Source organism: Pseudophryne corroboree, chromosome 2 (assembly GCF_028390025.1).
Source record: "Pseudophryne corroboree isolate aPseCor3 chromosome 2, aPseCor3.hap2, whole genome shotgun sequence".
Classification (NCBI taxonomy): Eukaryota; Metazoa; Chordata; class Amphibia; order Anura; family Myobatrachidae; genus Pseudophryne; species Pseudophryne corroboree.
This window is the reverse complement of record NC_086445.1, coordinates 108080454-108152542: the sequence shown is the minus strand read 5'-3', so window position 1 is coordinate 108152542 and position 72089 is coordinate 108080454. Positions and strand designations below refer to the sequence as shown.

Below are 72089 nucleotides of genomic sequence, written 5' to 3'. Positions count from 1 at the left end.
ATTCCCAGCGTTAGTCATTAATATACAGTATCTATTGGTTATTGTCAGTGCCTAAAGTGGTCCTAGAGAGGTGGTGGAACTCACCCCACCTCCCCACGGCGTCCATGCAATAAAGGGGGCGTGGTCTCAAAAAGGAAGGGGCGTGGTCTCACAATAGTAATAATGCCCACAGTAGTAGCACCCAGTGGTCGATGTGGAAATTTTGAAGTGGGGGTATGGACAAGTGAAGGTTGTAATTATGTGCATGCTGAAGGCGCGCGCGCTCTTGAAAAGGGGGCATGGCCACTCAAAGGGGGTGTGTCCTTCAGTGTAGTTTACCACACCATATACGCCTTATACACATTATGCAACACAATAATAGGACCCCCTATACCACACAGTATGAGCCGAAATTCACATTATAGCACACAGAATGAGCCGAAATTCACATTACAGAGTGACAGAGGGACAGGGAGAGTGACGGCAGGGACATGGAAAGTGACAGCAGGGACATGGAAAATGACAGCAGGGACATGGAAAGTGACAGCAGGGACAGGGAGAGTGACAGAGAGAGGGACAGCAAGGGCATACAGTAGGGACTAGGGAGAGAGAAAGGCATCAGGGTAAGACTCCAGGTCGACAACAAAAAGGTCGACACACCTTAGGTCGATGCCAATTGGTCGACACACCTTAGGTCGACATGGACAAAAGGTCAACGGGAACAAGGTCGACATGGAAAAAGGTCGACATGAGTTTTTCACAATTTTTTTCTTTTTTGGAACCTTTTTATACTTAACGATCCACGTGGACTACGATTGGAACAGTAATCTGTGCCGAGCGAAGCGAAGGCACCATGCCTGAAGCATGGCGAGCGAAGCGAGCCATGCGAGGGGACGCGGTGCACTAATTGGGGTTCCTGGTCACTCTACGAAGAAAACAACACCAAAAAAACATAAAAAACTCATGTCAACCTTTTTCCATGTCGACCTTGTTCCTGTCGACATTTTGTCCATGTCGACCTAAGGTGTGTCGACCAATTGGCGTCGACCTAAGGTGTGTCGACCTTTTTGTTGTCGACCTGGAGTCCCAGACCCCCCAGTGGTAATGCCCCCTGCAGTTAAGCCCCCAGTTGTTTAGCCCCTGTAGTTTAGACCCCATGGACTTTGCCCCCAGTAGTTAGCCCCTGTTAGTAATACCCCCAGTAGTTTGCCCCCTTATAGTTTAGCCCCTGTAGTTATGCCCCCTTGTAGTTTTCCCCCTTGTAGTTTAGCCCCCAGTAGTAATGCCCCCAAGTAGTAATGCCGACAGTAGTTTAGCCCCTGTAGTTATGGCCCCAGTAATTTAGCCCCCTTGTAGTAATGCCCCTGTAGTTATGCCCCCAGTAGTTATGCCCCCAGTAGTAATGCCCCCCAGTAGCTTGCCCCCTTGTAGTTTGCCCCCCTGTAGTTTAGCCCCCTTGTAGTAATGCCCCCCGAGTAGGAAAGCACCTATAGTTATGCCCCCCGTAGTAATGACCCCCAGTAGCTTGCCCCCTTGTAGGTTGTCCCCAGTTGCTTGCCCCCAGTAGTAAAGCCCCCCAACAGTCAGCCCCAGTAGAAGTGCTGCTAAACATATGAGGGGAAAAAAAATCACACCATACTCACAGATCCCCGCTCATGCGTCCCACTGCTGCAGTCCTCCCAGCGTCCGCTCCTCGGCACTATGAGAGAGACGGCCGTCTCTCCCACAGCGCGCACTAACAGAGCCGGAAGCCGGAACTCAGTAGTGAGCTCCTGCCTCCAGCTGATGCTGTGAAGAGAGAGCCAGGCGCCCGCTGGTAACACAATCTCAGCGGGTGCCCGGCATCTCCCTGCAGCAGCGGGCACATATCAGATTAGGTGAGCCGGAGGAGGCGGAACTGCATTCCGTCTCCAAGTGGAACTGACGGAATGCAGTTCCGCCTCATTCCGGCTCACTTTAACCCCTGGTTATTGTGACATTCTTTGATTTCGCTTTTTCCTCTCTCCCAAACGCATAGCCTAAATGCATTTGTAGCTGTATCCTAAGACATTACCACTGATGCAATGTTGTAAGAATGTAGCGTTTGAATTTAGGTTTAAACATAAAATTGTATATTTAATGCTTATTTTGTGCAGATAAACTTTTGCACAAAACACTTTAATCTTTACAGCTTTATTCAGGGGCGAAGCCAGAACTTTGTGAGCCCCATAGCAACATTTTAAAGGGGCCCCTGTCCCAATGCTTCTAGAGAGACACTTCTCCACATCAGGTGTTAATTTTATGCCCCACAGTAATGCCCTAGTTCATATTCTGAACCATAGTAGTGCCCTAGTTTATTTTATGAGCCATAGTAGTGCCCTAGTTCACATTATGCCACATTGTAGTACTGCAGGTACACATTATGCCAGTGGTTCCCAAACTTTTTTTAAATCATGGCGCCCTAGAGTATCAGAATATTTTCACGGCACCCCTAGGCTAAAAGTTTCTATGAGAATTTTAGAAAACAATAAGTAAATTATGTTTATGTGTCATCCTTAGTTTCTTTAGTGTGTTGCAGGACAATATTTGCTTCCGTTTGTCCTCATATTTTATAATTTGCAGCCACAAGCACTGGTTTTGTCTATTACTTTGACCAAAAATAGTTTTAATTGGTCCTGGAACACCAATCCGAGGCACCCCTGCTAGTGTCCTGAGGCACCCCAGGGTGCCTAGGCACACAGTTTGGGAACCACTGCATTATGCCACACAGTACCCTCAATTCACATTATGACATAGAGTGCCCCCCCCCCCCAGTTAATTTCTAACCACATTGCAAAGAGAAGGTTCAGGGGCCAGAATTAGATATTTGTAGGTCCCAAGAAAATGTTTGTAAGTGCCACTATGTACCTGCAATGGTAGAAAATGTATAGGTCACAATTATCTTTGACAGGGAAGGTGGGCCCCTCTCAGCTCTGGGCCCCATAGCAGCTGCACTGCCTGCACCTATGATAGCTACGCCCTAGGCTTTATTGTTGAAACTGTAACAGTTTTCTACGTTCTTTCTCACTCTTGAGTTCTCGATGTCGGGTCACTTTACAATTTAAACATTAAAGGTCATTTATAAATGAGCAAAAACATGGAGGTAGAGGGCAAATGGTCTTTTATTTTTGGGGGATGTATTCTGCTATCTCTGTGCATCTGTGCTCTTACTGATCAGTTAAGCAAACAAATGTAAAACTGAGATTTCATTTTGCATGCAGCATTAAGCCAATAATCTTCAAGCATACGACCAGCACCCCCAAGATCCTGGATCATCCTGGATCCACCCACTTCCACAGAGATGTACAGTAGGAGATGTGAGAGGTTGATGGTATAATTTGTGGTGAAACGTGTCTTCATGACTGTGACGCAGTTCAGGAGGGGACAAGGCAATAGATACATTAGACCACACAAGTGTGAAATAAAATAAAAAAGACATGGAGGTACAGCGCAAATGCTCTTTCTTTCTTTCTTTCTTTCTTTCTTTTTTAGGATGTATTCTGCTATTTCTGTCCATCTGTGCTTTACTGATCAGTTCCAGCAAACACATTTAAAACTGAGATTTAATTTTGCATGGGGCATTAAGCCAATAATTTTCAAGCATACGGCCAGAACCCCCAAGATCCTAGAGCATCCTGGATCCACTCACTTCCCCAGAGAAGTAGGTAATGTGGGAGGCATAATTTGTGGTGAAATGCGTCATCATGACCTAGCTTCCCCCCTGCACATTGCCATACTGTAACACAGTTAAGAAGTGGATAGGCCAATTGATACATTAGACCTCACAAGTGTGAATTTTTTTTATATATAAAACTAATAACACAGGAACAGCATATTACAAAAAATATATATTGTTTGTAAGTTTGTATTTAACTTAAGGCAGAGGTCAAAAAATAGTGTTTGGCATCCTGGAGGTCATGTGACCAATGCCGGAATTGCGACATTGAAACAAAGACAGCCAACATCCCGAAGGTGAGAACCGGGATACGGGCTAGGGTTAGGGCCCAGGGGGAATGTTAGAGTTAGGCACTAGGGGAGGTGGTTAGCCATAGCCACCCCCCCCCCCCCAAGGGTTAGCCATAGCCGCTGCCCCTTGAGAGTTAGGGCTAGGGTACGGGTGGGCAAAAATCTTACCCCATCAGTAGTCGGGATCTTCAATGTCAGGATGCCGACCATCGGTATTAAATACTAAATACTGTACAATAATATAAACTTGTATATAAGCAGAGAGTCTTTGAATAGATGTGTAGAGTATTTCAGGGGCAGAAGTTGTTCACATAGCAAGTAGGCAAAAGCAACCAAGAAAAAGGTACAGTATGGCACCTGGGCAAAGCCATGTTGCTTGGTAGTGGTAGTGGTGGTCTGGAAGAGGAGGCTAGAACTGTGAAATGAACAAATTGAAGAATTCCTGCTAAACTGGAGCTAATCTAGACACCCTGGATTGTTAACTTAACCAACCTCAGATGTCACCACACAGCTAAAGACATACCAACTATACAACAATTTGGGAGGTATACAACCCTGGGCGCTTATATTCAGTACAAAGACAGTGCCTGTATGCAATACGTTTTCTGTTTAAGAAATTTTTCCAACGTCCATCCTTAGATCTGCTCAATACTTGACTCTCATTCAGGATGATGCAGTGCATAAAAGAAAAAAACAAAAAAACAAAAATAGTGTAATACAGTTTTGTAAGTGTATAAATATATATGAACACTGTAATGGATGGTTTCAAATATTAAACAGCGTACCAAAACTCACACTAAACAAGTGCAAAATCGTGCAATAAAAGATTTCTTTAAGTGCTTCAATTTTTTTTGACTGGTGTTTTGATTTCAGTATGGTTGAAGTGTTTGAAAACAGAGGAGCGTACCCCACTCACTATAATAATGTTAGGGTCTCCTGCCCTGTGCTGCCACGTCGTCATGGCAACCGGGAGACAAGTGCTAGTGGAGTAACCTGAGCGCAGCTGATACTCCGGTTCGGGTCTTTTGCTGTGCAGTGGTTATAGGCTCTGTGCACGGCAGGGGATCCGGTGCTGGTTTTTGTGCTCACAGTCTGTGAGGTCTGAGTGGGGCGTGGACAGCACCTGCTTTATAAGGCCTCTTTTCAGGGTAAGCAGATGCTGCTGAATCTTTGTTGGTTAGTCAGTTCATGAACGTTAGCCAGTACTGTGTAGCTTTGTATTTGTTTGTTGCTTACTGCAAATAGGCCTGGGAATTTGGTATTACACTCTGCCAATCCAGACCTAGCAGTAAGACTGGAGTCAGTCGTTTAGCTTGCTGGGGTTCTGTTACTACTCTGTGAACTTAGCAAGTTTGCGGCTGTATTCTAAGACTTGCCTGTCTAATCCTGTCTCACTGTGCTAGGTGTCAGGGGTCAGTTTAGTGGCAGTAAGCTAAAACCTGTGCACTGCAAGTGAGAATTTGGATTGTGGAGATTCTCCTTGTGTCTATCATTCCATCTTTGACCAAGGAGTTTACTGCCACACCCGTTGGTAACCCTTTAGGGTTTTGCTGTTGCCCTTAGCAACAGCATTTCGGGTACTCTACGTATTAAAACACAACATCTTGCTTTTTCCATCTTAGCAGTTCTAATACAAGGGAGATACCCAGTTCCTTAGCCTCTGGGCTTCTCTGTTCACTTTGTGTGTATTTTGTTACCCTATCACCTTCTGTGTATGTTATGTCATATCCCCCAGTTTGTCTGTGAGTCCATCTGTTTTGCATAACAGTTCAAACACCAGTACATTCCTGCAGACACTGGAGTGCATAACAGTTCTGACACCAGTACTTTCCTGCTGGCACTGGTGTGCATAACATATTCAGCAGCCTAATACTCCTGTTGAAATTTTGTGGGAATATGGAGCATACCCCTCAAAATACGTTGCAACAGGTGGTCGATCAGGTGCAGGTCCTGACTCGACAATTTAATGATTTGTCCATTAAAATGCACACCTCCCAGGCTGCTGGCGGAGCTCCCGCAGCAGCAGCACCTGCAGGGGTTAAGGAGCCGAAAGTAAATCTCCCGGATCGTTTTTCTGGAGATCGCTCGCAGTTCTTTTGTTTCAAGGAGAGCTGCAAGCTATACTTCCGGCTTAGGCCTCAGTCTTCTGGGTCGGAGATTCAGCGGGTGGGCATAGTGATTTCCTTGCTACAAGGAGACCCACAGGTCTGGGCATATGGGTTGCAGCCTGACTGTCCGTCGCTTAAAAGTGTTGATGCTTTTTTTACGGCACTGGGCATGTTGTATGATGACCCTGACAAGACGGCCTCAGCCGAGGCTCAGATTTCGATCCTTAAGCAAGGGCGCAGGCCAGTTGAGGTTTACTGTACGGAGTTTCGGAGGTTGGCCCATGATACCCAGTGGAATGACCCAGCCCTGAGACACCAGTACCGAAGAGGTCTTTCTAACCAGATAAAGGACCAACTGGTACAATATCCCTTGCCTGATAGCTTGGATCAGCTCATGCAGTTATCCATCCGGGTGGATAGACGGCTGAGAGAGCGTAGGCTTGAAAGGGAGACTGAGATTTCCTTCCTTCCCAAGGGAACCTCAGACTCTGAGGAATTTTCTGAGGAGCCTATGCAGATTGGGGCTACCCGCCTCTCCTCGCGTGAGAAGACGCGGAGGAGACAGCAGGGGTTGTGTTTGTACTGTGGGAATAAAGGTCATGTGGTAGTATCATGCCCAGAAAAGCCGGAAAACTTCAGGGCCTGAGGGTGATGGGAAATATCCTGTCAGGCCAGAAGTCAGAATTTCCCAAGAAGACTTTTATCATTCCGGTGACCTTGAAGATCCTCGGTCAAACTGTCAAGACTGAGGCCTTTGTGGACAGTGGGGCCGACGGGGTTTTTATGGACCGCCAATTCGCCCTGAAACACTCTGTTCCCTTAGTACCCTTGGCATCAGAAATTGAGATTTGTGGGTTAAACGGGGAACCATTATCCCAAGGTAAAATTACCTCTTGCACTAGCCAGATTTCTTTGTTTATTGGAGCCACACACTCTGAAAAATTGTCCTTTTATGTGACTGTCTGTACTTTTGCCCCATTGGTGTTGGGGTTACCCTGGTTAAGGGCCCACAATCCTCAATTTGACTGGGTCTCTGGGGAGATTCTTAGTTGGGGTACTGATTGTTTCAGGAGTTGCTTGAGCCTTCCAGTCAGGCTCTCGCAGCTAAGTTTGCCAGGATTGCCAGGGTGTTATGCAGATTTTGCGGACGTGTTCTCCAAAAAAGTTGCAGAGGTACTACCTCCCCATCGCCCCTATGACTGTGCCATTGATTTGTTGCCAAATGCTAAGCTTCCCAAGAGCAGGTTGTACTCCCTGTCACGTCCTGAGACTCAGGCTATGGCAGAGTACATTCAGGAGAACTTGGCTAAGGGATTTATCAGACCTTCACAGTCTCCAGTTGGGTCGGGGTTCTTCTTCGTGGGTAAAAAGGACGGTTCGTTGCGACCCTGCATCGACTTCAGGGAATTGAACCGTATCACGATTAAAAACTCATACCCACTGCCTCTCATTTCGGTCTTGTTTGACCAGCTTCGTACTGCCACCATTTTTTCTAAGATTGACCTACGCGGTGCGTACAATCTAATCCGAATAAGAGAGGGGGATGAATGGAAGACTGCCTTTAATACCCACTCAGGGCATTATGAATATTTGGTGATGCCTTTTGGGCTCTGTAATGCCCCGGCAGTCTTCCAGGATTTCATGAATGATGTGCTCAGGGAATATTTGGATAGATTCTTAGTTGTATACTTAGATGACATCCTAATCTTCTCCCATTCCCTGGAGGAACATCGGAAGCATGTACGCTTAGTCCTCCAGAAACTCAGAGACCACCGGCTTGGGGCAAAGCTGGAGAAGTGCGAATTTGAAGTTCAGCAAATCGCATTTCTAGGATATATTATCTCCCCAGAAGGTTTCCAAATGGAGGGTTCCAAGGTACAGGCAGTCCTGGATTGGGTGCAGCCCACTAGTTTGAAGGCGCTTCAGCGTTTCCTGGGCTTTGCGAATTTTTATAGACGATTTATCGCTGGATTTTCGTCTATAGTGGCGCCCTTGGTGGCACTCACTAAGAAAGGGGCGGATGTTGCTCACTGGTCTTGTGAGGCTAAAGCGGCTTTTGCCCGTCTCAAAAGGGCATTTGTTTCGGCCAAGGTGCTGCGACACCCAGATCCAGAGCGTCCTTTTGTGGTGGAGGTGGATGCCTCTGAGATGGGTATTGGGGCAGTGCTTTCTCAGATGGGAGTGTCTGATAATCGCCTTCATCCCTGTGCTTACTTTTCCCGTAAATTTTCGCCTGCCGAGATGAATTATGACGTGGGTAACCGGGAATTGTTGGCTATTAAGGATGCACTCGAGGAGTGGAGACACTGGCTTGAGGGGGCTAAGTTTGTGGTCTCAATTCTCACTGACCATAAGAATCTGGCATATTTAGAGTCAGCGAAGCGTCTCAATGCCAGGCAGGCACGATGGGCTTTGTTTTTTGCTCGCTTTAATTTTTTGATAACATATCGCCCTGGGTCAAAAAACATCAAGGCTGATGCGCTCTCGCGGAGTTTTGCTCCAATCCAGGAGACCACCGAGGAGCCGTTGCCCATTGTTTCCCCATCATGTATTAAAGTGGGCATTACCCAGGACCTCTTATCATTAGTCCTTAGAGCACAGGAGCAGGCTCCTCCAGACCTTCCGGTAGGTCTTTTGTTTGTGCCTCCTAGGTTAAGACAGCGAGTGTTCCTGGAATTCCATGCCAAGAAGTCGGCAGGTCACCCGGGTATTGCCAGAACTCGGGAGTTGCTATCTAGGGCGGTGTGGTGGCCCTCGGTGGCTAAGGATGTGGATCAGTGGGTTCGGGCATGTGACATCTGTGCCCGAAATAAGACTCCTAGAGGGGTTCCTGTTGGCCCATTCACTCTCTATCCCATCTAAGCCATGGACCCACATTTCAATGGATTTTGTGGTGGACTTGCCCAAATCCTCGGGGATGACAGCCATCTGGGTTGTCGTTGACAGGTTTTCGAAGATGGCACACTTCGTTCCACTGGTTGGGCTGCCATCAGCCAGACGCCTGTCTGAATTATTTATGCTGCATGTTGTGCGTCTCCACGGGTTGCCACTTGATGTGGTCTCTGACCGCGGATCCCAGTTTGTGGCCAAATTCTGGAGGGCATTTTGTTCCGATCTCCAGATTTCTGTCAGCTTGTCGTCAGGCTACCATCTGCAGTCTAATGGGCAGACTGAAAGGGTGAACCAGTCCTTGGAGCAGTTCCTCAGGTGTTATGTCTCCAAGTGTCAGACTGACTGGGTTGCTCATCTGTCCATGGCGGAGTTTGCCTATAACAACGCGGCTCACTCTGCTACAGGGATCTCTCCCTTCCTTTGTGTGTATGGGCATCATCCTAAGGCCAATTCTTTTGACCCCGTGGACTCCACGCCTGGTGGTTCCTCTGTGGTTTCGGTCCTTAGAGGTATTTGGCGGAAAGTGAAGAAAGCCCTTGTGTCTGTGTCATTAGTGACCAAAAGGGTTTTTGATAAGCGGAAAAGACCCTGCAGCTTCAAATTAGGAGACTTCGTCTGGTTGTCTACCAAGAATTTGAAGTTGAGACAGCCATCTCATAAGTTAGGGCCCCGGTTCATCGGCCCTTATAAGATCACCAGGGTTATCAATCCGGTGGCATTTCAGTTAGATCTGCCCCGTTCTTTGGGTATCAATAAAACATTTCATTGTTCCCTTTTAAAACGGGCGATTAGTAATCCTTCTACCAGTGGAAGACCTTCCCCTCTTCTGATACGTGGCCAGAGGGAGTTTGTTGTTGAAAGGATTCTTGACTCCAAGGTGGTTCGGGGTCGGCTGTCATTTTTGGTGCACTGGAAGGGGTATGGCCCGGAGGAGCGGTCGTGGGTGCGCAGTTGTGATCTTCATGCCCCCAGACTGATACGCTCTTTCTTCTCGCAGTTCCCCGATAAACCCGGTGGTAGGGGTTCTTTGACCCATCGTCAGAGGGGGGGTACTGTTAGGGTCTCCTGCCCTGTGCTGCCACGTCGTCATGGCAACCGGGAGACAAGTGCTAGTGGAGTAACCTGAGCGCAGCTGATACTCCGGTTCGGGTCTTTTGCTGTGCAGTGGTTATAGGCTCTGTGCACGGCAGGGGATCCGGTGCTGGTTTTTGTGCTCACAGTCTGTGAGGTCTGAGTGGGGCGTGGACAGCACCTGCTTTATAAGGCCTCTTTTCAGGGTAAGCAGATGCTGCTGAATCTTTGTTGGTTAGTCAGTTCATGAACGTTAGCCAGTACTGTGTAGCTTTGTATTTGTTTGTTGCTTACTGCAAATAGGCCTGGGAATTTGGTATTACACTCTGCCAATCCAGACCTAGCAGTAAGACTGGAGTCAGTCGTTTAGCTTGCTGGGGTTCTGTTACTACTCTGTGAACTTAGCAAGTTTGCGGCTGTATTCTAAGACTTGCCTGTCTAATCCTGTCTCACTGTGCTAGGTGTCAGGGGTCAGTTTAGTGGCAGTAAGCTAAAACCTGTGCACTGCAAGTGAGAATTTGGATTGTGGAGATTCTCCTTGTGTCTATCATTCCATCTCTGACCAAGGAGTTTACTGCCACACCCGTTGGTAACCCTTTAGGGTTTTGCTGTTGCCCTTAGCAACAGCATTTCGGGTACTCTACGTATTAAAACACAACATCTTGCTTTTTCCATCTTAGCAGTTCTAATACAAGGGAGATACCCAGTTCCTTAGCCTCTGGGCTTCTCTGTTCACTTTGTGTGTATTTTGTTACCCTATCACCTTCTGTGTATGTTATGTCATATCCCCCAGTTTGTCTGTGAGTCCATCTGTTTTGCATAACAGTTCAAACACCAGTACATTCCTGCAGACACTGGAGTGCATAACAGTTCTGACACCAGTACTTTCCTGCTGGCACTGGTGTGCATAACAAATAATGATGTCGAGTAAGCTTATAAAGGTATCTTTACGCAAGAAGGAAAGGCGTACCCCACTCACAGTGCATTAGACGATTTGAAGCTCATCAAGGTATCTTTTTTGGAAGAATACTATGGTATTCTCCAGAGCAGACCAAACGATATTGTTGATCCATGTGGACCCAAAAGAAAGGGAAATATCCAATATGTAGTACCAATTTGCAAACTTTACAAGTGATACTGCAACTATCAAGGTGCGTACTAATTAATCATTCATTCATGCCCATGGAATAAAGTGTAAGCATACCCAACTCACTCAAAAGGGAAAAATTCTGCACACATCAAGGTTTCTTTATATAAATTGACAGCATAGTATGCGTACCCCACTCACAGTGTTTGTAGAAGTTCTCGATGCACATAAAGGTATCTTTCACTACCAATCTTCATTCGTGGTAATTCATATCCAAAGACCAGGTTTCATTATAAAAAGCCATAAAAAATGTATTGTATAAAATAGCAAACAGAAGGGGGCAAAGTCCAATCTGACAATAAAATTCACAAGATAAAAATACAAGAATTACTAAAAAAAAGGTGCTAGAAAGGTCATTTATAAAATAGCAAAAACGTGGAGGTACAGGGCAAATGGTCTTTCTTTTTTGGGGGATGTATTCTGCTATCTCTGTGCATCTGTGCTCTTACTGATCAGTTAAGCAAACAAATGTTAAACTGAGATTTAATTTTGCATGCAGCATTAAGCCAATAATCTTCAAGCATACGACCAGCACCCCCAAGATCCTGGATCATCCTGGATCCACCCACTTCCACAGAGATGCACAGTAGGAGATGTGAGAGGTTGATGGTATAATTTGTGGTGAAACGTGTCTTCATGACTGTAACGCAGTTCAGGAGGTGACAAGGCAATAGATACATTAGACCACACAAGTGTGAAATAAAATAAAAAAGACATGGAGGTACAGCGCAAATGCTCTTTCTTTCTTTTTTTAGGATGTATTCTGCTATTTCTGTCCATCTGTGCTTTACTGATCAGTTCCAGCAAACACATTTAAAACTGAGATTTAATTTTGCATGAAGCATTAAGCCAACAATCTTCAAGCATACGGCCAGAACCCCAAGATCCTGGATCCACTCACTTCCCCAGAGAAGTAGGTAATGTGGGAGGCATAATTTGTGGTGAAATGCGTCATCATGACCTAGCTTCCCCCCTGCACATTGCCATACTGTAACACAGTTCAGAAGTGGATAGGGCGATTGATACATTAGACCACACAAGTGTGAATTTTTTTTAATATATAAAACTAATAACACAGGAACAGCATATTACAAAATTTTTTATTGTTTGTAAGTTTGTATTTAACTTAAGGCAGAGGTCAATAAATAGTGATAGCCAACACTTTCCTGCAGTTTTTATTATATCCTGGGAAAGGGATGCTTTTGGCATCCTGGCGGTCATGTGACCAATGCCGGAATCGCGACACTGGAACAATGACAGCCCCAAAGGTGAGAACCGGTATACGGGCTAGGGTTAGGCACTAGGGGGGAGTTAGGTTTAGGCACTAGGGGTGGTGGTTAGCCATAGCCCCCCCCCCATCTAAGGGTTAGTCATAGCCTCCACCCCTGGAAGGTTAGCCATAGCTACCACCCAGTGGCGTGCGGTGAGGTCAGTGGCTGGTGAGGCACTACAGCCATAATGTCCGCCAGATCCTGCCGATGACCCCTACCGCCGCCGAGCCAATGCCCACTACTGCCTCTGAGCCAATGTCTGCTGCCACCACCAATGGCTTACAAACTTGCCTACCATCAACTGACCCAGCCCTCCGCCACTAATTTGCATCTCAGTCCGATGCCGCCAATGCCCGCTGCCTGCCTGCTCATCATACTTGTGATATATTGTACATTTTTATAGAAAAATAAATAAAAATTAGTGTTTGGGAAGGGAGTGGGAGGAGGACATGAATGCAATTTTGTTGTCCAGGGCTTCCATTAACTTAATGGAGAAGGGTCTGAATGGGTTAAAAAATGTAAAAAAAAATGTGTGAGGTCCCCCCTCCTAAGCATAACCAGCCTCGGGCTCTTTGAGCCGGTCTTGGTTGTTTAAATACTGGGGAAAAATTGGACAGGGGTTCCCCGTATTTAGACAACCAGCACCGGGCTCTTAGACCGGTCCTGGTTCCAAAAATACGGGGGACAAAAGATGTAGGGGTCCCCCGTATTTTTAAAACCAGCACCGGGCTCCACTAGCCAGGGACATAATGCCACAGCCAGGGGACACATTTATGTAGGTCCCTGCGGCCGTGGCACTACCCCCCAACTAGTCACCCCTGGCCGGGGTTCCCTGGAGGAGTGGGGACCCCTTAAATCAAGGGGTCTCCCCCCCTCCAGGCACCCAAGGGCTAGGGGTGAAGCCCGAGGCTGTCCCCAGCACCCCTGGGCGGTGGGTGCCGGGCTGATAGCCATAAGTGTGTAAAAAAAAAATGAATATTGTTTTTTGCTGTGGAGCTACAAGGCCCAGCAAGCCTCCCCCGCTTGCTGGTACTTGGAGAACCTCAAGTACCAGCATGTGGGGAAATAACGGGTCCGCTGGTACCTGTAGTTCTACAAAAAAAATACCCAAATAAAAACACAACACACACACCGTGAAAGTAAAAATTTATTAAAACACACTTACACACTCACACATACTTACCTACATCCCACGCCGGCCACGTCCACTTGTCCAGTAGAATCCAATAGGGGTACCTGTAAAAATGAAAATTATACTTACAAACGAAGTAATCCACAGGAGGAGAGAGAGAGAGAGAGAGAGAGAGAGAGAGAGAGAGATGAATGAATATTATGTACTCGCTGATGCGGGAAGACGTTAGCACAGACAGGGGAGAGTGCTGCTGCCGGCTGGCCTGTAGCTTTGCCCCCAGTAGCTGTGCCCCTTGTGGCTGTGCCCCCTGTAGCTGTACCCCTTGTAGTTGTGCCCCCAGTTGCTGTGCCCCTTGTAGCTGTGTCCCCAGTTGCTGTGCCCCCTGTAGCTGTGCCCCTTGTAGTTGTGCCCCCAGTTGCTGTGCCCCTTGTAGCTGAGTCCCCAGTTGCTGTGCCACCTGTAGCTGTGCCTCTTGTAGTTGTGCCCCTGTAGTTGCGCCCCTTATAGTTGTGCCCCTGTAGCTGCACCCCTTGTAATTGTGCCCCTGTAGCTGCGGCCCTTGTAGTTGTGCCCCCGTAGCTGCGCCCCTTGTAGTTGTGCCCCCGTAGCTGCGCCCCTTGTAGTTGTGCCCCCGTAGCTGCGCCCCTTGTAGTTGTGCCCCCATAGCTGCACCCCTTGTAGTTGTGCCCCCGTAGCTGCGCCTCTGGTAGTTGTGCCCCCGTAGCTGCGCCCCTTGTATTTGTGCCCCCGCAGCTGCGCCCCTTGTAGTTGTGCCCCCGTAGCTGCGCTCCTGGTAGTTGTGCCCCTGTAGCTGCACCCCTTGTGGTTGTGCCCCCGTAGCTGCGCCCCCGTAGCTGCACCCCTTGTAGTTGTGCCCCTGTAGTTGCGCCCCTTGTAGTTGTGACCCTGTAGCTGTGCCCCTTGTAATTGTGCCCCTGTAGCTGCGCCCCTTGTAGTTGTGCCCCCGTAGCTGCGCCCCTTGTAGTTGTGCCCCCGTAGCTGTGCCCCTTGTAGTTGTGCCCCTGTAGCTGCACCCCCGTAGCTGCGCCCCCGTAGCTGTGCCCCTTGTAGTTGTGCCCCTGTAGTTGCACCCCTTGTAGTTGTGACCCTGTAGCTGCGCCCCTTGTAATTGTGCCCCTGTAGCTGCGCCCCTTGTAGTTGTGCCCCCGTAGCTGCGCCCCTTGTAGTTGTGCCCCCGTAGCTGCGCCCCTTGTAGTTGTGCCCCTGTAGCTGCGCCCCTTGTAGTTGTGCCCCCGTAGCTGCGCCCCTTGTAGTTGTGCCCCCGTAGCTGCACCCCTTGTAGTTGTGCCCCCATAGCTGCGCCTCTGGTAGTTGTGCCCCCGTAGCTGCGCCCCTTGTAGTTGTGTCCCCGTAGCTGCGCCCCTTGTAGTTGTGCCCCTGTAGCTGCGCCCCTAGTAGTTGTGCCCCCATAGCTGCGCCCCTTGTGGTTGTGCCCCCGTAGCTGCGCCCCTTGTAGTTGTGCCCCCGTAGATGTGCCCCTTGTAGTTGTGCCCCCGTAGCTGTGCCCCTGGTAGTTGTGCCCCCGTTGGTAGTTGTGCCCCCGTAGCTGCGCCCCTTGTAGTTGTGTACCCGTAGCTGCGCCCCTGGTAGTTGTGCCCCCGTAGCTGCGCCCCTGGTAGTTGTGCCCCGTAGCTGCGCCCCTGGTAGTTGTGCCCCCGTAGCTGCGCCCCTGGTAGTTGTGCCCCCGTAGCTCAAAAACACACATATATTAAAAAAAAAAAACATACTTACCGCTCCTGCAGTGCCGTCCTCCGTCTCCGGACGCCGGCTCGTCTCTGCTGTACTATGGGAGAGACGTCATGACTCATGACGTCTCTCCCACTGTAGCGCCGCTCAGACACTAGGGGTCAATTATGACCCCTGTTGTCAGTCAGCGGCGCCGGCTGCAGCGGGCGCCCACACAGCCCACGGCGCCTGCTGCAGCCGGGAAGGGGGCTCGCTAGTGATTGGACAGCGGATCCAGCACTGGATCCCCTGGCCAATCACATCTGGGGCAGTGACAGGGGCGTGCATTCGTCGGGGCTAAATGCACGCCCCTGTCATTGCGGCACCAGTATAGGTGCCACTTCCCTGTACTTTCTCAATGGGCTTTCACAGCCCATTGCAGCGCCCCGCCCCCTGCCCGCCCCTGCTGCCCGGACTTTAATGTTAGGTGCGAGAGGCACCTCTCCCGCTGCCTCCCAGCCCAACATTTTCACGGGGGGAGATTATTAAAATAATAAAAGAAGATATTTATCACAGACTCTGTTAAAAATATCTTCTTTTTATTATTTTAATTATTATGACAGGGGAGGCACTGCCTCCCCTGACTGCACGTCCCTGCCACCACCCCTGGAGAGTTAGGGTTAGGGTAGGGGAGGGCAAAAATACTTACCCCATCAGTAGTCAGGATCTTCAATGTCGGGATGCTGATGTCGGTCATGTGACCGCCGGCATCCCGACTGTCGGTATTAAATACTAAATACTCTACAATTATATAGACTTGTATATAAGCAGAGAGTCTTTGAATAGATGTGTAGAGTAATTCAGGGGCAGAAGTTGTTCACATAGCAATTAGGCAAAATCCAGCAAGAAAAAGGTACAATATGGCACCTGGGCACAGCCATGTTGCTTGGTAGTGGTGGTCGGGAAGAGGAGGCTGCATAGTGATGCCCTAGTTCCTTTTATAGTCCATAGAAGTGCCCTAGTTCACATGATACCACACAGTGTGGGGACACTGTTCACATTATACCACAAAGTGCTTAGGGGGCATTTCCGGTAACATGGTAGACAACTATATGTGACCTGGATGCAGTTGAATTAGGTCCCAGAGCAGGACCCAAAAGCATTGGAAACCCCTACACTCACTATAGCAACACCAATGTATTTGATTTGTCCATGAGCTCAGTAGAACGTAAACAAATCCTTGTACTATTGCTGAGCTGCATCTTGCACTTCCCAGTAATGTTTTGTACAGTGTAATGTAAAGTATATGTTCAGGTGTTCTTCAAGTAATGTCATAAAAACACCAGTGACCCATATACTAGAGATGTCCTGCTGCCATCTCGCTCCTATGGTGAATTTGAGATATTAAGGAGACCAAAAAATAATAATATTGTTTAGGTGGTCCTAATCTGAAGTGACCTGTAGGCAGTGGTGCCGAGAGAGTGGGGGAGAGGGTACAAATTTCCCGGGCCCAGGTCTGACGGAGGGGCCCAGGGGGGCCTCTGGGCCCCCTCCCCTTTACCTGGCAGCAGCAGCTGCAGCTCTTCTCAGCGCAGCACACGCTGCTGTATGCTGGGCTGCAGTATGGCCAGGGAGGTGCTTAGAATACAATTTTTCCAGTATTTTTATTTCTAAGGGTGCATGACCACGCCCCCTTAAAAGTACCTGGGCCCAGCCAGGCTCTCTACTGCCTTGCCTGTAAGCTGTTTTGGCCCATGTATAATATTTTCCAACCTGCCTCAAGTGCATCACCCTAGTAGCAGGGGTTCCAAAGACCAGGTGCTAGTGTGCACCTAGAAACGCACTCATGGGAAATTAATTGCACAAAGCGGGCCCCCAATTTTTTGCAGTACCTAAATAAGCTTTTTATTTTCTATTAATATCTATTTCAAGCACTGTGGAATGTAAATGTTTGAAAAACAAGACCTTCAGACTATACCCTGAATCTACCAGAATGACCAGCAAGCTCATAGTTCTAGAACGTGGTATTGTTCTGCTGAATTACAGTAGGCGCTAGTGTAGGATCTTGATGTGTCACAATTAGTGATGTGCACCGGAAATTTTTCGGGTTTTGTGTTTTGGTTTTGGTTCCGCGGCCGTGTTTTGGGTTCGAACGCGTTTTGGCAAAACCTCACCGAAATTTTTTTGTCGGATTCGGGTGTGTTTTGGATTCGGGTGTTTTTTTCAAAAAACCCTCAAAAACAGCTTAAATCATAGAATTTGGGGGTCATTTTGATCCCATAGTATTATTAACCTCAATAACCATAATTTCCACTCATTTTCAGTCTATTCTGAACACCTCACACCTCACAATATTATTTTTATTCCTAAAATTTGCACCTAGGTAGCTGTGTGACTAAGCTAAGCGACCCAAGTGGCCGACACAAACACCTGGCCCATCTAGGAGTGGCACTGCAGTGTCACGCAGGATGGCCCTTCAAAAAAATACTCCCCAAACAGCACATGACGCAAAGAAAAAAAGAGGCGCAATGAGGTAGCTGTGTGACTAAGATAAGCGACCCAAGTAGCCGACACAAACACCTGGCCCATCTAGGAGTGGCACTGCAGTGTCACGCAGGATGGCCCTTCAAAAAAATACTCCCCAAACAGCACATGACGCAAAGAAAAAAAGAGGCGCAATGAGGTAGCTGTGTGACTAAGATAAGCGACTCAAGTGGCCAACACAAACACCTGGCCCATCTAGGAGTGGCACTGCAGTGTCAGACAGGATGGCACTTGAAAAAAATACTCCCCAAACAGCACATGACGCAAAGAAAAAAAGAGGCGCAATGAGGTAGCTGTGTGACTAAGATAAGCGACCCAAGTGGCCGACACAAACACCTGGCCCATCTAGGAGTGGCACTGCAGTCACGCAGGATGGCCCTTCAAAAAAATACTCCCCAAACAGCACATGACGCAAAGAAAAAAAGAGGCGCAATGAGGTAGCTGTGTGACTAAGATAAGCGACCCAAGTGGCCAACACAAACACCTGGCCCATCTAGGAGTGGCACTGCAGTGTCACGCAGGATGGCCCTTCAAAAAAATACTCCCCAAACAGCACATGACGCAAAGAAAAAAAGAGGTGCAATGAGGTAGCTGTGTGACTAAGATAAGCGACCCAAGTGGCCGACACAAACACCTGGCCCATCTAGGAGTGGCACTGCAGTGTCAGACAGGATGGCACTTGAAAAAAATACTCCCCAAACAGCACATGACGCAAAGAAAAAAAGAGGCGCAATGAGGTAGCTGTGTGACTAAGATAAGCGACCCAAGTGGCCAACACAAACACCTGGCCCATCTAGGAGTGGCACTGCAGTGTCACGCAGGATGGCCCTTCAAAAAAATACTCCCCAAACAGCACATGACGGAAAGAAAAAAAGAGGCGCAATGAGGTAGCTGTGTGACTAAGATAAGCGACCCAAGTGGCCGACACAAACACCTGGCCCATCTAGGAGTGGCACTGCAGTGTCACGCAGGATGGCCCTTCAAAAAAATACTCCCCAAACAGCACATGACGCAAAGAAAAAAAGAGGCGCAATGAGGTAGCTGTGTGACTAAGATAAGCGACCCAAGTGGCCGACACAAACACCTGGCCCATCTAGGAGTGGCACTGCAGTGTCAGACAGGATGGCACTTGAAAAAAATACTCCCCAAACAGCACATGACGCAAAGAAAAAAAGAGGCGCAATGAGGTAGCTGTGTGACTAAGATAAGCGACCCAAGTGGCCAACACAAACACCTGGCCCATCTAGGAGTGGCACTGCAGTGTCACGCAGGATGGCCCTTCAAAAAAATACTCCCCAAACAGCACATGACGCAAAGAAAAATTAAAGAAAAAAGAGGTGCAAGATGGAATTGTCCTTGGGCCCTCCCACCCACCCTTATGTTGTATAAACAGGACATGCACACTTTAACGAACCCATCATTTCAGCGACAGGGTCTGCCACACGACTGTGACTGAAATGACTGGTTGGTTTGGGCCCCCACCAAAAAAGAAGCAATCAATCTCTCCTTGCACAAACTGGCTCTACAGAGGCAAGATGTCCACCTCATCATCATCGTCCGATTCATCACCCCTTTCACTGTGTACATCCCCCTCCTCACAGATTATTAATTCGTCCCCACTGGAATCCACCATCTCAGGTCCCTGTGTACTTTCTGGAGGCAATTGCTGCTGGTGAATGTCTCCACGGAGGAATTGATTATAATTCATTTTAATGAACATCATCTCCTCCACATTTTCTGGAAGTAACCTCGTACGCCGATTGCTGACAAGGTGAGCGGCGGCACTAAACACTCTTTCGGAGTACACACTGGAGGGAGGGCAACTTAGGTAGAATAAAGCCAGTTTGTGCAAGGGCCACCAAATTGCCTCTTTTTCCTGCCAGTATACGTACGGACTGTCTGACGTGCCTACTTGGATGCGGTCACTCATATAATCCTCCACCATTCTTTCAATGGTGAGAGAATCATATGCAGTGACAGTAGACGACATGTCAGTAATCGTTGGCAGGTCCTTCAGTCCGGACCAGATGTCAGCACTCGCTCCAGACTGCCCTGCATCACCACCAGCGGGTGGGCTCGGAATTCGTAGCCTTTTCCTCGCACCCCCAGTTGCGGGAGAATGTGAAGGAGGAGATGTTGACGGGTCACGTTCCGCTTGACTTGACAATTTTCTCACCAGCAGGTCTTTGAACCTCTGCAGACTTGTGTCTGCCGGAAAGAGAGATACAACGTAGGTTTAAATCTAGGATCGAGCACGGTGGCCAAAATGTAGTGCTCTGATTTCAACAGATTGACCACCCGTGAATCCTGGTTAAGCGAATGAAGGGCTCCATCCACAAGTCCCACATGCCTAGCGGAATCGCTCTGTTTTAGCTCCTCCTTCAATGTCTCCAGCTTCTTCTGCAAAAGCCTGATGAGGGGAATGACCTGACTCAGGCTGGCAGTGTCTGAACTGACTTCACGTGTGGCAAGTTCAAAAGGTTGCAGAACCTTGCACAACGTTGAAATCATTCTCCACTGCGCTTGAGTCAGGTGCATTCCACCTCCTTTGCCTATATCGTGGCCAGATGTATAGGCTTGAATGGCCTTTTGCTGCTCCTCCATCCTCTGAAGCATATAGAGGGTTGAATTCCACCTCGTTACCACCTCTTGCTTCAGATGATGGCAGGGCAGGTTCAGGTGTTTTTGGTGGTGCTCCAGTCTTCTGTACGCGGTGCCTGTACGCCGAAAGTGGCCCGCAATTCTTCTGGCCACCGACAGCATCTCTTGCCCCTGTAATTTTTTTAAATAATTCTGCACCACCAAATTCAAGGTATGTGCAAAACATGGGACGTGCTGGAATTTGCCCAGATGTAATGCACGCACAATATTGCTGGCGTTGTCCGATGCCACAAATCCCCAGGAGAGTCCAATTGGGGTAAGCCATTCTGCGATGATCTTCCTCAGTTGCCGTAAGAGGTTTTCAGCTGTGTGCGTATTCTGGAAAGCGGTGATACAAAGCGTAGCCTGCCTAGGAACGAGTTGGCGTTTGCGAGATGCTGCTACTGGTGCCGCCGCTGCTGTTCCTGCAGCGGGAGGCAATACATCTACCCAGTGGGCTGTCACAGTCATGTAGTCCTGAGTCTGCCCTGCTCCACTTGTCCACATGTCCGTGGTTAAGTGGACATTGGGTACAACTGCATTTTTTAGGACACTGGTGAGTCTTTTTCTGAGGTCTGTGTACATTTTCGGTATCGCCTGCCTAGAGAAATGGAACCTAGATGGTATTTGGTACCGGGGACACAGTACCTCAATCAAGTCTCTAGTTGGCTCTGAATTAACGATGGATACCGGAACCACGTTTCTCACCGCCCAGGCTGCCAAGTCCTCAGTTATCCGCTTTGCAGCAGGATGACTGCTGTGATATTTCATCTTCCTCGCAAAGGACTGTTGGACAGTCAATTGCTTACTGGAAGTAGTACAAGTGATCTTCCGACTTCCCCTCTGGGATGACGATCGACTCCCAGCAGCAACAACAGCAGCGCCAGCAGCAGTAGGCGTTACACTCAAGGATGCATCAGAGGAATCCCAGGTAGGAGAGGATTTGTCAGACTTGCCAGTGACATGGCCTGCAGGACTATTGGCTTTCCAGGGTAAGGAGGAAATTGACACTGAGGGAGTTGGTGGTGTGGTTTGCAGGAGCTTGGTTACAAGAGGAAGGGGTTTAGTGGTCAGTGGACTGCTTCCGCTGTCACCCAAAGTTTTTGAACTTGTCACTGACTTATGATGAATGCGCTGCAGGTGACGTATAAGGGAGGATGTTCCGAGGTGGTTAACGTCCTTACCCCTACTTATTACAGCTTGACAAAGGCAACACACGGCTTGACACCTGTTGTCCGCATTTCTGTTGAAATAATTCCACACCGAAGAGCTGATTTTTTTTGTATTTTGACCAGGCATGTCAATGGCCATATTCGTCCCACGGACAACAGGTGTCTCCCCAGGTGCCTGACTTAAACAAACCACCTCACCATCAGAATCCTCCTTGTCAATTTCCTCCCCAGCGCCAGCAACACCCATATCCTCATCCTGGTGTACTTCAACAGTGACATCTTCGATTTGACTATCAGGAACTGGACTGCGGGTGCTCCTTCCAGCACTTGCAGGGGGCGTGCAAATGGTGGAAGGTGCAAGCTCTTCCCGTCCAGTGTTGGGAAGGTCAGGCATCGCAACCGACACAATTGGACTCTCCTTGGGGATTTGTGATTTCGATGAATGCACAGTTCTTTGCTGTGCTTTTGCCAGCTTAAGTCTTTTCTTTTTTCTAGCGAGAGGATGAGTGCTTCCATCCTCATGTGAAGCTGAACCACTAGCCATGAACATAGGCCAGGGCCTCAGCCGTTCCTTGCCACTCCGTGTCGTAAATGGCATATTGGCAAGTTTACGCTTCTCCTCAGACGCTTTTAATTTTGATTTTTGGGTCATTTTTTTACTGATCTTTTGTGTTTTGGATTTTACATGCTCTGTACTATGACATTGGGCATCGGCCTTGGCAGACGACGTTGATGGCATTTCATCGTCTCGGCCATGACTAGTGGCAGCAGCTTCAGCACGAGGTGGAAGTGGATCTTGATCTTTCCCTATTTTTTTAACCTCCACATTTTTGTTCTCCATATTTTAATGCGCACAACTAAAAGGCACCACAGGTATACAATGTAGATGGATGGATAATATACTTTATGTATGACGACGAGTGACTGAAGACACAGAGATAGGTACAGCAGTGGCCTACCGTACTGCTATATACAGTATAATGGACCTGGTGGACACTGTCAGCAGACTGCGTTTATAGTATAAAGAAAAAAAGACACCACAGGTATACAATGTAGATGGATGGATAGTATACTTTATGTATGATGACGAGTGACTGAAGACACAGAGGTAGGTACAGCAGTGGCCTACCGTACTGCTATATACAGTATAATGGACCTGGTGGACACTGTCAGCAGACTGCGTTTATAGTATAAAGAAAAAAAGACACCACAGGTATACAATGTAGATGGATGGATAGTATACTCTATGTATGACGACGAGTGACTGAAGACACAGAGGTAGGTACAGCAGTGGCCTACCGTACTGCTATATACAGTATAATGGACCTGGTGGAGACTGTCAGCAGACTGCGTTTATAGTATAAAGAAAAAAAGACACCACAGGTATACAATGTAGATGGATGGATAGTATACTTTATGTATGACGACGAGTGACTGAAGACACAGAGGTAGGTACAGCAGTGGCCTACCGTACTGCTATATACAGTATAATGGACCTGGTGGACACTGTCAGCAGACTGCGTTTATAGTATAAAGAAAAAAAGACACCACAGGTATACAATGTAGGTGGATGGATAGTATACTTTATGTATGACGACGAGTGAGTGAAGACACAGAGGTAGGTACAGCAGTGGCCTACCGTACTGCTATATACAGTATAATGGACCTGGTGGAGACTGTTAGCAGACTGCGTTTATAGTATAAAGAAAAAAAGACACCACAGGTATACAATGTAGATGGATGGATAGTATACTTTATGTATGACGACGAGTGACTGAAGACACAGAGGTAGGTACAGCAGTGGCCTACCGTACTACTATATACAGTATAATGGACCTGGTGGACACTGTCAGCAGACTGCGTTTATAGTATAAAGAAAAAAAGACACCACAGGTATACAATGTAGATGGATGGATAGTATACTCTATGTATGACGACGAGTGACTGAAGACACAGAGGTAGGTACAGCAGTGGCCTACCGTACTGCTATATACAGTATAATGGACCTGGTGGACACTGTCAGCAGACTGCGTTTATAGTATAAAGAAAAAAAGACACCACAGGTATACAATGTAGATGGATGGATAGTATACGTTATGTATGGCGACGAGTGACTGAAGACACTGAGGTAGGTACAGCAGTGGCCTACCGTACTGCTATATACAGTATAATGGACCTGGTGGACACTGTCAGCAGACTGCGTTTATACTTATAGTATAAAGAAAGAAAGACACCACAGGAGTGTTTTTCAGGCAGACAAACGTATACTGGTGGTCACTGTCAGCAAAACTGTGCACTGTACTCCTGCTATAGCTGCTCCCCAGTCTCCCCCACAATTAAGCAGTGTGAGCACTCAGCACAGTCAGATATATCATGCAGCACACTGAGGCTGAGCACAGATATGGTATGGAGCGTTTTTTTCAGGCAGAGAATGGATAAGAAAAAAGTAGCAAAACTCTGCACTGTACTCCTCCTAACAGCTGCTCCCCAATCCTCCCCACAATAAGCTAAGCAGTAGCAATCAGATCAATTAACTATAACTATATAAACGGAGAGGACGCCAGCCACGTCCTCTCCCTATCAATCTCAATGCACGTGTGAAAATGTCGGCGACGCACGGCTGCTTATATAGAATCCGAATCTCGCGAGAATCCGACAGCGGGATGATGACGTTCGGGCGCGCTCGGGTTAGCCGAGCCATACGGGAGAATCCGAGTATGGCTCGGACCCGTGTAAAAAGGGTAAAGTTCGGGGGGGTTCGGTTTCTCGGAAACCGAACCCGCTCATCACTAGTCACAATTATAATGGGAACAAAACAAACTTTTGGTCTCCATAGTACAGTAGTTCTGCCCACTGCCACTGTTTATTGGAGGCAAAAGGAACATTCCGGGGCCCGGCCTATGTATGAATAATTGATCATTTTGGCACTGCCTTTGTTATTAACAATCTATGTTACGATGGATATTTTTACTTTTTAGGAAATTTTCCTACTACGTACTGAAGTTATGTAGCAGGGAGAGCGGTAGTGATAACTTCTGTCCCTGCATATTACATACCTGACATTTTGGAGTAGTCTTTCATATCTGTGAAAGACTCCGCCAGGGGAATCTGACACTGCGAATGTGTACAGTGTTAATTTCCACTGCTGGACACAGAGGGATCGGAAGATCTCTTTCCTGCGAGTAAACCTCTTTATACTTAAATTGTTTTACACTATGTAAAGGGTCTAGTATGTAATACCGACGGTCGGGATGCCAGCAGTCACATGACCGACAACGGCATCTCAACACTGAAGATCCTGATACCGGATGGGGTAAGTATATTAACCCTCCTCCTCCCCTACCATAACCCTCTGAGGGTGGTGGCTATGGCTAATCCTTGGGGAGTGTAGGCTATGACTACCCCCCCCCCCCCTACTGCCTAACCCTGCCCCCCTTAGTGCCTAACCTTAACACCCCCCACCCCCACCGCTGCCCCCGGGTCCTATCTCATACCCGATACTTACCTGTGGGAGGCCGACTGTCAGTGTTCCGGCAACGATTTCCTAAATAGTTTCAGGATTCTGGCATTGGTCACATGTCTGCCCGCATCCCGATTGCCAGGATGATGAAAGCATCTGTATGTAAAGAATGTGTAAACTGTGCTAAACTCCAGCAAGTCAGATCATAGTCCCAATCAGTGGTGGTGTTTACCTATGGGCTGCAGGACTGCAGCCCCCCAGGTAACATCCACCACCCAGCTCACTGACAGTGAAGCCAAATGCATTCCATGAGGCTGCACTGGCTTCACTGTGACTGGCAGTGACTTCCTATTGGAAGTTCTACCTGCCAGTCACAGACACAACAGGCAGTCCCGGAGGAAGAGAAATGCAGATGCACGGGTGTAGTACGGGTGACCGGCGGTCTCCTGACCGCCGGTCACCTTACCGACGCCGGGATCCCGGCAGCATACCGACGCCGGGATCCCGGCGGGGAGGGGCGAGTGCAGCAAGCCCCTTGCGGGCTCGCTGCGTTCGCCACGCTGCGGGCTCGGTAGTGACCTGCGGTCGCCACGGGTTCTATTCCCACTCTATGGGTGTCGTGGACACCCACGAGTGGAAATAGTCCCTGTTGGTCGGCATGCCGACCATCGGGATAGTGAGCCGTCGGGCTCACGGAGGAGGTCATGTGACTGTCGGTCAGCCGACCGGCGGTCACATGACTACCACCCCAGATGCACACCACTAGCACTAAGAACACTGATAGTAAGAATGATTTAAATGAACCCTCACAATTAACATGTAGTATAATTTAAGTTCTTAGCACACATTTGCACAAATATGCGGGCCCACATACCGCGACCAGGTGACTTCATCACATGGGTCCCTTCTTTGCATCAGCATTTTTCTTCCTCCAGCATAGTATTAGAAGCCTCAGCATAATAGCACCTCTTAATACTTGTAGTAATAAGGTGTGCAGTCCAGTGACGTGCGGTGAGGTCAGTGCCTGGGGAGGCACACATGGAGGTGGGTCTGACTATCCCCTGCCACACTGCGCTCACCTGCACTGCTACACTGACCCACCTACACTGACACCCCCTGCTGCACTGACACCCCCTACCACACTGGACCCACCTGCACTGCCACCTCCTGCCACACTGGACCCACCTGCACTGACACCCCCTGCTGCACTACATCCACCTGCACTGACACCCCCTGCTACACTGCACCCACCTGCACTGACACCTGCTGCCACACTGCACCCGCCTGCACCACCACCTCCTGCCACACTGTACCATCTCCTCCTGCCACACTGCACCGCACACATAAGTAGCTGACACCCAGCCCGCAAATACGCCCCCGCCACAATATACAGCAGCGTCGGCAGCCCCTCTCTCTGCCCTCTCCCCCAGCAGCGGCTCTTTCCCCCACATCAGCCGGCAACCCCCCTCCGCAGCAGCCAGCAAATCCCCTCTCTCCCCCCTGCAACAGCTGGCAACCCTCCCCCACCCTACCCCCCTCCGCAATAGCCAACAAATCCCCTCTTCTCCCTTCAGCAGCTGGAAACCCTCCCCCACCCTACCCCCCTCTGCAGCAGCCAACAAATCCCCTCTTCCCCCTGCAGCAGCTGGCAACCCTCCCCCACCCTACACCCCTCCGCAGCAGCCAACAAATCCCCTCTTCCCCCTGCAGCAGCAGGCAACCCTCCCCCACACCCCCACACCCCTCCGCAGCAGCCAGCAAATCCCCTCTTTTCCCCATGCAGCAAATCCCCTCTCTCCCCGCTGCAACAGCTGGCAACCATTATCTCTCCCCCCTGCAGCAGGTCGCAACCCCCCTCTCCCTGCCCCTGCACCAGCCGGCTACTCCTCTCTCTCTCCCCCCTGCAGCGGCTGGCAGCCCCCTCTCTCCCCCAGCACTGGCTTTCCTCCGCTGCAGACGGTAACCCTCCTACCCCCCCAGCAGCAGCCGGCAACCCGCCTTTGTCGCCCTCTTCACTGCAACGACCAGGTAACCGGCGAGGGAGACCGCCAGCTGCAGGGAGCGGTCTGTGGCTGGTGAGAAGAGGGCGTCAATTCTGCGGAGCTGGAGTGGAGGACATCGAAGCAGCTGCAGGTCCGGCGGCACCTTGAACCCCGGAGTGAATGCCAAGGGATCAGCTAGCAGTCCGCCCCTGTCAGCGCTGCCCAGGGGCGTGCCGTGATGTGGGTTGATGGCACGGCCCCATCAATGAGGCAGATGTAGTAGTGCCGCTTCTCCTCATATTTTTAATGGGCTTTTAGTGCCCACGTCTTAGTCCCGCCCCCTGCCCGCCTACCGCTACACACACTTTACTCTAGTCAGTGGGAGGCATCGCTTTCACTGCCTCCCATCTAGATGTGGATGCATTTCAACTGCAAGAATGATTACAATAATACAAAGCAGATATTTATAACAATATATATGTGTTATAAATATCTTCTGTATATTATTTTAATCATTATGACAGGGGAGGCACTGCCTCCCCTGACTGCACGTCCCTGGTGCAGTCCAGCCCCCTCCCCCTTCTTTTTCCTCTATATTTGTGTATATATTGTACACTGGACGGCAAGGCTTCCTTCCTCTGGTATTGGCACCCCTCCCACTTACCCTTAGGTGTTTTAATTAGCAAGATTCCTGCATTTTAGATCACACAATGATATGGGCACTATTTAAAGGTAAGTCCTGGATACATTTTATAATGTAATAGTATTAGGAATGTTAGGGACCCATGTGATGAAGTCACCTGGTCGCGGTACATGGGCCTGCATATTTGCGCAAATGTATGCTAAGAACTTCATTTATACTCCGTGTTAATTGGGGGTTTATTTAAATGATTCTTACTATCAGTGTTCTTAATGCTAGGAGTGTGCATCTGCATTTCTCTTCCTCCATCATAGTATTAGAAGCCTTAGCATGATAGCACCTCTTAATATCCTTAGTAATAGTATGTGCAGTCCAGGAACTTCTCCCCCTTTTTTTCCACTACAGGCAGTCCCATTGGAAGGTGTTTCCTCCCTCCAGGACTGCCAGACCGGGCTGCAATAGACAGAGAGCTACAGTAGCTTCCTGTAGGAAGCCATTCCCTGCTGCATAATTTCTAGCTGGCTTCTATGGGCTGCAGTCGATGCAGTCCATAGAAGCCATGGTTTTGCACATGCGCAGTACCATAACTGCTACTGTGCATGCGCCTGGCCCCGGCATCTGTCAACCATACATAGCACAGGTGCCGGGACCCAGGCGGCGGCCGCGGCAGAGACAAGGAAAGGGAGACCCGGCAGCAGCGGTATCCCTCCTCCTCCAACAAGGTAGGATCTGCTACTGGCCCAAACTGATAATAATGAGGACTGTGATCTGCAACACTAATAAGCCTTCTGCAGATTTCTGAGAAATCTCCTGCATTAGGCTAATAGTACAAAGCAACAATTCATAAAATGATGCAGAAACTGCAGTTTGTACGTAATTTTCTGAAAAAGGGCTTGTCAAATAGTCTCCTATGTGATATATTTATATAAAGATGCCGATTTATATCTTCTGTAACACATAAAACAGGTTGATAGGCAATAGATGAGCAAAATTAATGGTCACAATGTGTATCTGCATTTGTATGTTTTTTTCTTCTTCCAAATCATAGGTCTCTTTTGAGGGGAGTTGTGTCTGCCCTACTCTGCCCACTGTGCCAATCATGCATTTTTGTTTTCTCTACAAATGCAGGGGATAAGGTGAAAGCAGGACCTATCCAGACTCTGGAATGCAGGACCGGACCAGCCACCTGCAGCGACCTCACCACTGTGGAGCTCTCTGTGCATGTCTCCGTGCAATGTAGTTGTGTGACAGCTGTCACATTCATGGGGAAGGCCACACAAAGCCCCACAGCTGCAAAAGTCGCTGTAAAGAGCCGGTCCGACATTCCGTACGTGCTGCTCCCATTCCCTCTGTCTGAGTGCAGCAGTAGCTAGTCAAGAGGGGGCTGTACATCTCCCTACACCATTTTCTGTGTGTAATACATGGGGACACGCACTGAGAGCTCCACAGCGGCACAGGTCGCTGCAGGGAGCCGGTCCGGTGTTTCGGAGTCTGGAACGTTGCGGTTTTCACCAAATCTCCAAATGCAGCCCTTTATCCCTTGTCAAAGGGCCTTATCCAGCTTCAGTTGCAAAATTGCTAAATCACAAACTGGCTGATTATCGGATGACTGCACAAGCGCTGCAACTGCATCGCGCATGTGTGAACTTTCACAATGCGAGCTCATCCCGGCATGATGGGGGTGATGATGCTGCATGGGTGGGGAGTGGTGCGGGACATGCCGGCATGTCATAGACATATACGGGGCGGGTCACGTCACGTGTGATCACTGCAACGGAAAACATGTCGCTGGTGGGCCTGCATACTCAGCCTGGCTATGCAAGGGGGCACCTGGTATTCCCGATGATCCATAGCAGGGGGCGGCGCGTCACATGCTGGGCGGCCTTGCCTGGTGTTGGGTGACTCTTAGCGTGTGATTTTAGCAGAGCTGCTGCTGAAACTGAATGAGGTCCAGAGAGCACTAAAGGCTTTGGAACAGCAATCCTAGACACAGACACACAGCTTCATACTGGTATGGGACTCAGGGCCAACAGTGTCTAGGTCGACACACATTAGGTCGACACCTATTGGTCGACAGTGACTAGATCGACACAGGAAATGGGTCGACGCTGCCATTAGGTCGACATGAACAAGGTCAACATGAGTTTTTAATGGTTTTTTGGCTTTGTTTTCCCCGTAAAGTGACGGGGAACCCCAATTGGTGCACTGTGTCCCCTCGCATGGCTAGCTTCGCTCACCATGCTTCGGGCAAGGTTACCGTTCCCAATTGTAGTCCACGTGGATTGTAAATTATGAGAAAGTTAAAAAAAAATGGAAAAAATAATTGAAAAATGCATGTCGACTTTTTCCACGTCGACCTTGTTCAGATCGACCTAATGGTCATGTTGACCTATGTCCCGTGTCGACCAAACGTGTGTCGACCAATAGATGTTGACCTAATGTGTGTCGACCTAGACAGTGTCGACCTAGAGTCCGGATACCGCTTCACACAGTATGTACATTGCAATTTAGAGTTCAGCCCCTCCCAACTTTAAATCTCTGCGCATTTGTAACTCTTCCCCACCTGCAGCTCAGCATGGTTTAGCCAAGGTGCAAATTTGCTCCCTATTCTGCCATGTCCCAACTCCCAATCAGCACCACTGTCACTGATTTACCGCAGGTCACTGAAACCATACAAGTCACTATCAAATGGATATCTCAGTGTATTTTGTTGTAGCAGAAAAAAAAGTTACAGTTACAGTTCATCTATAACTTTCTGAGCTTGAAACAGAATATCACCTACGTGGCAGCATCTCCCTGTGGCTCTAATCCAGTCATCACTGAAGCTGAACCCTGAACATTATTTCAGTATAGTATATAGTGAAGTTCATGGCTAAAAAGCCTGGGGAACAGCCCACTGAGGATGATGATTCCTTGGATCTGAAATAATGTAGAATTACAAGTTAAAACAATTTCCAGCCTTGGAGCAGGTGGAAGGCAACGCTAGCCCTTGGCCATAAGCTTACATTTTGACACTGTAAACTGATTCTCTCTGCAGCTTGCTACCCTCCTGTCCTGAGCTCGATAATTATCGCCCCCAGGCTAGAAGTTCTCTCTGATGGGGAGTTTTCATTCCATTCCATTTTTTGATGATTCGTGGTAAAAGGAGAGTTACCCAATGGGGAGTAGCGTTTGTGCGTCCCCCCCTGACACCAGGCAGGAGTATATAACTGCACAGGGGCTCTGGTGGGACTTTGCTCTCAAAGGTTTAAGTCTTGGATACATCACTTTCTCAGGATGACGGTGGAGAAGCAAGTGAAAGTCAGCAGCTCTGCTGTGCGCTATGGAGCGTCCTATGGAGGGAACAAACTCTTCTCAGCGGGCAGAAGCAGCTTTAGGGCCGGTGGAGGTGGAGGTGGCTTTGGGGGTGGCATTGGAGGAGGGATTGGTCTCTCTAGAGCGGCTGGGCTAGGAGCAGCAGGTGGATACAGAGGTGGCTTTGGTCTGGGTGGTGGCGCTGGATTTGGTGGAGGAGCAGGCTTTGGGCTTGGTGGAGGAGCAGGTTTTGGAGGGGGCGCAGGAGCAGGGTTTGGATTAGGTGGTGGCATTGGAGGAGCAGGAGGTAGGCTTGGAGGAGGAGCCGCTGGGATCTTGAGGAGCCGCCTTGGGGGTAGAGGTTTCAAAATAGGTAGCTATGGCTTGAGCCCTGGGTTTTTACTCGGTGGTGGTAGGCCAGGAGGACTTGGGGGACTTGGGGGTCTCGGGGGGTTTGGAGGGCCGGGAGGTGTCCCAGGCGTGTCTGACATGCCATCCATTGACCCATCCCTACCATCTGTGGACACCGTCCAGGTCACCCGCATGAAGGAGAAGGAGGAACTCCAGGGACTCAACAACAAGTTCGCGTCATTCATTGACAAGGTACTTCCCTGGCTCAACTTAACTTGCACCATATAACGTGGATGTTACCTGGGGCTGGATCGGATCCTCATAAGAAGTACAGGTTATAATAACGCTCTTGTCCTCCGCAGTTTTCTTTCTTAATTGAATTGTGCTTATAACTAGATCTGAGTTTTTGATGTTTATAAAGAGTGAATACCTAAAGGTGGAGATACAACAGTTTGCTACTTCATTATTGTTTTCTTTCTCTCTTTATTACTACAGTGCTTGGTTGATTGTTTTATTTAGTGGTGCTTTTTATGGTACTGACTCCACATTTTTAGAATAACTCATAAAACAGCAAACTTGCATTGTACTGCTAAGTATTACAGCTCTTTCAATCTGTAATGGGTTCTATGGACCCTAAATATTGTATTTATAAATAAATAACCATCAGCACATTGCCTCTTTAATGCCATTGTAGTTCTCCCACCGATAGGACAGCACCAGAGTCTGTACACCCATGAACTGTTATAATAACTAATTAAGAAGGACATACTGTAGGTTACAACATGTATACTGTTTGTTACTGTTGCTGGACAGGTACTCTGTTTACAACAAATAAATTGTTTGGGTACCACAGCAACTGCAAGAAGGATGCACAATTATTTTAATTAAGGTTCTGCTATTTCTGAGCTAGGCTAATATGCAGGAATGGCACAGATCCTGCTGCTAACATACAAGTTATATATTACAACTTTAAATACACCATACATACAGTATGCTAAACACAATATATCCTAATTATGCTATACACAATACATCATACAGATGCTAAAAACAATATATGCTACACATGCTAAACACAATACATCATACAAATGCTAAGCACAACACATCCTACATACCATATGCTAAACACAATACATCCTACATATGCCAAACACAATACATCATACAGATGCTAAACACAATACACCCTACATATGCTAAACACAACACACAATACATACAGATGCTAAAAATAATACACTCTACACACATGCTAAATACAACACATCATACAGATGCTAAAAACAATACACCATACACATGCCAAACACAATACATTATACAGATGCTAAACATAATACATCATACAGAAGCTAAGCACAACACATACTACATACCATATACTAAACACAATATATCCTACATATGCCAAACACAATACATCATACATATGCTAAAAAACACAATACACACTATATATGACAAACACAATACGTCATACACATGCCAAACACAATACATCATACAGATGCTAAAAATAATACACCCTACACGTGCTAAACTCAACACATCATACAGATGCTAAACACAATACACCCTACACATGCTAAACTCAACACATCATACAGATGCCAAGCACAACACATCCTACATACCATATGCTAAATACATTACATCCTACATATGCTAAGCACAATACATCCTACATATGCTAAGAAGAATAATTACTACATTTGGAAAAATAACAACAACTCATACAGTATGATAAAACATTATAACGCAGTTTTGCTAGCATAAAATGGATTCAGAGAGAATTACAAAAGTTTTAAGTAATTTATTATTTGTTCTGTAGTATTTTTAGCTGGAATTTTAATGGTATCTTACATGTTTTCTTTCTATGTTAACAAGTTTATATTACACATTAGCATATTGTGCTGTCCCATAGGATTATAATTACAGGAAGAAACTACAGTTGCAATAGGGTGATGAACTGAGCATTAACCATCCTCATATTAAGATGAATGATTACCCAGACTTGTTCAATGGACGAACAGTCATTCCATTTCCCATTGTGCAAATAAAACTTTAATAAATAGTGTTCCATCTGTGATTACTTGTTTATAATAGCCCACACAAAGTCAACAGAGAACTTTTTTTTTTAAGTACCCCACTGGCATTAGTACAGTTTAGAATCACTGTGAGCAGTTAACATATGAGCATAATGGTTGAGCTACATAGGAGATGGACGAAATATAATGATATCTGTTAATTATTCATGAATAAATGCCGATATCTAACATGGCTCTTCTTATTTTTAGGTCCGCAGTCTGGAACAACAAAATACCATTCTCAAAGCTCAAATCAACCTGTACAACCGAAGTGATCCAAACGGACCAGTGAGCTCCTCTGTGGTCTCCACCACTGCCGTTGCTGGCTACAAAGCCTACATTGAAACCCTAACACAAACCAAATCAGCATATCTGGCTGAAATTGATCACTACAAGCAAGTGATCGAAGCAGTGCAAGCCAAGTAAGTCAAATAGAGGGCATCAACAGTTTTCTCCAGTATGGTACAACATTTCCTATAGTCACCGAGTCATACAGAACTTCATACACAGAGCAGCTCCCATAAATAAGATTTTACTTACCGATAAATCTATTTCTCATAGTCCGTAGTGGATGCTGGGGACTCCGTCAGGACCATGGGGAATAGCGGCTCCGCAGGAGACAGGGCACAAAAGCAAGCTTTTAGGATCACATGGTGTGTACTGGCTCCTCCCCCTATGACCCTCCTCCAAGCCTCAGTTAGGTACTGTGCCCGGACGAGCGTACACAATAAGGAAGGATCTTGAATCCCGGGTAAGACTCATACCAGCCACACCAATCACACCGTACAACTTGTGATCTGAACCCAGTTAACAGTATGATAACAAAGAAGTAGCCTCTAAAAAAAGATGGCTCACAACAATAATAACCCGATTTTTGTAACAATAACTATGTACAAGTAATGCAGACAATCCGCACTTGGGATGGGCGCCCAGCATCCACTACGGACTATGAGAAATAGATTTATCGGTAAGTAAAATCTTATTTTCTCTAACGTCCTAGTGGATGCTGGGGACTCCGTCAGGACCATGGGGATTATACCAAAGCTCCCAAACGGGCGGGAGAGTGCGGATGACTCTGCAGCACCGAATGAGAGAACTCCAGGTCCTCCTCAGCCAGGGTATCAAATTTGTAGAATTTTACAAACGTGTTCCCCCCTGACCACGTAGCTGCTCGGCAAAGTTGTAAAGCCGAGACCCCTCGGGCAGCCGCCCAAGATGAGCCCACCTTCCTTGTGGAATGGGCATTTACAGATTTTGGCTGTGGCAGGCCTGCCACAGAATGTGCAAGCTGAATTGTACTACAAATCCAACGAGCAATAGTCTGCTTAGAAGCAGGAGCACCCAGCTTTTTGGGTGCATACAATATAAACAGCAAGTCAGACTTTCTGACTCCAGCCGTCCTGGAATTATATATATATATATATTTTTAGGGCCCTGACAACGTCTAGCAACTTGGAGTCCTCCAAGTCCCTAGTAGCCGCAGGCACCACACTAGGTTGTTTCAGGTGAAACGCTGACACCACCTTAGGAAGAAACTGGGGACGAGTCCGCAGTTCTGCCCTGTCCGAATGGAAAATCAAATATGGGCTTTTGTAAGACAAAGCCGCCAATTCTAACACTCGCCTGGCCGAGGCCAGGGCCAACAGCATGGTCACTTTCCATGTGAGATATTTCAAATCCACAGATTTGAGCGGTTCAAACCAATATGATTTGAGGAATCCCAACACTACGTTGAGATCCCACGGTGCCACTGGAGGCACAAAAGGGGCTGTATATGCAATACTCCCTTGACAAATGTCTGGACTTCAGGAACTGAAGCCAATTCTTTCTGGAAGAAAATCTACAGGGCCGAAACTTGAACCTTAATGGACCCCAATTTGAGGCTCATAGACACTCCTGTTTGCAGGAAGTGCAGAAATCGACCTAGTTGAAATTTCTTCGTGGGGCCTTCCTGGCCTCACCCACGCAACATATTTTCACCACATGTGGTGATAACGTTGTGCGGTCACCTCCTTCCTGGCTTTGACCAGGGTAGGTATGACCTCTTCCGGAATGCCTTTTCCCTTAGGATCCGGCGTTCAACCGCCATGCCGTCAAACGCAGCCGCGGTAAGTCTTGGAACAGACATGGTACTTGCTGAAGCAAGTCCCTTCTTAGCTCCCGAGGCCATTAGTCCTCTGTGAGCATCTCTTGAAATTCCGGGTACCAAGTCCCTCTTGGCCAATCCGGAGCCACGAGTATAGTTCTTACTCCTCTACGTCTTATAATTCTCAATACCTTGGTTATGAGAAGCAGAGGAGGGAACACATACACCGACTGTTACACCCGCGGTGTTACCAGGACATCCACAGCTATCGCCTGAAGGTCTCGTGACCTGGCGCAATACCTGTCCCGTTTTTTGTTCGGGCGGGATGCCATCATGTCCACCTTTGGTCTTTCCCAACGGTTCACAATCATGCGGAAACTTCCCGATGAAGTTCCCACTCTCCCGGGTGGAGGTCGTGCCTGCTGAGGAAGTCTGCTTCCCAGTCGTCCACTCCCGGAATGAACACTGCTGACAGTGCTATCACATGATTTTCCGCCTAGCGAAAAATCCTTGCAGTTTTGCCACTGCCCTCCTGCTTCTTGTGCCGCCCTTTCTGTTTACGTGGGCGACTGCCGTGATGTTATCCCACTGGATCAATACCGGCTGACCTTGAAGCAGAGGTCTTGCTAAGTTTAGAGCATTATAAATTTGCTCTTAGCTCCAGTATATTTATGTGGAGAGAATTCTCCAGACTTGATCACACTCCCTGGAAATTTTTTCCCTGTGTGACTGCTCTCCAGCCTCTCAGGCTGGCCTCCGTGGTCACCAGCACCCAATCCTGAATGCCGAATCTGCGGCCCTCTAGAAGATGAGCACTCTGTAATCACCACAGGAGAGACACCCTTGTCCTTGGATATAGGGTTATCCGCTGATGCATCTGAAGATGCGATCCGGACCATTTGTCCAGCAGATCCCACTGAAGAGTTCTTGCATGAAATCTGCCGAATGGAATCGCTTCGTAATAAGCCACCATTTTTACCAGGACTCTTGGGCAATGATGCACTGACACTTTTCCTGGTTTTAGGAGGATCCCGATTAGCTCGGATAACTCCCTGGCTTTCTCCTCTGGGAGAAACACCTTTTTCTGGACTGTGTCCAGAATCATCCCTAGGACCAGCAGATGTGTCGTCGGAACAACTGCGGGTTTGGAATATTTAGAATCCACCCGTGTTGTCGTAGAACTACTTGAGATAGTGCTACTCCGACCTCCAACTGTTCTCTGGACCTTGTTCTTATCAGGAAGTCGTCCATTTTCTTTGAAGACGAATCCTCATTTCGGTCATTACCTTGGTAAGGACCCGGGGTGCCTTGGACAATCCAACGGCATCGTCTGAAACTGATAGTGACAGTTCTGTACCACGAACCTGAGGTACCCTCGGTGAGAAAGGCAAATTTTTGGGACATGGAGGTAAGCATCCCTGATGTCCCGGGACACCATATAGTCCCCTTCTTCCCGGTTCGCTATCACTGCTCTGAGTGACTCCATCTGGATTTGAACTTTTGTAAGTGTTCAAATATTTCAGATTTAGAATAGGTCTCACCTAGCCTTCTGGCTTCAGTACCACCATATAGTGTGGAATAATACCCCTTTCCTTGTTGTAGGAGGGGTACTTTGATTATCACCTGCTGGGAATACAGCTTGTGAATTGTTTTCAATACTGCCTCCCTGTCGGAGGGAGACATTGGTACAGCAGACTACAGGAACCTGCGAGGGGGAAACGTCTCGACATTCCAATCTGTACCCCTTGGATACTACTTGTAGGATCCAGGGGTCCTGTACGGTCCCAGCGTCATGCTGAGAACTTGGTAGAAGCGTTGGAGGGCTTCTGTTCCTGGGAATGGGCTGCCTGCTGCAGTCTTCTTCCCTTTCCTCTATCCCTGGGCAGATATGACTCTTATAGGGACGAAAGGACTGAGGCTGAAAAGACGGTGTCTTTTTCTGCAGAGATGTGACTTAGGGTAAAAAACGGTGGATTTTCCAGCAGTTGCCGTGACCACCAGGTCCCATGGACCGACCCCAAATAACTCCTCCCCTTTATACGGCAATACATCTTTGTGCCGTTTGGAATCTGCATCACCTGACCACTGTCGTGTCCATAAACATCTTCTTGCAGATATGGACATCGCATTTACTCTTGATACCAGAGTGCAAATATCCCTCTGCGCATCTCGCATATATAGAAATGCATCCTTTAAATGCTCTATAGTCAATAAAATACTTTCCCTGTCAAGGGTATCAATATTTTTAGTCAGGGAATCCGACCAAGCCACCTCAGCTCTGCACATCCAGGCTGAGGCGATCGCTGGTCGCAGTATAACACCAGCATGTGTGTGTATACTTTTTAGGATATTTTCCAGCCTCCTATCAGCTGGCTCCTTAAGTACGGCCCTATCTGTAGATGGTACCGCCACTTGTTCTGATAAGCATGTGAGCGCCTTATCCACCCTAAGGGGTGTTTCCCAACGCGCCCTAACTTCTGGCGGGAAAGGGTATACCGCCAATAATTTTCTATCGGGGGAAACCCACGCATCATCACACACTTCATTTAATTTATCTGATTCAGGAAAAACTACAGGTAGTTTTTTCACATCCCACATAATACCCTTTTTTGTGGTACTTGTAGTATCAGAAATATGTAACACCTCCTTCATTGCCCTTAACGTGTGGCCCTAAAGGAAAATACGTTTGTTTCTTCACCGTCGACACTGAAATCAGTGTCCGTGTCTGGGTCTGTGTCGACCGACTGAGGTAAATGGGCGTTTTACAGCCCCTGACAGTGTTTGAGACGCCTGGGCAGGTACTAATTTGTTCGCCGGCCGTCTCATGTCGTCAACCGGCTTGCAGCGTGTTGACATTATCACGTAATTCCATAAATAAGCCATCCATTCCGGTGTCGACTCCCTAGAGAGTGACATCACCATTACAGGCAATTTGCTCCGCCTCCTCACCAACATTTTCCTCATACATGTCGACACACACGTACCGACATACAGCACACACATAGGGAATGCTCTGATAGAGGACAGGACCCACTAGCCCTTTGGGGAGACAGAGGGAGAGTTTGCCAGCACACACCAAAACGCTATAATTATATAGGGACAACCTTTATATAAGTGTTCCTCCCTTATAGCATTTAATATATATTCATATCGCCAAATCAGTGCCCCCCCTCTCTGTTTTAACCCTGTTTCTGTAGTGCAGTGCAGGGGAGAGCATGGGAGCCTTCCCACCAGCATTTCTGTGAGGGAAAATGGCGCTGTGTGCTGAGGAGAATAGGCCCCGCCCCCTTTTCGGCGGGCTTCTTCTCCGGAGTTTGTGATATCTGGCAGGGGTTAAATACATCCATATAGCCTCAAGGGCTATATGTGATGTATTTTTCGCCATACAGGTATTATACATTGCTGCCCAGGGCGCCCCCCCCCGCGCCCTGCACCCTCCGTGACCGCTGTGTGAAGTGTGCTGACAACAATGGCGCACAGCTGCAGTGCTGTGCGCTACCTGATGAAGACTGAAAGTCTTCTGCCGCCTGGTTCCGGACCTCTTCAATCTTCAGCATCTGCAAGGGGGGTCGGCGGCGCGGCTCCGGGACGAACCCCAGGGCGAGACCTGTGTTCCGACTCCCTCTGGAGCTAATGGTGTCCAGTAGCCTAAGAAGCCAATCCATCCTGCACGCAGGTGAGTTCACTTCTCTCCCCTAAGTCCCTCGATGCAGTGAGCCTGTTGCCAGCAGGACTCACTGAAAATAAAGAACCTAAAAACTTTTTCTAAGCAACTCTTTAAGAGAGCCACCTAGATTGCACCCTGCTCGGACGGGCACAAAAACCTAACTGAGGCTTGGAGGAGGGTCATAGGGGGAGGAGCCAGTACACACCATGTGATCCTAAAAGCTTGCTTTTGTGCCCTGTCTCCTGCGGAGCCGCTATTCCCCATGGTCCTGACGGAGTCCCCAGCATCCACTAGGACGTTAGAGAAAACTGCATTTCTGTTGCCACTTGCTGAAATATATGCAGAAGATGAGAGTACTGGCCAGACAGCAGACTACTGTTTCCATTAACATTGTTCCCAAACTTGGTGATTGATGACATACTGTAGGTGATGTAGGTATAGGTGGACAATTGATTGCCAACTGAAACATATATTGTAATAGAAAGTCATATTATAACCTTGTTTGTTAGGGAATCCCCCCCCCCCTTCACACACACACACACACACACACACACACACACACACACACACACACACACACACACACACACACACACACACACACACACACGCACACTTAATAAAGGGTGCATGCCTAATTTAGAGATGCCAGACATACCCTGCATTAAATGTACAGCATCCAAGTGGCATTGGCTCAGGAGCTGTAGACAGAGGGCAACTGGCTCCTATATTTATCATTGACTTCCCCCAACTACTGTAATTTGTTACATGGAATAAGAATACTGTATAGAGCATATTCAGCATTGTTGCACTAGCTGTTTGAGGACAGATGGATGTCAAAATATAAAACCTAATAATCCAAAACCCTTGTTAATCAAGAAATATTTTGTGTCATGTGTAATAAAAGCATTGTTTAAAGAATAGATAAACATTGGGGATTGGCAATTAAGCTTAACTCATTTATTTCTTTACCTGCGGCGAGGGTAGAGGAGTTTGAAGGAGGTCAGTTAATCAATAAATGCAATAGAGCCATGGAATCAGTGTCAGAGAGATAATTTGTAAGAGTAACTTGCCTAATTCTTCTTGTCTGCAGATATGATGAAGACAGTTCAAGCACCAAGTCCCTGGAGGCAGAATGGACTACACTTAAGGAGGTCAGGACCACTAACAACCCAACATACAGTATCTCCCTCTGTAATAAACTGCTCCACAGTGATAACCTCTTGGTTGTTGGCATATGTCATTAGTATATACCGGATTAATAGTGTATATGTATATATATATATTTTTTTTTTTTTACCTTGACAGTCACAATTTGTGGAAATTCATTCCAAAAACCACTATCTTAGGCTAGCGATCGCCTCTGCCTGATTGACAGGCAGAGGTGGTCGCTGGGCGGGAGGGGGCGGGCCGGTGACATTTGTCCGCCATTTAGGGGGCGCGGTCCAGGCAACGCAGGCATGCCCGGACCATGTGAGGGGCAGACCGTGGTGGCTGCGTGATGTCACACGCAGCCGCTGCGACCCGGGCAGCATCGAGTAGCTCCCTGCCAGCGCGCAGTAGCTGTGCTGGCTGGGAGTTACTCCTACAGTACAAAAGCGATTTGTACTTCTGCGACGGGGTAGGGCCTGACATGCGGGGTGGACTAGCCTTGTGCTGGGCGTCCCCCCGCATGTCAGTGTGCCTGATCGTAGCTGTGCTAGATTTAGCACAGCTACGATCAACACTGAATCACCCCCATAGTCTGATAATGAAATACAGTATTCCAGGATATACCATTGTTACATCCCCTGCAGGTAATTTCTGTCCAAAGATAGAATCAGAGTCACTGTTTATTATTATCAAATCCTGATGTAACAACTTCTGTGTTCATTACGACAACTTGCGTATTATAAGGAATGGTCTACCTCTTAATGACAGTTTTTTCAGACTCTAGCAGCCGCCATACATTTCTATGATCTGTACAGAAACACTTGGCCTAATGCCCTGTGCTTTTATAGTCTTACAGAATTTTCCTGTGACTTCTAATATCCATATAATTTGCAATAGGGATTGCATTATCCCATGTACTATTATCTATGTGAAGAAATGAAATTATTTTGTCTCCTTCTTCCAGGATGTTGATCACCTATACCTGACAATCTTTGATTTACAAACCAAACTAACAGGAGTTGAAGACCAAATAAATCTATCCAAACAAATATATGATGCTGTAAGTAAATGTTAATATATAATGGACAGGAACAAGAAAAATTCAGTAAAGATATTACTGAACATGTGGGGCCAAATGTAATAGAGTGAGAGTTTCAGAAAGTGAGATATTTGGTAAAGTTTTTCAGTGTTTTTTTTAAAGTGGCAATCATTTACATTGCAAAACCAGGTTGATCTTGCTGTGTAAATGATTGCCACTTTAAAAAAAACTGCAAAACCTTACCAAATCTCTCACTTTCTGAAACTCTCACTGTATTACATTTGGCCCTTGACATCACTTTTAAATGTGTTACCTAATGAGAACTATGTAATTGTATTGTTGTGTCGTGCATCATTTAGGATCCATTCACAAATGTAGTTTTGATGCAATGACAGATCCTGTTATAGCCTCTAACTTGTCCAAGGGGTGATCTAGCCATCAGCCTAATGTCTTTTATAGACAGTGAATGCACAAGTGACATCTGCAACCTATAATAAGAAACCACATTTGATGAAATATTCATATACATGTGACTGAATCACAGCTAAATAAGTCATTGCTTTCACTGGTTAATAAAATTGGCTAAGAAGCTGTAAGGTGCCAGTTTTTTTTTTATTGTAAATGACCTTAAAATGATATAAAATCAGCAAAAGCTAGCTTCCTATTATCATAGAAATGTAATTAATTTATGAACACTTATATAGTGCAGCATATTCTATTGCGCTTTACAATTGCAACAACAGTAATAGAATACAACTGGGCACTGGCGTTTCTATAATGGGTGCAGTGTGTGCGGTGCACACAGACCCCTGAGTCCAGAGGGGGCCCACACCGCACACACTGCACTCATTTTTACTATACTTACCTTTCCGGCGTCCATCGGTGACTGTGTGTGGGCCCCCCCTCTCCTGTAGCCGTCACCGCCGCTGCTAGCGCACTGAGCGCTAGAGACTCTGGCACAGTGCCAGAGTCTACAGCGCATGCGCAGGACTCCGGAAAAATGGCGCAGCGGCCATTTTTTAGGAGTCCTGCGCATGCACTGTAGACTCTGGCACTGTGCCAGAGTCTCAGCGCTGACAGCAGCAGATAGCAGCGGTGACGGCTACAGGAGAGGAGGGGGCCCACACAAGGAGTTTGCACACGGGTCCCCTCCTCTCTAGAAACGCCGCTGCAACTGGGTAATAACAGACAGACATAGATGTACTGTAGGTTGTGTAATTCTAGGTAGTTAAACACAAACACTGCGAACTGTTCATGGATAATAATTGCAAGGGTCTTCTGGTTTTCGCCGGTAGATGAATAGAATTTTAATGCTGTCTCATTTCTTTTTTACAACGTGCAGAAAGTCAGAGAAGTCCAAACCCTGGTGGCCGGTGGCAACAAAGCCGCCGTTTCCATTTCATTTGACAACTATGCTCAAGCTGTGGATTTGACATCCGCCATCACTGACATGAAAGCACAGTATGAAGTACTGGTGGCAAAGACCAAACAGGAAGCCTTTACAGCAGCCCAGAACAAGGTACGGCATCTTCATTGGTTAATGGCAATGTCGTAGCCGATTTTTATTTGTACAGTAACCAAAAGCTGCTTAATTCCGTTTTCTGAAACCTTATATAAGTATGTATGTGGCTTTAACATCAAACAGGGCTGGGCTTCGAAATTCAAGCAAGCTTACAATGGGTATCAATTAGTACAGAAGTCGGTTCAGTAGATGACCTGTAATTGCCTTAGATCAGTGGTTCTCAAACTCGGTCCTCAGGACCCCACACGGTTCACGTTTTCCATGTCACCCAGCAGCTGCACTGTGTATCACCAACTGCCACATTTTAAAAATCTACAGGTGACCTGCAAAATATGGACCGTGTGGGGTCCTGAGGACCAAGTTTGAGTACCTGTGCCTTAGATTTATAGGACTCATTTAATATTTGATTTTAGCAATTGCTATCCAGTTGCCTTTGAGTGATTGGACTCTATAATCCTTCATAAACTTTTGAAAGTTAGAAAAGACATTTATATTTGTTACCGTGACAATGCAACAGAATTTTCTTCATGTATAGAACTCCACGCTTCCACCATATTCCAACATGTTCTTGTCTACGGTTCGGCTCTTCATACTGTATGTGAATGTTGCCAGATTATCATGAAATTAGTGTTTCTGGCACATGTCGAGAATCATTATACAAGCTGATCAATCATGATTTTATTTCAACTTGTATTTAAAACATGTCTGTAAAACACACCTGCAAAATACACCTGTAAAACATACCTGGAGACAGTGTCAGCCATATTTGTCTGCTGAGCCACAGCGGCTGCCATTGGTTCTCTAGTGAATTGTTTTAAAGTGATATCACTGATTCCTAATTAAATAAATGGCTGCATTTCATCATTATTGGCCCAGCTTGCAAAATAGCGGCCCCACATGTGCGTACACAGCAGCAGTTTTTGTAGGGCAAAACATCTCCAAGAGTTCATCTCACTCACTCCCAGATGGAACAGACCGGAGTGTTGTTGGATTTAGCTGCATCCAGTGGTGCCGAGAGAGGGGGAAAGAGGGTACAAATTACCCGGGCCCATGTCTGATGGAGGGGCCCAGTGAGGGTCCAGTGGGGGCTCTGGGCTTCCTCCCTCTTAACTGGCAGTAGCAGCTGCACCTCTTCTCCTCAGCCCAGCACACGCTAAACACTAGTGGGCTGTAGTGTGAACCATGGTGGCGCTTAAAATACATTTTTTTCGGCATTTTTTCTAAGGGTGCATGACCATGCCTCCTGTGATTAGGCCACACCCCCTGAAAAGTACCTGGGTCCAGCCAGGCTCTCGACTGCCCTGGCTGCATCCACAGTTAATATAATCTACCGCTGATGATGCTTGTTGCCATTACTATATTTACTAGTCTCTTCCGGTTCTAACCATATATTTTTCTATCTGAAAGATTTTCTTAGCATCAGGCTATACACAACCGTCCGTACATGTGCTTACAGCCCACAAGGAAGAATACAGGTCAATCAAACTACAGGTTGACTCAGTACAACGCGAGATTGAAAGGGTTAAACATTTGGTAAGTTGATTTTTTTCTTCACCAGTAAGAGCTTAATATGATATATAGGGGACTATATACGATAAGTAGCAGGAGTCAGGCGCCCCCGATAATGAATTTTTTTAACTCGCAATCGGGTGCTAGAGCAATTATCATTGCTCTGGCGCAGAGGCAGCTGATCCAAAAATCAGCTGTCCCTGCAAATCTTTTCACTGCTGATTTAGTAACCTCAGCAGTGGCTACTAAAGCACCTCATCAGTGCTACTGCGCGTGCGTGACCGTGGGTTCACGCATGTGCATCCTCCAGCGGATGGAGCTAACCAGTGGTGAAGGTATCTGGACAGATCCCTCTTTGCAACCGGGACTCCATTCCACTAGATGAGTGGGGTCCAGGAACATACGCCATCTGGAGGTGGTGAATATTCCTACAGTTAAGATTCAAGTATTGTATTTATTCATAGCATGATGAATTTCGGTCCCCGTACTTGTACAGTATATGGGGCCAGCGGGCCAGATTGGAGGTGAAATCCATAATATCTCCTGTGTTACTTTTTTAATGAATAGCACTGACCAGGGGCGGATTGGGACCAAAAAGCGGCCCTGGAAAAATTTGTACTAGTGGCCCCACATGGGCAGCACCAGAGGTGTAAGGTCTAGCCATGGGCCATGGCAGAAAGCACCCTCCCCCCACCCCCAAGACTTTCCAGATAGTGGACATGTCCAGCATCAAGGGGGAAGTTAAAAAGAAATAACATTAAATATTATGAGCACATTATATGATACACCTTCAGAATTTAGGAAATGATATAATTCTTTAGAAAGATATATTTTCTTGCTTATTACATTAACCATATCCGAATCACTATTCACTCAATCTTATATGTCAGCCAAGCAGGCAGACAGAGCATACACTAGATCACAGGTTCTCAAACTCGGTCCTCAGGACCCCACACAGTGCATGTTTTGCAGGTCTCCTCACAGAATCACAAGTAAAATAATTAGCTCCACCTGTGGACCTTTTAAAATGTGTCAGTGAATAATGAATACACCTGTGCACTTGCTGGGTTACCTGCAAAACATGCACTGTGTGGGGTCCTGAGGACCGAGTTTGAGAACCACTGCACTAGATCATCTGCAATCACAGGCTAAGTGGCAAAGTCATTTTCATATATGCAAATTATTTTGCATCTTATCCATTATGTCTATAAAAAGGACCATGTGTCCTCAAACAAAACAGGCCCCACAGGTACGTCGGCCCACCGGGAATCTTCCCTGTAAACCCTATGGCCAATCCGCCTCTGGCACTGACACTTACAGTAATTTATACAATAGTAGGTGAAACTGGTAATGATGAATAGTCCCCATATTGCATTATATACTCTTAGGAAGCATTTTTTGTTTTGTGTAATAGATACAGTACAAGTACAAACAAGTTTATGAATTTTCATTTTTATTATTATTACTATTCAACAAAATAAATTTGAATCCCATATTTGGGGTACAATCTCTTTATTTCCTAGCCACACAAATTCCATCCTTGCAAGAATGTACATTAATATTAATATCTAACTATTTTCCCTATGGCGTATAGAATCAGTAATACTTGTGTGATACATAATCTCCACAAATAATTGGTTAATGTTTTGCTCCCAGTCCCCTTTGTTAAACCGGAATGCAAATAAAGTTTTTTTGAATAACAGAATGAAAATGGACACAGTAGTTACCCCAATAAAACCCTGTTTAATATATCACTCTGTAGTTAATGTCCGGCAATGCTGAGGATGATGTGGTCTATTAAATCTCTTTTCCTGTTTTGTAGAACGTTCAGCTGGAATCTAACATCTCAGAAGCAGAAAGCAGCACAAGTAGTGAAGTTGACACATACCAAGAACAGGCTGCAGCACTGAAGTCTCAGTTAGATGATATTAGAAAGGTACAGAAAACAAGCTTCATGGATGCAATTTTCTGTTATTGCAGGGGTCATTTCTTTGGAGTGAACTAGCAGCCCAGGGCTGTATTTACTGCACAGGCTCCACAGGGCGACAACTAGGGCTACATTGCTGACAGTAACATGATCTAACGTTCATTGGGGGAGATTCAAATGTTTGAAAAGTCAGTTGGGAGTTTGTTTTTTCCTATCTAATAGACAGGAAAAAACAGACTCCCAACTGACTTTTCAAACATTTGAATCTCCCCCATTGTATGTTCTCTCGGGCATCCTATAGAGCAGCATAACCATGTGGGGTGCACAGTTACTAATTTAGGGAAAACTCGTTTACCGTGCCTTCCATCAGGTCTTTTTATGGTTGCACAAACTATCATTAGTTTCTAATATCTCAGCCTTTACTGTGTGGGAACTGCTCTGAGTTCACTGAATAGGGGCTGCACTGTGTCAATGATAGAAGGTGTTTCCATTACAAAGTAAGACCCCTCATTTATCAACATGTGAAAAAACTCATTGTGTACGATAATACAGAACTAGTTGCATATGATAAATGGTGCTCCAGCTAATCAGCTCACAACTGTCAAAACAGATGAAAGTTAGAAACTGAATGCATGGCATTTGGGAGCTGATTGGCTGGAGCACCAATTATCATACGCAATGAGTTTTATCATTCACAACAAGTTTCATCACTCATTGATAAATGGGTCCCCAAATCTGTTCCCTTCCTGGATGTTCTTAGCTATAGCATATAGTGAAGCTGCTGGCAGGGCAGTATACGGTTTTGCTTCTATCAGTGACAACTATAAAAGACTGAGGGGGACATTTACTAAGCAGTGATAAGAGCGGAGAAGTGAGCCAGTGGAGAAGTTGCCCATGGCAACCAATCAGCACTGATGTAACATCTATAATTTGCATACTATAAAATTAAACAGAGCTGCTGATTGGTTGACTTCTCCCCTGGCTCACTTCTCCGCCCTTATCTCTTCATAGTACATGTCCCCCTGAGCCTTGGAGAGAGATAAAGTACCAGCCAATCAGCTCCTGACTCATGTTACAGCTGTGTTTAAAAAAAATGACAGGAGCTTATTGGTTAACTTTATCTCTCTCCACTATATCTCTCTCTAAGCTTTGATAAATCTGGGCCTATATTCTTCCAGTCTTAAATTCTCTATCAATCACAAGCACCCAGTGTGTGAGGCACAGCTGTCTGCATTATCTTCACTGCTCTCCAGCAAGGAAAACCCACGCACTTGATGGTTATTGCCTACTGTAAATAGAGAATATGTATTATTTGGGAGAATATAATTGCCTATGGATGATACTGTGTTACTGTATTTCTGCTGATGTTGCTGTTACGCTACTTTCTCAGGCTAATAAGACAGAGAGCGAAATCGCAAGCTGTGCAAAACGTTGAACCATGGGGGTCATTCCGAGTTGATCGCTCGTTGCCGATTTTCGCAACGGAGCGATTAATGCGAAAATGCGCATGCGCATGGTACGCAGTGCGCATGCGCTAAGTATTTTAGCTCAAAACTTAGTAGATTTACTCACGGCAGAACAAAGACTTTTCATCGTTGAAGTGATCGGAGTGTGATTGACAGGAAGTGGGTGTTTCTGGTCGGAAACTGGACGTTTTCAGGGAGTGTGCGGAAAAACGCAGGCGTGCCAGGATAAAACGCGGGAGTGTCTGGAGAAACGGGGGAGTGGCTGTCCGAACGCAGGGGGTGTTTGTGACGTCAAACCAAGAACAAAACGGCCTGAGCTGATCGCAGTGTAGGAGTAAAGGGCCCTACACACTGGCCGACCCGCCACCGAGCTGCCCGACGGCGGATACGGCCGACGAGCGACCCGGCGGCGGGGGGGCAGTGACGGGGGGAGTTAAATGTCTTCACTCCCTCCGTCACGCGGCTCCATTGAAGTGCAGGCAAATATGGACGAGATCGTCCATATTGGCCTGCATGCACAGCCGACGGGGGTCCAGCGATGAACGAGCGCGGGGCCGCGCATCGTACATCGCTGGAGCCTCCACACTGAAAGATATGAACGAGTTCTCGTTCATTTATGAACGAGATCGTTCATATCTTTCTAACAAATCGGCCAGTGTGTAGGGCCTATAAGTCTCGAGCTACTCAGAAACTGCTAAGAATTTTCTATTCGCAATTCTGCTACTCTTTTGTTCGCAATTCCGCTAAGCGAAGATACACTCCCAGAGGGCGGCGGCCTAGCGTGTGCAATGCTGCTAAAATCAGCTAGCGAGCGAACAACTCGGAATCATCCCCCATGCTCGTTTTGAACAGGAAAATACAATTAATTAAGGAACAAGTTGCACTGTGAACACATACCAATGAAGGCACTTCCGTAATCATAACCCCCATAACATTTTATTTATTTGTCTCCTCTTCCGCTTACTAGCAAATTGCTCACTATGGCCAAGAATACCAGGAACTCTTGGCAGTGAAGATGGGATTAGATGTAGAGATCACAGCCTACAAGAAATTGATGGATAGTGAAGAGTTAAGGTAAGACATGGTTACAGAAAGAGCAGATATGGGACAGACACACACTGAAATACAGCAGCATGCAGTGACTAACTTACGACTATTTTTCAGATTAACCAGAGCAGCACATTCACACTCCTTTAGAATTATAAATATATCATTTTTCCAATATGTTTTCACTTACTGGTGTGTTCTCATACATCTATCCATTATGTGCTATATGGCTAATGTTAATGAACAGAGACGATAAATGATGGTCAGTAGCCCGGAGCATATACTATGTTACAGAGCTACCTCTATCCATTCAGAAAGTACTGCCACTACTGACCTGATCACCTGCCTTACCATGAACAGCTGTTTCCATGATCCCAGCTGATTGATTGCCAGTTGTGCTGAGTAATGGAGTGTAGCAGACTGTAAATTAGAGAACTCTGCTCAACCAACCCAGGAACATACAGTAAGTCTGGGAAGAATTAATCAGAGTCTGGACAGGTCAGGCACAGTGACCAATTGGTAAATGTAGGACACCTGCTGCTGAGCTAGATTAAATGCATCTTTTTATTCTAAACTGAGTAAGCAGCAGTACAATACCTCTCCTGTGCTACCGTGGTCAGTGATGTCACTGCTTCCCTGTGCATTGACAAGCTACATTCTTATCACTATTGGCTCACACATAAAAAGGCTGCCGTGCACTGGATACAGGTAGACTTTGAGGGAAAATTATGCAACTCAACAAAGTGTTAAAGAGAATCTGCATCGTACTGTAACACAATAAAGAGAATAAAATCAAAACAATTTATTTAATTAATTATATTTAAATTGATCAAAATATATTTTGATATTAAATCTCTTTTGATTATTGTTTCCTTTAGCGGGACTATTTTCCTGCAATTAATATTCACAATAAATTAAAATGGACTGATTACATTTATTGGATTTCCATTTTAAGTACTTGAAAAATTTCTTGGATGATGTCCTCAATCTGCTAGAGTATGCAGTCATTGGGCAACCAAACTAAGGGGCCCTACACACTCGGTGATGCGCCGCCGAGGTGCCCGACGGCCGATACGGCCGACGAGCAACCCGGCGGCGGGGGGGAAGTGACGGGGGGAGTGAAGTTTCTTCACTCCCCCCGTCACCCGGCTGCATTGAAGTGCAGGCAAATATGGACGAGATCGTCCATATTGGCCTGCATGCACAGCCGACGGGAGATCAGCGATGAACGAGCGCGGGGCCGCACATCGTTCATCGCTGGAGTCTCCACACTGAAAGATATGAACGAGTTCTCGTTCATTTATGAACGAGATCGTTCATATCTTTCAGAATATCGGCATGTGTGTAGGGCCTATAACTGCGCTCAGTTCTGTCCAATGTGATCATTTACATGGACAGTTGGCTATAGATCCGGTCACACACAATTCAAGCAAAGTAAATGCTTAAAACCCTTTAAGTCTTCTTGCATAGTATGCAGCATACTGGCACTAACAATATTCTTATCAATCAATCGGTCTGTCAAACAAGCAAAACCTTATCATGGTGAACACCTTTCCACAAACTCATTTACAAGGTGGACCTGCATTAAACCACAACAAGTAACAATGAATTTATATTTAGGCAAATAGATAATAAATGCAAGAATGCAATAGTAAAGGGCCCTACACATTTGTTGTTCCGCCGCCGAGCTGCCCGATGGCGGATACAGCCGACGGGCGACCCTGCGGCGGGAAGGGGGGGGGTGAAGTTTCTTCACTCCCCTTGTCACCCGGCTCCATACAAGTGCAGGCAAATATGGACGATAAATACAAAAGATAAAAAGTAATAACGTAAAGCAATCACATATCTGCATATATTTAGAACATTTCTGTATTTGGAGGTCTCCAGTAGAACCAAGCACATCTACTGTTGGAAAAGTAATATTGAAAATAGCTTGAACTGAGCCTTTGTTCAAAATCCTGACACTGTCTTGAAGTTTTCTGGTATAATCCATTTTAAATTATTTAGCAGAGCAATTTAGAGTAGAGAGGGACATGTCATCCCAAAATAAGCAGAGATTAAGAGAATGTGAAGAATATACTGGAGTGAAAAGCTGGGTAATCAAAATGTGACTGATAACATTATGGCCTCCATAGTCTGTCATGGTATGACAGGTATATTGCCCAGGAGGTCAGGCAGCAGTCTGGGGGGCAATGTTTTAATTGGCAAGGACAGGCAGATCTGGCGGTGTATCCGTCTTTTTTCGGCTCCGTAGAATGTCACTGTGCAATCAGATCAGAGAACAGTAAGTGGATTCTCACAGAAATGCTGCAATTTACAGGCAGTTCCTTTGTTCAACTGAAGAAGATATGCAAGAAACTGTAAGAACACATTAAATCAATGGCACCTTTGCAAGAGCAAACAAAAGGATGCAATTGTTTGTCATTGCATACATTTTGTAGCAAGTGCCCACCTATTGAGACAGCACTTATGGTAAAACCTAGTTGCTAGCACCAGTAAGTAAACAGTGAAGCCTCAATTTAAAGATTGTCTTTTTATATTCAATGTTAGTAACGGGGAGATGTATTAAACGTTTGCGAGCGATAAAGTGGAGAAGTTACCCATGGCAACCAATCAGCTTCTACCTATCATTTATCTAGCACAGTCTAGGAATTATTGTTAGGAGCTGATTGATTGCTATAGGCAGTTTCTTCACTTAATCTCAATGGAAGCTTTGATCTATCTCCTCCAATGTGAGATACTTTCTTTCTACAATGTGCGGCAGCCTATGAAAATAAGCTTTACTGACAGGTGTAGAAAATTTGCTGCTTGTCATTTTTAGAATTTGATGACTGACAACATTTTTTGCTATTATATATTTAATGTAATTCTAGCAGGAAAAAAGTGACAGAAAATAAGGACGTGTCCTAAAACCACATGCATTGCAAAGGCTACGTGCAAATTATACTGCTTTTATACCTAAATTCCGAGTCGCCCCTGGGATTTGTGTATGGCTCCTTCTTGGGTGTGACTCGGTGAGACCTTTTCCAGAGAGGTGGCCAGAGCCGACAATATGCCGGGTTGGTGACATCAGCGCCAGATACAGAGAGTACAGAGATGGCGCTTGGAGACCAGGCTTACCCGTTTACACTGCGTCACGACCCTGGTCCTTGCCGGGACCAACCCTGCAAGCTAGCCGGGTTGGATTCGTGGGTAACTGGACCATGTAAACAGTTTTACACCTAGCCGCTCCTGGATTGTCACGGCAATAACCTGGGTTTTTAGTTGGCGGTGTAAAAGGGGTATTAGTAGTATCTGAGGGAGTCTTCTACCGATTTTCTTGCTGACCATCAAAAGTGAAATATTGTTCAACTGTCAGTAAAATATCTGATGGTTGTCACCCGCGGTGTAGGGGCAGAATGGTTTAAATCATCTTATTATGGGCTGTCATCTGCCCACCAAGCCACTGAGTCCAATTACCAGTTAACCAGACCTTGCCAATTTGTAAGTGGCCAATTTGTGATACCGCTTTCAGATTGCAATGTCTGGTCCCACCCGGGAATTGGAAACAGGTACTTCCGGGGTGGGACCCGGCATTGGACCCTACACACCGCCATCCCGACCTGACAATATGCTGGGTCGGGTTGTTATCCGGGGGCGGGGACAGAGCCGGCATCGGGGTAGGGTGCGGAAGCGGCACTGCGAGATGACATCATATCCGCACCACCTCTTCCTATGCAGTGAATGGGTACCGGTTCGCATCGGCCCAAGTAACCCGTTCACACTGCGCCTGACCCGGTAATTACCTGTGAATAACCCTTCTAATAACGCGGGTTGAATTACCGGGTCAGGTGACCCGGGAATTCATCCATGGCCCCTTTCACACCGCACAACGACCCGTGTCGACCTAGCAATATACTGGGTCGTGCGGTGCGAAAGGGGTATAATGGATCATGTTGCTCAGCTCTCAAGCCGAGTTTTGAGGATCAGTCCATAACTGACAGACTTCAGTTAGATGCTGATAAGTTCAAGGCCAGTTAGAACTTATGTTATCAAGAACAGACCATTAATTAGGCATTACCACTAGTAGTAGCACTGGCTTTTCTATAATGGGTGCAGTGTATGCGGTGCACATGGGCCCCTGAGTCCAGAAGGGGCCCCCACTGCACACACTGCACCCATTTTTAAAATACTCACCCCTCCGAAGTCCAGCGCCGGCATCCGCAGCGCTATTAGAACACAGTGAAAATGGCTCAGCTGCAATTTTCACGGAGTTCTGCGCATGCGCAGTAGAGAAATCTCAGGGAAAATGGCCACTGCGCCATTTTCCCGGAGATCTGCGCATGCGCAGTAGAGTCTGAGCTCTCTAGTGCTCAGACTCTACAGCGCTCCGGGCAGAGAGGAGGGGGCCCGAACGGAGGAGGCTGAACACGGGCCGCCTCCTCTCTTAAAACGCCCCTGAGTAGCAGCAATAAAAATTAACTTAGGCACCTTAGACTAAATGCCCCCTTCAAATCTTCCCATTATACACATTCATAACTAAAGGGTTTCTACATGATCATATTAGTAGCATGCCGTAAACATGATCCATTACAATAGTGTTTAGCTGCAAAGATTGTCTTTACTTTTGGTATTCTAAGTTGATTCCGCATAAAGCAGGACACTTGCTGTAATGTGTTTCTCCGTTGCGCACTTGTTAATGGGTAGCTAAAAATAGCTGTGCTGTATTCCAGTAAAATATTACTAGTGAAACAGAGCGAGGCGCAGGGAAGCCTAATGTATTGTGTTCTGTGCAGCTTTAGTATGGTTTGCTGACTTGTATCTTTTGTGGGCTCACAGTATTTTCCAGTGCAGGGAAATAAATATGTCTGGTTCCTTGTTACAGAAGGTGAAATAAGATGGAACAAAGACGTAACTTGTGTTGCATAACCCAAGAGGTGGCAGCCTGGGAAGGATTTATGCAGAATATATAATCCTTTATATAATTCTCGGGCTGCAGATACTTCTATCTTTACTGCCGCTTGAGTGTGACATTTGTATAGAGCTTCCAATTGATTGCTTGCTGCAATCAATAAATCACTTGCAATATGCTGCCTGCTGACCTACATAGAGGTTATTTAAGTTATGTGAGCCACTTGTGCACATAGAGGCACCTCAGCCATACTCTCACCCATATTTACATTTCTCTAATTTACTCTTCTCCTGCAGAAAGTGACATTCATACAGTATGTTGTCATTGTAAAAGGATCGTGATGCTTCCATGGCAGAAGGATTTCATCTGAGTTTATTTTTTTTTACTTGATAGTGAAAGAGAAATAGCTCTTAAAATCCAGTAGTAATTTGTAGAGGAGGTTTTGACACCCTGAATTAGTGTTCTGCAACTCTGTATTGTGAGACGTGAAAGGAAATTATATCTTAACAAGATAAGTCAGATTTTAGGTTGTTTGCAATTATAAGGGTTACCGAAAAGCAGAGGTAGGTATTGTTCTAAGTATATAAAGTTATACACATAGTGGGCAATTCAGATCTCCACGATGTGGCTCTGGAACTGTTGATAAGGCTCTTGACTCATTTTTTCCTCACACCCTATCTGGGCCACATTATAGGTGGACGGATTGGTCAGTCACCCTTGGGCCTCCAAACACTGAGTGCCCCCACACTACCCAAAATATTGGGAGCCGGTTCCCGGCACTGGAGTCTGCATTGTGCATATTATGTACTATGCTGCGACAGAAAGGGGTATAGCTGTGGTGGCAGGTGTCTGGATGGGGGGGGGGCAATTTTATTGGTTGCGGCCCCACAACTTAGTTGCCTTGGGGTCCCGCAAGCCATAATCCGGCCTTGCAACCGATAGAGGTGTATAGGTAAATGAGCTAAGATTACTTGCTGTAATAAGCTTTACTACCACAGCCAGACATGGCATCACATTGTGAAGAATTAAATTGCCCCTTTAGAATTGGAAGGAGTTGAGGTTGGGGCAGTGGGAGTTTGTGGCATGAGAGCTAAAATTCCTAACCATTTAGACACAGACCCAGTTGTTTCTGCTGGGTGCCACTTAATTGTGATAATGTAATAATAATAATACTTTGCTATAATATAATGCTGTGTGGTAACTAAGCATTTTATTTAATGTGCTATTTCTCTCATCTTCTGTCTTGCAGACTTAGCAGTGGAAGTGGCATCACAGTACATGTGTCCAAATCTAGCTATGGTGGAGGAGCTGGTGGTGGAGGTGGACTTGGAGGTGGACTTGGTGGCGGATATGGAGGTGGACTTGGTGGCGGATATGGAGGTGGACTTGGTGGCGGCCTCGGAGGTGGACTTGGTGGTGGCTACGGAGGTGGACTTGGTGGCGGCTCGGGTCTCGGAGGTGGTCTCGGACTTGGCCTTGGAGGAGGATACGGTGGTGGCCTTGGTGGTGGATTAAGCCTGGGTGGTGGTGGTTATGGAAGTAGCTTCGGTGGAGGATTACAGTTTGGAAGCCTGAATTCCAGCTCATGTAAGTTTACTTTATTGCAAATATAACATTGATGCACTGGTATTTTAATCTTGTTGCAACTTTCCATGTAATAACATCCAGAACAGGGACACAAAGCCTCCATAAAATTTCCTTTGAGTCTCTCAAATTTACCTTTATAGATAAAATGCATCCATGTCTAGTTCCACATATGATATAAACATGAAACATTTGCGTGTATTTTGCTTTCAGCATTAAACTATTAAAACATATGTCCAGAAGACTGACAACTGGTGATCTTGTAATTCATACAAGTTGGGCTGAAACGCAATCAACTGTGTGAAATATTTTCCTAGCAATATATATTTAGCAGATCTCTTCTTAGACATTAATATGCCTCCAGCAGACTTAAATGGCTCTAATGGTTTGATAAAGACAAGCTATTATTCTACAATTGTGGGTAACAATATGGCAAGCAGGGACATTGATCTGTTTGAGTCTGTGGATGATATCTTTAGCTGGTAGGATATTTAGACTTTGCTCATACACTTACAGTGTACATACTCCAGTTGGTTTTAATAAAAATTTTTGGTTGAATATGTTACACCTAGGAGTAAATTTAAGAAGGGATGTTGCCCATAGCAACCAATCAGATTTTACTTCTCATTTATCTAGCACCTTCTAGAATATAATACCTGGAATCTGATTGGTTGCTATGGGCAACATCCCATCTGAAATAGAACTCCCATCTTAGTAAATTTCCTCCCTAATCTTCAGTCCATTTGGCCTTCTATATCTGGCACCATTGACATACACATACTATTTAAATAATGTGTAGCCAGCATTAGCATGCACCTGCCCATTAGTGATGGCCATCGATGAGTATTTCTGTCTCTGTTTTTATAATCGGAGGAAAACCAACCAAGTTTAGCTAACGATGGTTGAGTGCTGCACATTCAGAGACCTCAGACATATGGCCATCAGTGTTCTTGAACATTAGGGCACCACCACCGATGCAAAAACCACTTGCCTAATGGTGCTGCATCAGTGGCCCACCATCAATGGCAAGAAACACTTGCCATTGGCCATAGACCATCGATGGTTGCAAAAATGCACCATATCAATCCACCAGAAACTAGTGCTCTATCAGTGACATAACTGGCCCCTAAAGAACTGATATATTGCATTCTCATGAAAGTACGTTTCTTCCCCCTCAAGATTCCTGTGTGACGTATACAATAAAGTAGACACATGACATAGATCATAGATCGTCTACATCTCTAGAAGTTTAAAATTAAAATAAAACACTGCTATTATCAGGAATTACCACCAGTGTGCAAATTATGCTAACACGTGTGAAACTCACATATATAATTTCTGTAATGCTCACCGTTTATATGATTAGTCACATCGGAAACTGGTATATTATGAATAATGCAACCCTAGAGTCAATGACTATGAATATGAGAAGCCACCTCAGATTTCCTGACCTTTAATAAGGCAGATAATCTACATACACACAACTCCACATTCGCTTCTGATAATTACCTATAGCTGATGTGCTTTAAAATATTGGCATCTTTATTTAATGTAATATATTCTTACACTAAATTATGAGTAGTGCAGAGCCATTTATTCTACATAACTGTGGCATATGTCACCGCTCTGCAAAGGACTGATGATGGTAGTAGATTGTAGGGAGACATTATATTATGATAATAATATTATGTAAATAGGGAACAATTGTAACTGGACGTGATAAATTAATTATGTGCAATTTGTCTACTTTCCTTCTAGTATCCACTTCCACTTCTTATTGAAGACCAGGAACCTGCTATTGAAGAACAGCAGCTGTTGTGAATTTCTGAGAAATCCCAAAGTACAACCTTGCTGAGATACATGATCCCAGCTGGATTTTTCTCCATGCAAAATTGTTATATCTGCACTTAACGAGCTTCCTGAGAAGACATCACTGCTTTAAGATTATCTACTTTTTTTTATTTCTAACCATGGGAATTTGTGTTGTATTATTTTTGTTTGTAGCAGTTCTTTATTCTTCTTCCTGTGCAAGCTTGTGGTGATTTGGTTTTTGCTATTTTATTTTCCACTTAGTTCCTGTTCCTTTTCCGTAAAATGGTAAACTATACATGTAACCCCCCCCCCCCCCCCCCCCTCCCCATGCTTGCCACATAAATCTCTAATTATGGATCTGTAGGAAGTTTAGCCTAATCTGGGATTTATCTCTTTGGACTGCTGAACAGACAAGGGCAGATATCTATACTGTATGCCAGGCTAACAGTGTGCAATAATATGAATGCATGGCTGCGGTAGACGTGCTGCCAAGACATAAATATGCAACTTCCAGAAATATGCGTCATGCATTGTTTTAAATAAAGGAGTGTGTTCTAATCTCACGCGAAGTCCTTGTATCAAGAGAGCGTTTAGCAGATCCCTGAGCGATATAAGGGCTTTGTGTTATAACACACAAAAATGTAAAGAAATCAAAATAAAAAAGCATTTGTTAAACATTTGTGTGTGAGAAGTCAGTCCTGCGTGTGTCTCTTTATTAAAACATAATGAAAAACGATTTGACGTATCTATTATACAGGGCTGGTTCAGCCATTAGGCAAACCTAGACGGTGGCCAGCTGCTAATGGGCATGGCATATTGTGGCACATACAGTTTCTTGTGCGTCGGCTGTACAATCGCATGGAGTGCTGGCCATGGACATGACAGAGAAACAGCCAGCTCCTTCTTACGTACGAAGCTGGGAATATATTTTATATATACTTACAGCGCCCTTATGAATTATTTGATTAAGTAAACATATTTTATCCTTATTCTATTTTTGTTCTTTTTTTTGTTCTACATATCATTTCCTATTTTTGTTACTGTGCAGGCATTGTATATATAAAGATTGACAGTTTTGAATAAATAAGCATTGGGGCCTCCATTGTTGCCTTGCTGCAATCTGCACATACTGTATCCATAACACTAGTTGTTCCCACACCTTATCTTTTACATATTCTTCATTATACAGGTTAAATGTTTGCTCATTCAAATAATTTATAGGTGCCAAATTTCTTCAATTATTTAACACACTACTTTCCTTCACTTAAAGCATCTCCAAATTAAAAGTGTACCTGTCACGTAAACACAGCAGAGGCAACCATATTGTGAGCTAGCCCAGAGGCATCACAAAGGGAGATGCAGGGGGTGCGGGCCGCACCCAGGTATCACCCTTCTAGGGGGTAACACCAAAATGCTGACTCCTCCGCAATGACGGTAGGCCGATGCTGCAGTGTGACGCTATCCTGCCACACTTAGCTCCTGTCAATGAGGAGGAGGCGACAGTGCTGGAGAAGTTTCCAGGGGCAGCCCGTGTGCCCCCTGAGTGAAGTAATCAGGGGATTCCTGTGTGGCCACACCCCTTTAGTGACATCTGCGTGGCTCTCGCAAGGCAACTTCTTCTGCCTGAGAAGCCACACCCCTTTCTGAGCTTGCGCCAAAAGGGATTTCTTGGCTTCACCTGGTGTCACCGACCCGGATGCCGCCACTGAGCAGGCCCAATCTTGATCATGAGTAATCAATTCAGGGGAAACAAATTTCTTTAATTAGGCACAAAACACATATTGTTGGCAACCTATATATTGTTGGTATTGGCGTTCTCTTTGTTTAAACATCCTCCTCAAACACAATCAGAGAAAAAGAGGTTCATACCATAGACTGTTTAGAATTTTCTCCACCACATGTGCTCCTATTCACAGGCAGGAAAGGTGCATCACAAGGATTGTCCTCTCCCAGACACCGTACTGTCTCTTTGAGTGTTTAAATTACCTTACAGAATACATCACAAGAGGTTTGAACACACGTATCATTCCTTTCAAAGAAATCTTTATTCAAACGTCCCTCCAGTATCAAATAAACATCAAAGGTGCAGAGAAACATTTGAACTAATATTGACACAGTCCCGCTGTTTCTGATGCCTACCAAATGGTTAAGAGTCTGAGCAAATCAGACGTGCATTAATGAAGCTCCCAATTACTCCACAATAAATGCAGATAATGCCTAATCAGGAGCAAACATTCAAAACTGTTGGCACCCTACCAGCAATGCGTTTCAATTTTCTCTGCAGCCTGAAGAAGAGAAAATCGAAAGGCGTTGCCGGTGGGGGTACCTACTGGTGGGGATGCTTGCGAAAAGGGATCCCTCAGCCACTGCTCGGCTCTTTCTGCCAGAAGGTTTGCGCATGCGCATTAGCACTGCCAAGGTCAGACTCAGCAGGGTTATGTGCCACTGCTACAGTACTAAGGTAGTGGGGAAAAGACTTGCTGAGACAACTGATTTTTGGATGAGCTGTCTCCGTGGCAGAGCAATGATGAATTCCTCCAGCAACCCCCGCGAATAGAAAACAAAATTATCGGGAGCCATCTGGTATCGTCAATAGACCCCCAGAGAAAGATGTGGTTGATCTATAGATTCTGTAGGGTAATAGTTACACGTAACACACTGCCCCCTCCCACACAAACATGCAAATGATATAATACAAAATGTTTCTTTCAAAATTGCAGCCTGGCATGATATATACTTTTTGTTTTTTACTGGAATAATTTGAATATTATATAATTCTCAACTTTCAATGGGCAATGTATTTCAGAGAGACACAATATAATAGAATGGCCTCTTTCCCAAAGAGCTACTGCTCCTGCACCGCTTTTCCATGTGCTTCTCTTCCATCATCCAGTGTGTCTCCTTGTGGGGGACTGTGTAGACACTCTACAGAGCCTGCCATTGCCGTGTGTTACCACTTCTAGTTACTGCATACTTTCCACTGCCACCACTAAGTGTATGTGCAGGTGTGTGCTCCAGATACCACACTCCACCTGTATGAACCCGCTTTTGGCAGGACCTGTTACACCAGAGGTTACTTCATTGTATACATGCTGTATTAGCCCTGTGTTGATTAGCGTCCTATTCATCAAGTGGACTGACCTCCATCACATGCTGCTGACACCTATCAATGTCATAGGTTCTACCAATAGTGATGACATGAATTAATTGGTTGGGTGTACTTTTATAGCATCATGATACCAACTAGGGAAGCCAATCCCGGGCCCTTTTTTCAATCCCGGGTATCGGGATTGAAAAATGGCCAATCCCGGGATTCCCGGGATACCCGGGATTGGCTTTTAGCTATGTGGCCGCCCCCTTGCCCCGCCCCGCCCCGCACACATAACTCACCATATACCGGGGACGGGCAGGTGGGGAACATCCTCTGGCGGCTCCCAGCAGCGTGTGACGGTGCAGCGTGAACTCTCATGCTGCGCTGGGGAGCCAGAAGGAGGAAGTCGGGCGGCATCTGAGCGTCCTGTGGACTCTCAACACTGATCCCTCAATCCCCGGGATTGGAGCTTCCAATCCCGGGATTGAATCCCGGCCGTTTTTGGCCCTAAATCCTGGGATCCCGCCGATCCTGATCCTGGGATTGGCCACCATAGTACCAACAAGTGATCATGTATTCCTCCAAAAGATACTCTGAAAGCTGGGTGGATGAATAATGTTATCCAAACTGTTTAGTCTCAAAGCAATGGGGCTGGTGGGTGAGCTTTTTTTCTTACTACACTTACCTCTAAAGGCCACAGATCTCACGTGCACGGCTAGCCCTACACCTCAGTAAAAAATGGTAAACTTCTTCCTTCCTTTCTTCTGGATCAAGACATTGTCTAAGGGCCTGATTCAGAGATGTATACCGAAGCCTCAACAGTTGTGAAATTGTATTTAGTGGCTGTGAAAAAATTTACAAATGTTTCAGCCGCTGGAATTTGTTTTGAGATTCTGATATGCCACTGGTGTGCGAAGATACAGACATTGGATGCACATCAGACGATAAACAACTGTCTGAGTAACCTTATGGGCATGGCCTTAGGAAGTCATTCACTGGACTCATTCTAACAGGCTCAGGCACGCCCCTGAAACAGTGGCAAAATGCCTACAATTCAGTAGCCACCGACAAATGGTGCCTGGTTGTCAATCACTTACCATGCCAGCTGTTGCCCATTTATTGATGTCTGTTGTCAGAACTGGTCTTGCTATTTGTGAATTTATCGCTGTGATATCATACCAAAGATGCTGTTGTTTCAGGATTACAGCAGTTAATCAATCCGTTGCTTTCCTCAGTTAAAGAACTGTACCTGTGCTTAGATTTCATTTAATCGTTTGGTGAGTGCTGTCACTGTAATCTGGTCTTGTTCCTGCTATCCTTTGCTTCTGCAAATATTGTAGTATTCCTACAAAGATGCTACTAGTGGCAATGCTGAACTTCCAGGCATTTTGTGAACAAGTGTGCAATTCCAAGTTCCTGAAGCACTACTACCTGTGTGCTCTTATGTGTACTTGATGTTCTGCTATCTGTGTACTCCTCACTCCCTACTATCAGCCTGCTAACCTGAGTTGCTAGCATCCTGTTACCAATGTGCAATCCTAAATTACATAAATTCTGATATCCATGTGCTCCTATGCTCTGCTACCTGAGTGCAATCCTGACATCCTCCTACCAGTGTGCAGTCCCAACATCCTGACTCTGCTTTCCCAGTGCAAACCTGTAATCCTACTGCAAGTAAGCAATATGATAATCCTGACATTATGCTATATCTGTGTAGCTCACACTCTGCTATTGAGTGATATCCCCAGTTCTTGGAACTCATGAGTTTCTGATGCTTGCTTACCCATGTGCAATCTTGCATTCTGACAATCTTCATTCTTTGTACTGTGCTATACTGAGTTCCAGACACTTGGCTACCAATGTGCAATTGTGTGTCCTTCACTGCTGTATATGTGTGCAACTCCGAGTTGTTAGCAACCCTCTAACGATACTATTTTGAAGTCCTGGCACTTGGCTACCTAGGTGCAATCCTATGTAAGAACATTTTACTACTGTGTGAAATCCTGGGTTCTGAACACTGCTGCCCATGTACTATACTAAGTTCCTGACACTTGGCTATCTTTGCTCTCCTGCTATTCTGTGCTATCTTGAGTTCCTAGCTCTAAAGCATAATTCCTGACATATCCCTGACATTTGACATAGTTTACTTACAGCACTATACATAACTTATTATAGCAAATTAATTATAAGACTCTGCACATGACAAAAAGACCATGATGTTGCCTATACACTGTATAAAACTGCATGTTATAGGAGCAAAAAACAAAACAAAAAACAATGAAGCTACAAAAAAAAGAGCATCAATCAGCACAATTATTGCACAAAGTTCATTTGGACTCAGGCCCTCATTCAGATGTGGATGGAAGTGTTATCGCTGTTGTTTACCTAGAAGCAGCAGCGATAGCACTAATATGGTAATGCAGCAGGGAACGTCACGCCTCCTGCTGCATTATTGGTCCGAACTGTGTTTTAAGATGCATTATTGGATCTTCCCTGGCTCCATCGGCTAGTTGCATGACCCATGGGGTCATGCAAGAAAGCCACCGCAGCTGCCACCTAGAAGCCATTGCTGCCCTCTCCCCACCCCCAGAGGCATCAGACTGTCAATCACTGACAGTCTGATACAATTCTGCGCCCATCATCACAGGACCCATTCAGGCATGCGCAGAACAGGTGCTGCACATGTGCAAAGCTGTCAGGCGGCCCGGAGCGGCTGCATGTGATGTCACGCAGCCGCCCCGAAAATGCTCGCCACTGCTGGAAGGATGTGGGCACAATAGCCCTCATTCCGAGTTGTTCGCTCGCTAGCTGCTTTTAGCAGCATTGCACACGCTAAGCCACCGCCCTCTGAGAGTGTATCTTAGCATAGCAGAATTGCGAACGAAAGATTAGCAGATTTGCGAATAGAAAATTCTTAGCAGTTTCTGAGTAGCTCCAGACTTACTCAGCCATTGCAAAAAGTTCAGTCAGTTTCGTTCCTGGTTTGACGTCACAAACACACCCAGCGTTCGCCCAGACACTGCCCCGTTTCTCCAGCCACTCCCGCGTTTTTCCCAGAAACGCCAGCGTTTTTTCGTACACTCCCATAAAACGGCCTGTTTCCGCCCAGAAACACCCACTTCCTGTCAATCACACTCCGATCACCAGAACAATGAAAAATCCTCGTTATGCCGTGAGTAAAATACCTAACTTTTGAGTAAAATAACTAAGCGCATGCGCTCTGCGAACCTTGCGCATGCGCAGTAAGTGACTAATCGCAATATAGCAAAACTCGGCAACGAGCGAACAACTCGGAATGAGGGCCAATGTGTAAAATTGCGCATGCGCTCTGCGGCCAGTGTGCATGCGCAGACCACCCAAATGCAGCTGCTGCGTACAGACATGCAGCTGCATTCGGTTCTGCATGACCCCCAATGTCATCTAGTAGGAAGTGGTTTGTTCAATGAGATGCACACTTCCAACAGTAAAGTCTTGTGTCCCAATAATTAGTGTTACGTTTGATAAAAGTACAGGTAATGCATGTGTAGCTAGTTTCCTATCTCATATATATTTGTCCAGATATGTGACTCTGTGACTCATTTGCTAACGCTGGGCGTGTCTAGGAGCTCTGAGTAATAGAGTCACAGATCTGGATAGGAGAGACCAGGCCTGCAAGTGTGGCAGTATGCTAGGGTGCGGCGTACAGATACGAATCTAGCCGTCACTCACACACACCATAGCCGCAGTTAGCGACTATTACGGTAAAAGCCGCCGATATGCTCCTCCTCCCCTTCCTAGCCCGCTGCTGTGTCAGGGAAGGAGAGTAGAGTGGACCGCGGCATCGTCCCTCAATGCTGCTCAGTCAGACTTTGGTCTCCGGCTGCAGTGTGTATCTTCTTAACTGAACACCGGTTTGTTAGCCAATCAGAGCTCGTGGACCGGCAGCCAATCAGGAGCCGTGGCTGCCGGTCTGCAAGCTCTGGTTGGCTAAGAAACCGGTGCTGAATTGAGAATATATACGCCACGGCCGAAGACCACCAGAGTCTGACTGAGCAGTACTGAGGGATGGGCCCACGCTCTGCTCTCCTCTCTGTCCCCTGACCCTGACACAGCAGCAGCAGGTGAGCAGCGGGAGGGAGGTGTGGGGTGGTCTGCTGTGGGGTTCGACGGGGCATATGTATAACTGGCATTGTGGGGCGTAACTGGCCCTGGGGGCATATGTATATATGGCACTGTGGGACATATGTGTATCTGGCATTGTGGAGCATATGTATATCTGGCATTCTGGGGCTTATGTTTTGCTGGCACTGTGGGGCATATTTGGCAATGTGGACCATATGTTTAACTGGCATTGTGGGGCATATATATACAGGGGCATAGCAAGAATGTTGTGAGCCCCATAGCAGTATTTTGAAGGGCCCCCTGTTCCAATGCTTCTAGAGAGATACTTCTCCGCAGCAGTTGGGAATTAAATGCCCCATAATAGTGCCCTAGTTCATTTTCTGAACCATTGTAGTGCCCTATTTAATGTTATGCCCCAGAGTAGTGCTGTAGTTTATTTTGAGAACCATCAATGTTCCCAAGTTCACATTATGTCACAATGTAGGGCTGCCAGTACACATTATGTAACACAGTACCCCCAATTCACATTATGCCATATAGTCTCCCCAGTTCATATTATTCCACACCATTGTGCTTCCACTTCATATTGTGCCACATTACAGTGCTCCAATTCATATTATGTAATATTATAATGTCCATCAGTCCATTTTTAGACCACATTACAATAAGCAAGTCCAGGGGCATACCTTGATATATTGCAGGCCCCAAGGCAAAAGTTTGTAAGGATCCCTATGTACCTCCTAATGGTGAAAATGTATAAAACACATTTAACTTTGACAGGGAAGGAGGGCTCATCTCAGCTCTGGGCCCCATAGCAGATGCACTCCCTGCACCTATGGTAGCTACGCCCTTGTATGTATATCTGGCATTATGGGGCATATCTGGCACTGTGTGGCATAAGTGTATCTAGCACGACAGACTGTGGAGGGTGCGCGTCACTGTGACATCAAGGCAGTGCTGTGGGGAGACTACAACTCCCGCCGTGCCTTGCGCGGCCAGGAAGGAAAATGGTGGTTGCTGTTTCTGGTGCTGGTGCAGAGTGTGAGTTTGTAGTGTGCAGTTTGCGGGGACAATGAAGCTGGTGAGAGGCTAATACCATAAACTGTTATGAGGGATAAGTCCCCAGTGCGCACATGTGATGTTATATAGGGGAAGGGGCTGTATAGTGATAGATAGATATATATATATATATAATATTATATATATTAGAGATGAGCGGGTTCGGTTCGTCAAGATACAAAGCCCCCCGAACTTCACCTATTTTACACGGTTCCGAGGCAGACTCGGATCTTACCGCCTTGCTCGGTTAACCTGAGCGCGCCCGTACGTCATCATCCCGCTGTCGTATTCTCACGAGAATCGTATTCTATATAAGGAGCCGCGCGTCGCCGCCATTTTCACTCGTACTTTGGAGATGAAATCGAAAGGACGTGGCTGCGTTCTCTCAGTTTCTGTGTTCACTGTTCAGTGTGCTGCAAATATCTGTGCTCAGTGTGCTGCAAATATCTGTGCTCAGTGTGCTGCAAATATCTGTGCTCAGTGTGCTGCAAATATTTACGTTCTCTGCCTGAAAACGCTCCATATCTGTGCTGCATTGTAGGAGGACAGTGCAGAATTTTGCTGACCACCAGAATATATATATAGCAGTACGGTACAGTAGTTCATTGCTCTACCTCTGTGTCGTCAAGTATACTATCCATATCTGTGCTGCATTGTAGTTGTGCGCAGTATATAGTAGGAGGACAGTGCAGAATTTTGCTGACCCCCAGTATAAATATATAGCAGTTCAGTACAGTAACACATTGCTCTACCTCTGTGTCGTCAAGTATACTATCCATATCTGTGCTGCATTGTAGTTGTGCGCAGTATATAGTAGGAGGACAGTGCAGAATTTTGCTGACCACCAGTATATATATATATAGCAGTACGGTACAGTAGTCCATTGCTCTACCTCTGTGTCGTCAAGTATACTATCCATATCTGTGCTGCATTGTAGTTGTGTGCAGTATATAGTAGGAGGACAGTGCAGAATTTTGCTGACCACCAGTATATATATATAGCAGTACGGTACAGTAGTCCATTGCTCTACCTCTGTGTCGTCAAGTATACTATCCATATCTGTGCTGCATTGTAGTTGTGCGCAGTATATAGTAGGAGGACAGTGCAGAAATTTGCTGACCACCAGTATATATATATATAGCAGTACGGTACAGTAGTCCAATGCTCTACCTCTGTGTCGTCAAGTATACTATCCATATCTGTGCTGCATTGTAGTTGTGCGCAGTATATAGTAGTAGGACAGTGCAGAATTTTGCTGACCACCAGTATATATATATAGCAGTACGGTACAGTAGTCCATTGCTTTACCTCTGTGTCGTCAAGTATACTATCCATATCTGTGCTGCATTGTAGTTGGGCGCAGTATATAGTAGGAGGACAGTGCAGAATTTTGCTGACCACCAGTATATATATATAGCAGTACGGTACAGTAGTCCATTACTCTACCTCTGTGTGGTCAAGTATACTATCCATATCTGTGCTGCATTGTAGTTGTGCACAGTATATAGTATGAGGACAGTGCAGAATTTTGCTGACCACCAGTATATATATATATATATATATATATAGCAGTACGGTACAGTAGTCCATTGCTCTACCTCTGTGTTGTCAAGTATACTATCCATATCTGTGCTGCATTGTAGTTGTGCGCAGTATATAGTAGGAGGACAGAGCAGAATTTTGCTGACCACCAGTATATATATATATAGCAGTACAGTACAGTAGTCCATTGCTCTACCTCTGTGTCATCAAGTATACTATCCATATCTGTGCTGCATTGTAGTTGTGCGCAGTATATAGTAGGAGAACAGTGCAGAATTTTGCTGACCACCAGTATATTTATATATATATATATATATATATATATATATATAGCAGTACGGTACAGTAGTCCATTGCTCTACCTCTGTGTCGTCAAGTATACTATCCATATCTGTGCTGCATTGTAGTTGTGTGCAGTATATAGTAGGAGGATATAGTAGGAGGACAGTGCAGAATTTTGCTGACCACCAGTATATATATATATAGCAGTACGGTACAGTAATCCATTGCTCTACCTCTGTGTCGTCAAGTATACTATCCATATCTGTGCTGCATTGTAGTTGTGCACAGTATATAGTAGGAGGACAGTGCAGAATTTTGCTGACCACCAGTATATATATATATAGCAGTACGGTACAGTAGTCCATTGCTCTACCTCTTTGTCGTCAAGTATACTATCCATATCTGTGCTGCATTGTAGTTGTGGGCAGTATATAGTAGGACAGTGCAGAATTTTGCTGACCACCAGTATATATATATATAGCAGTACGGTACAGTAGTCCATTGCTCTACCTCTGTGTCGTCAAGTATACTATCCATATCTGTACTGCATTGTAGTTGTGCGCAGTATATAGTAGGAGGACAGTGCAGAATTTTGCTGACCACCAGTATATATATATATATATATATATATAGCAGTATGGTACAGTAGTCCATTGCTCTACTTCTGTGTCGTCAAGTATACTATCCATATCTGTGCTGCATTGTAGTTGTGCGCAGTATATTGTAGGAGGACAGTGCAGAATTTTGCTGACCACCAGTATATATATATAGCAGTACGGTACAGTAGTCCATTGCTCTACCTCTGTGTCGTCAAGTATACTATCCATATCTGTGCTGCATTGTAGTTGTGCACAGTATATAGTAGGAGGACAGTGCAGAATTTTGCTGACCACCAGTATATATATATATATATATATAAAGCAGTACGGTACCGTAGTCCATTGCTCTACCTCTGTGTCGTCAAGTATACTATCCATATCTGTGCTGCATTGTAGTTGTGCGCAGTATATAGTAGGAGGACAGTGCAGAATTTTGCTGACCACCAGTCTATATATAGCAGTACGGTACAGTAGTCCATTGCTCTACCTCTGTGTCGTCAAGTATACTATCCATATCTGTGCTGCATTGTAGTTGTGTGTAGTATATAGTAGGAGGACAGTGCAGAATTTTGCTGACCACCAGTATATTTATATAGCAGTACGGTACAGTAGTCCATTGCTCTACCTCTGTGTCGTCAAGTATACTATCCATATCTGTGCTGCATTGTAGTTGTGCGCTGTATATAGTAGGAGGACAGTGCAGAATTTTGCTGACCACCAGTATATATATATAGCAGTGCGGTACAGTAGTCCATTGCTCTACCTCTGTTTCGTCAAGTATACTATCCATATCTGTGCTGCATTGTAGTTGTGCGCTGTATATAGTAGGAGGACAGTGCAGAATTTTGCTGACCACCAGTATATATATATAGCAGTGCGGTACAGTAGTCCATTGCTCTACCTCTGTTTCGTCAAGTATACTATCCATATCTGTGCTGCATTGTAGTTGTGCGCAGTATATAGTAGGAGGACAGTGCAGAATTTTGCTGACCACCAGTATATATATATATATATATATATATATATATATATATATAGCAGTACTGTACAGTAGTCCTTTACTCTACCTCTGTGTCGTCAAGTATACTATCCATATCTGTGCTGCATTGTAGTCTTGCACAGTATATAGTAGGAGGACAGTGCAGAATTTTGCTGACCACCAGTATATATATATATATATATATATATATATATAGCAGTACGGTACAGTAGTCCATTGCTCTACCTCTGTGTCGTCAAGTATACTATCCATATCTGTGCTGCATTGTAGTTGTGCGCAGTATATAGTAGGAGGACAGTGCAGAATTTTGCTGACCATCAGTATATATATATATAGCAGTACAGTACAGTAGTCCATTGCTCTACCTCTGTGTCGTCAAGTATACTATCCATATCTGTGCTGCATTGTAGTTGTGCGCAGTATATAGTAGGAGAACAGTGCAGAATTTTGCTGACCACCGGTATATATTTATAGCAGTAGGGTACAGTAGTCCATTGCTCTACCTCTGTGTCATCAAGTATACTATCCATATCTGTGCTGCATTGTAGTTGTGCGCAGTATATAGTAGGAGGACAGTGCAGAATTTTGCTGACCACCAGCATATATATATAGCAGTACAGTACAGTAGTCCATTTCTCTACCTCTGTGTCGTCAAGTATACTATCCATATCTGTGCTGCATTGTAGTTGTGCGCAGTATATAGTAGGAGAACAGTGCAGAATTTTGCTGACCACCAGTATATATATATATATAGCAGTACGGTACAGTAGTCCATTGCTCTACCTCTGTGTTGTCAAGTATACTATCCATATCTGTGCTGCATTGTAGTTGTGCGCAGTATATAGTAGGAGAACAGTGCAGAATTTTGCTGACCACCGGTATATATTTATAGCAGTAGGGTACAGTAGTCCATTGCTCTACCTCTGTGTCATCAAGTATACTATCCATATCTGTGCTGCATTGTAGTTGTGCGCAGTATATAGTAGGAGGACAGTGCAGAATTTTGCTGACCACCAGCATATATATATAGCAGTACAGTACAGTAGTCCATTTCTCTACCTCTGTGTCGTCAAGTATACTATCCATATCTGTGCTGCATTGTAGTTGTGCGCAGTATATAGTAGGAGAACAGTGCAGAATTTTGCTGACCACCAGTATATATATATATATAGCAGTACGGTACAGTAGTCCATTGCTCTACCTCTGTGTTGTCAAGTATACTATCCATATCTGTGCTGCATTGTAGTTGTGTGCAGTATATAGTAGGAGGACAGTGCAGAATTTTGCTGACCACCAGTATATATATATATATAGCAGTACGGTACAGTAGTCCATTGCTCTACCTCTATGTCGTCAAGTATACTATCCATATCTGTGCTGCATTGTAGTTGTGCGCAGTATATAGTAGGAGGACAGTGCAGAATTTTGCTGACCACCAGTATATATATATAGCAGTACGGTACAGTAGTCCATTGCTCTACCTCTTTGTCGTCAAGTATTCTATCCATATCTGTGCTGAATTGTAGTTGTGTGCAGTATATAGTAGGAGGACAGTGCAGAATTTTGCTGACCACCAGTATATATATATAGCAGTACGGTACAGTAGTCCATTGCGCTACCTCTGTGTCGTCAAGTATACTATCCATATCTGTGCTGCATTGTAGTTGTGCACAGTATATAGTAGGAGGACAGTGCAGAATTTTGCTGACCACCAGTATATATATATAGCAGTACGGTACAGTAGTCCATTGCTCTACCTCTTTGTCGTCAAGTATCCGGCCAGCGACCTTGGTGCACCTCTTTTTTTCTTTGCATCATGTGCTGTTTGGGGACAATTTTTTTAAGTGCCATCCTGTCTGACACTGCAGTGCCACTCCTAGATGGGCCAGGTGTTTGTGCCGCCCACTTGGGTCGCTTAGCTTAGCCATCCAGCGACCTTGGTGCACCTCTTTTTTTCTCTGCATCATGTGCTGTTTGGGGACAATTTTTTTAAGTGCCATCCTGTCTGACACTGCAGTGCCACTTCTAGATGGACCAGGTGTTTGTGCCGCCCACTTGGGTCGCTTAGCTTAGCCATCCAGCGACCTTGGTGCACCTCTTTTTTTCTTTGCATCATGTCCTGTTTGGGGACAATTTTTTTAAGTGCCATCCTGTCTGACACTGCAGTGCCACTCCTAGATGGGCCAGGTGTTTGTGCCGCCCACTTGGGTCGCTTAGCTTAGTCATCCAGCGACCTCGGTGCAAATTTTAGGACTAAAAATAATATTGTGAGGTGTGAGGTGTTCAGAATAGACTGGAAATTAGTGATGAGCAGGTTCGGTTTCTCGGAAACCGAACCCCCCCGAACTTCACCCTTTTTACACGGGTCCGAGCCATACTCGGATTCTCCCGTATGGCTCGGGTAACCCGATCGCGCCCGAACGTCATCATCCCGCTGTCGGATTCTCACGAGATTTGGATTCTATATAAGCAGCCGCGCGTCGCCGCCATTTTTACTCGTGCATTGGAAATGTTAGAGAGAGGACGTGGCTGGCGTCCTCTCCGTTATTGTTGAACTTGATTGCGCATTATTGCTTAATTGTGGGGAGGACTGGGGAGCAGCTGTATAATATAGGAGGAGTACAGTGCAGAGTTTTGCTGATCAGTGACCACCAGTTATCCGTTCTCTGCCTGAAAAAAACGCTCCATATCTGTGCTCAGTGTGCTGCATATATCTGTGCTCACACTGCTTAATTGTGGGTGTCACAACTGAGGGCCTGAGCTGACGGGAGGCAGCCTCAGTTGTAGGGGCTGAGATGTACCGGAACCTGGGAGGTTGTATCAGACCCCTGGACATGTAAGTAACATGAAGAAGAACCGCCCGAAGGCGTGACCACGACAACTTGAATAAAAGTCAATGATGTTTATTTATGACAAACTCCATGCATCACAGTAGCAGTAAAAGAAACATAAAATCAGCAGAGAAATAATACAGTTCCTGGGTACTACAGGGTGGCAGGGGCCACAGAGCTCTGGTAGTATGAGACAGTTCTTATTATCTGCGAGTTGGAAAGTCCTTACCAGGCCTGACTGTAGCAATGAAGAAAGCCCAGGATCGTACCAGCTGGTGTTCCAGGGAAAGCTGGACTGCTGTAAATAAAATAGCTGCTGTGGGTTCTGGTTGGAACCAGACAGATGTTGGCACGGAGTGGATACTGGCTGGAACCAGTTTAAATAATAAATTAAGCTTGAGAGCGATGCAATATGAATGAAATGTAGAGTTTGAGAGCG

General features: G+C 46.0%; 1 protein-coding gene across 1 annotated transcript; it reads left to right on the top strand.

Moving 5' to 3' along the window:
• The first annotated feature begins 30984 nt into the window (after positions 1-30984).
• Positions 30985-58008, top strand: LOC134990407 (thread biopolymer filament subunit alpha-like). The gene is made up of 10 exons (XM_063950686.1): positions 30985-31605; positions 33654-33865; positions 40290-40350; positions 41313-41408; positions 42730-42906; positions 44317-44442; positions 46241-46354; positions 48779-48885; positions 54999-55336; positions 57092-58008. The coding sequence occupies exons 1-10, from the start codon at positions 30985-30987 to the stop codon at positions 57112-57114; spliced, it is 1875 nt and encodes a 624-aa protein (XP_063806756.1). The 3' UTR covers positions 57115-58008.
• Positions 58009-72089: the final 14081 nt, after the last annotated feature.

Coding starts and splice junctions, on each gene's coding strand:
- LOC134990407 (XM_063950686.1), top strand. CDS start 30,985: ATGACGGTGGAGAAGCAAGTGAAAGTCAGCAGCTCTGCTGTGCGCTAT. Junction 46,355..48,778: donor AGTTAGATGATATTAGAAAG/GTACAGAAAACA, acceptor TCCGCTTACTAG/CAAATTGCTCACTATGGCCA. Junction 48,886..54,998: donor ATGGATAGTGAAGAGTTAAG/GTAAGACATGGT, acceptor TCTGTCTTGCAG/ACTTAGCAGTGGAAGTGGCA.